This window comes from Engystomops pustulosus, chromosome 4 (assembly GCF_040894005.1).
Source record: "Engystomops pustulosus chromosome 4, aEngPut4.maternal, whole genome shotgun sequence".
In the NCBI taxonomy this organism is placed as follows: Eukaryota; Metazoa; Chordata; class Amphibia; order Anura; family Leptodactylidae; genus Engystomops; species Engystomops pustulosus.
The window spans coordinates 223,397,419-223,458,366 of NC_092414.1; the positions used below are offsets into that span (position 1 = coordinate 223,397,419).

At 45.4% G+C, this 60,948-nt stretch overlaps 3 protein-coding genes and 1 long non-coding RNA gene across 4 annotated transcripts in view; all 4 read right to left on the minus strand.

The window, feature by feature from the left end:
• LOC140128779 (olfactory receptor 2A25-like) overlaps window positions 1-2,702 on the minus strand; it is a 13,323-nt gene extending 10,621 nt beyond the window's left edge. The window contains exons 1-2 of the mRNA XM_072150482.1: window positions 2,130-2,702; window positions 1,682-1,717 (exon numbers count right to left, since the gene is read on the minus strand). Of these exons, the coding sequence (XP_072006583.1) occupies window positions 1,682-1,717; window positions 2,130-2,702 (609 nt within the window). The remainder of the gene's footprint in view (window positions 1-1,681; window positions 1,718-2,129) is intronic.
• A 9,285-nt stretch (window positions 2,703-11,987) lies between these two features.
• On the minus strand, window positions 11,988-12,917 carry LOC140128780 (olfactory receptor 10A7-like). The gene has a single exon (XM_072150483.1). It carries the CDS (start codon window positions 12,915-12,917, stop codon window positions 11,988-11,990), a length of 930 nt encoding a protein of 309 aa, XP_072006584.1.
• Window positions 12,918-33,790: 20,873 nt separating this feature from the next.
• Window positions 33,791-34,582, minus strand: LOC140128781 (olfactory receptor 1468-like). Its single transcript, XM_072150484.1, has one exon. It carries the CDS (start codon window positions 34,580-34,582, stop codon window positions 33,791-33,793), a length of 792 nt encoding a protein of 263 aa, XP_072006585.1.
• Window positions 34,583-37,258: 2,676 nt separating this feature from the next.
• On the minus strand, window positions 37,259-55,839 carry LOC140125820 (uncharacterized). The gene is made up of 3 exons (XR_011854739.1): window positions 55,646-55,839; window positions 38,157-38,208; window positions 37,259-37,366 (listed from the first exon to the last, which is right to left on the minus strand). It is a non-coding gene; the product is annotated as an uncharacterized lncRNA (long non-coding RNA).
• Window positions 55,840-60,948: the final 5,109 nt, after the last annotated feature.

Consider the following 60,948-nt stretch of genomic DNA (forward strand, 5'->3'; position numbering starts at 1 on the left):
GTTGTCTCCATTGCTCCCTCCACACGTCATATCCATAGCTGCCTCCAAATGTCGTTCACATAGCTGCTTCCATACATCGTCCCCTTATCAAACGAGCTGTGTCAGGCAGAATTTTGGGTTGTTTTCATGGCTTCCACATCAAACTTGTTAACTTTGTCACCACCCTGCTGTGTTATCCACAAAATATACTGCCAATCTTTTATCATTTACCAATATTATTTCAGCGCTACCTGCGCATCTGTTTACGTTCCCCTCCCCCGCCACAACCAGGCCAATTACTTATAAGAACAGTACTGCACCTGATCTTATACAAAAGGTTCTTAGAAGTGCTGTTTGTAGCCCCCGCCTGCTTTGAAAATTATAATTTTTTCAAAGTAAACGCTTCTGGCCCGCAGGCCCATTTTGGGTGGGGAGGAGCCGAGAGGCAAGGGCTTGGACAGGCGAAAGCTGGCCTGTCAACGGACCGCCAGCTCCATCCCAAGATCCAACTAGCATAGTTTTAACTGCAGCACCTTTAATCTACTACTAGTTCACTGCCTCCATACATCGTCCCCTTATCAAACGAGCTGTGTCAGGCAGAATTTTCAGGTGTTTCACCAGATACATAATGGAACTCGTCCCATCTGTCGCCGCCATGTTGGAGACCTGAAGTTGCAATCATAGCAGTGCAATATGGATGCCCCATACTGTCGCTCTTAATCATGGAACCATTTCCGAAAAAAATAAAAAATAGAACCGCTATGCTATACCATTATTCCTAGATGAAATATTCAAACGACCCCGCCTGCTTTGAAAATTATAATTTTTTCAAAGTAAACGCTTCTGGCCCCCAGGCCCATTTTGGGTGGGGAGGAGCCGAGAGACAGGGGCTTGGACAGGCGAAAGCTCGCCTGGCAGTGGACCGCCAGCTCCATGCCAAGATTAGGCAGCCTCAGAGACATCCATGCATGCTGCCCCTGCTGTTTCCTGTCCATTTTGCCTCCACGATCCTCCACAGCGTCCACCAATGTCTCCATGCGCAACTTTTAACTGTTTATACCCCAGACGCTGGAGCGCGAGAGGAAATACAGCACATCATCCCCTTATCAAACGATCTATGTGAGGCTGAATTTTTGGGTGTTTCACCAGATGCATAGTGGAACTCGGCCCATCTATCGCCGCCATGCTAGAGACCTGAAGTTTCAATCATAGCAGCGCAATATGGATGCCCCATACTGTCACTCTAAATCATGGAAGTCGTCTCCATGGCTGCCTCCACATGTCGTCCCCTTATCAAACGAGCTGTGTCAGGCTCATTTTTCGGGTGTTTCACCAGATACGTTATGGAACTTGGTCACTATGTCGCCACCATGCTGTGTTATCAACTAAATATACCGTCAACCTTTTGATCACATAGGAAATCATTTCAGCGCTTCTTGCTCACCTCTTTTGGTTTCTCTCTGCCGCCTTAACTAGGCCAAATACTGATACATACAGTGCTACACGTTATCCTCACCAAAAGGAATTTTTTTAATTGGTTTGAAGCCTGAGTCAATTTGGGGTATGTCGCCATGACACTCTCTAGCCTGCCGCTGCTGCCGCTGCCTCTGCATGCCATCCCCTATAGTGTCAGGGTCAATTATTGGATGTTTTAGATGCTAACATTACTAACTGTTCATGTCAATTGCTGGTGGCTATTTACCCTCAGCATGGTTGGCACTAGTCCTGGTACATTGACCTAATGGGTAGAGAATGGAAAAAATAGAATGGATTAGGAAAAAAAATGTACAATACTCATTGTTCTATCACCTGCAATGCCTATAAACAAGTGTATGTAAGGCCTTCTTTATATCATTATTCTTGAGGCTGTAGATGATGGGGTTGATCAGAGGAGTGAACACAGTGTATAGCAGGGACAGGATCTTACTGATACTTAAGGTTTTGTCCCTTGTTGGTAAAATATAAACCCCAAATAAAGTGCAGTAGAAGATGGAGACCACAATGAGGTGGGAGCTACAGGTGGAGAAGGCTTTCTGTCTCCCGGTGCTAGATGGGATCCTTAGGGTTGTGGCTATAATTTTGGAATATGTAAATATAATTATTATATTAGGGACCAAAATTAATGGGACTCCAAGTAAATAAATTTCCACCTGCAAATTGTATGTATCGGAGCACGAGAGTTCTAGTATAGGGAGAGTATCGCAGAAGAAATGGTCGATGATGTTTGGTCCACAGAAATTTAGCATCAGCATAGTTATGATGAGCAACAACATAAGGAAAAAGGCAATAAACCAACAGGTGACGGCCAAAATTACACAATTGGCAGGAGTCATTAGAGAGGTGTAGCGGAGGGGGTTACAAATGGCCAAATATCTGTCACAAGACATCAAGGTGAGAATGAGACATTCAGATGCTTCCGAGACACAGAAGAAGTATACCTGAGCCATACAGCCCATAAAAGGGATGGTTCCTCTATCGTAGAGTAGAATATGGAGCATATTTGGGATGATCACCGTGGGCAATATGATGTCATTGAGAGACAGTTGTGTCAGGAAGAAGTACATGGGGGTGTGGAGGTTCTTACTGGTGGACACCAGGACGATGATCAGGAGGTTCATAAAAACTGTGAGAATGTAAACCACAATGAAAATAACAAACATTAAAATTCTTATGTTCTGAGTGGCTTGGAATCCTAGAAGGATGAATTCTGTGACATCCGTCATATTGTTCTTCTCTGAAGATGTGTTTGAAATAGAGGTGGGCCATGAGGTGGCAGAAATGGGGGGACCGGTGAGAGAGGGTCCCGTCCAGCTAGATCCTGTCCTCATATTAATTGATGGAGAGGACCAGTACAGGGATGAGGTCTTGTCACACCCTATAACATCAATCAATCAGCCAATAAAGCCACTTTGCATCTTCCAATGGAGTCTCTGTCCGTTATCTTTGCATTGTTATATATTGACCATTGCTGCTCGTTTACCATAAGCTTAAAGATAATAAGAAGGAGAAGAAAATTAAAGCATTGAGTCTAAACTCATACACAAGATATATATAACTTTATACCTGTATCCATCAGGTTTACCCCCACAGGGTGCTCTGTACACAGATATTCTCATATTTTAATAAAATTTCAACAATTTAAGGTCAGAATATCCTCATATGTCATTGACAGTGTCAATGTCTGGATAGGAGGTAGTGGATCCTCTGTACCACAGCGGACGATGACACAAGCCGACACCTGGGACAGGAATCTAAGTGGTACCCGGTATTCACCAGAGCCCGCTGCAAAGCAGGATTGTCTTGCTGCGGTGTGGTACTGCCAGGTCGTTCCACAGACGTGACTTGTCCGCGGTGGCAGCCAAGGTTGAGGTACGGGTACGGCAGGCAATCTCGTAGTCGGGGACAGGCAGGAGGTCAGTCGGGGACATAGCTATAGGTCAAGGGAGGCAGCGGAGGAGCATATTCAGGAACAGAACCAGTGTCACAAAGGTATTTCACAATAGCTGCACAGGTCATCAGACAAAGCTTTCTCTAAGGCACAAGGCACAAAGATCCAACACAGTGTGCAGGAAGAGGCAGGTTTATATAGCCTTCTGGGAGATGGCCAGCACCAATTAATGGTGCGCTGGCCCTGTAAATTTCCTGAAGCCGGCGCACATGCGCCCTAGGAGACAGAGACGTGTGCGCACGGGACGTGGGCGGTAATCCAGAGCGGGGACAGGTGAGAAGCGCAGGCGGTGCCCCGGCGGTCACAGAGGGGCATGGGTGAGCCCATGACCCATGATATGGGTTGCAGGAGCACCTGTGACAGACAATTCTGGATGGTTATAGCTGGAATCCACATCAGTCCAGACCTGACAAAGATTTTATTCAGCTGTGTAATTGAGCCACTATCTCTAAGTAATTTTGCCCTTTTGTGCACCAGTTCCATTCTTGATTTATTCTCCCCCTTACATTGTGACTTTATGACCTGTAACTAAAAAAATATAAAACAAATCACTATATTATGTTCTCTATTTGGGTCCATTTTCTTTTAGAACTACCCCATGAAAACTGTGCAAAAAATGTATTCAGGTGTGAACTTCATCTGGGAAAGTGTCTTGTCTTCAGTATTACAATTTCGATCAGCTTATGTGAGCATTGTCCTGCTACACTACAGCAAATCATTAGAAATATTCTCCATATCATCATTAATCCAAATAAAAGTGTTTCAAAAATGACCAGAGAAAGTGCAGCCCTGTCTCTAGCATCTACTAAAAGCTATTTACCCTATAAGCCACCCTTACTACATGACTCGAGTGTATGCCAAGTCCACCACATGACGACTACCAATATGGGGGTGTTTGTAACTCAGTAGAAAGCAGAGATATTATTGACAGGTTGAGAAGACATTGATGGAGATCTGGGCAGAGAGCAGAGAAGAGCTTAGGAGACTTAGCTATGCAAATTGTCTCTCTTTCCAAAAAATAATAATAAGCACTGAATTAAAGAGGACCTGTCACCCATAAATTTGGCACTAGGAGATGTTACTAAAGCTTCTAGTGCTAAAGCAAACGCAGCAGTGTTACAATGATAGCGTTAGTGGAAACCTCCGATAATGCTATCCTACACCGCTGCAGAGTACAATAGAAATGCCAGACCGCTCTCAAAGCAGTCCGGCGTATTCATGAGGGGGCAGTCCGAGGCACTGCCTCTTCCCCCGACCGCCCTGCCCTTTCCATAGCGCGGCGGTGACTGCCGCGCATCAAGCGGCAGTCGCCGTCCCCTAAATACACCCACAATACCGCCCCCTCATGAATATGCCGCTTTGAGAGCGGTCTGGCATTTCTATTGTACTACACGGTGGTGTTAGAAAGCATTGTCGGAGGTTTCCGATAATGCTATCATTGTAACACCGCTGCGTTTGCTTTAGCACTAGGAGCTGCTTACGTTAGTGCCGAATTTATGGGTGACAGGTCCTCTTTAAGTCCCATCGTTGGCTAAAATTGCCCCCCCCCCGGCCCCCGACATCATCAGGGAGCGACAACCCGTTCTTATGACAACCTGGACTCCATGACTGTCATCCTGCAAGATCTGTAGCAGTGTAAAAGTGGCACACTGATCCCTAGAAAATTCAATTTGACACAAATAACAATTTTACAGTATATAGTAGAAATGATCACACTCCCATGTACTAGTTCCCAATCCATCTGGAACCTGAACAGGTCCACCTGCCACTTGTCACAGTGCTACAGTTTGAAATAATAATAATAATATTCTTATTTTAGTAGTAGTAATATAGAATTCTCTGCTGCTACATTGGGAAAATTAACAATCCTGAGTAATACAAAAACAAACAAAAGTAGGGCATGGCCCTACTTGTAGTTATTACTACAATCTACTGTAAGAAAATGATGCAGGTGACACCAAGTCCTAAAGGCACCTCATGACATTTTGACTTGACCCCTTTTGTCGTCTGATCCGGCACTCGGTGGTCAGTTTGTACAGCAGAAAGGAAGATTAAAGCAAATTCGATGCAAGATGAGCTACTTTGCCTAAAACCAATTTGATTGGTAGAACTAGAATACATTGCAACAGAAGCAGAAGTAACAAAGGGTAAGTCTAGTGGCCAAAATTACAAGGAAGGCTGCGGGAGATGAAAATCTATTGGCCAACGTCCAGTGGAGGAGACCAGCAGAAGACCAGTGCACTTCAATGTATCTGCCAAAATTCTAATTGTATTCATCAAGAGAAGAAAACCTCCAAAATGATGATGTTGATAGATCTCATGAAAACTAAACCCCCCCCCAGGAAAAAGGTGAATCTTCCTTCAGCCATTGTTCACATTAGAGAAAGAAAGAATCCTCCAGCACAGCGTGTCCACGATATAAAATTTCAATTTATTTTGTTTCAAGGATAAGAACAGCACACACAGTCCAGACTGACGCGTTTCGAGCGAAACCTCCTAATCATAGTCATCGTTCACATTAGGGGGCGAGCCTTTTGTTTTATTATCATTCTGCTTTCATTCTTTTTGGGTTGGGTTATGTTACAATATGTAAAAGATCTGACAATATCCATTATGTCACCACATCAATAAACCTTCCAGTTCTACCGACACTTCTCTTAGTCCTAGACTAATACTCTCGTCACTCAGAAGATTTTACAAGGTCCAACAATTTCCTACGGGATTAATAAAGTTATATTGTATTGTATGTGGGATGTATAGGATGTAGGAGGAGTCTTGTTCTAATCAAACCCAGTATTAAATACCTTAAATGTATCAATATATTCCTGAAAAGTTTAAAAATATAATAAAGATTATTATTATTTTTAATTTTCTTTAGAATAAAGCTGTGACCTCTACAGTTTAGTATCTTCAAACCACAGACTACAGAATATAGAAAGTTTCATTTTTAATTTATTTTAATTTTTTTCAGAAGACGCTTTCTCCAATATTTGAGACTTACCCCAGTTAGTTTAACACATACAATATATTTGTAGAACACTTCCATATGAAATATAGGCTCTTAGACTGTCCTAAGATGGAATCTACGTGGTATCAGACCCAATAACTGGTCCTGTACTGCTACAGAGACCCAGAAATGCCCGTTTTTATACACAAACACCAATAATATTCCACCGTCGGCTCTTCGGAGTTTTGCGTCATCTTGTCTCTAGGTGGAAATTATTTGTCTGTTGTCTGTAAATTCTATGTAATAACAGGTCCGCAGAATGGATCCCTGGGGACAGACAGGGTAACTAATCATCTGTAGCTGAAAAATTGCCGAAAGGGAATAATTACATTTTCTTCTAAACAAAAATTATAATTTTTATGGATAAGCATTAAAATTGTTAGGTAATGACCATATCAGATAATTGACCTGGAACAAGGTTATCTCTCCTACCTACACACAACTAGTATACAAATACAGCGGGGGTCATTTACTAAGGGCCCGATTCACGTTTTCCCGATGTGTTACCCGAATATTTCCGATTTGCGCCGATTTTCCCTGTATTGCCCCGGGTTTTTGGCGCACGCGATCGGATTGTGGCGCATCGGCGCCGGCATGCACGTAACAGAAATCGGGGGCGTGGCCGAACAAAAACCCAACGGATTCGGAAAAACCGCTGTATTTAAAAAACCGAATGTGTCGCGGAGCTTGCACTTACCTTCATCCAGGATAGGCTGGTGTATTTGAGTGCGTTCCGATGCTCTTCTGAGCAGCAGCGCCACCTGGTAGACTTCGGAGGAATTACCTTAATGAATCCCGGCCGGACCCAAATTCACCGCAGAGAACGCGCCGCTGGATCGCGAATGGACCGGGTAAGTAAATCTGCCCCAGTATGTCACAAAAGTGACTCCGCCCCTTACATTTTTGTAAATATTTTATTCTATAATTTCATGGGACAACACTGAAGATATGACCCTGTGATTCCATGTAAAGTAGTCAGTGTTCGGCTTGTATAACAGTAGAAATTTGGTATCCACAAAATAAGTCAACACAACACACATACATTAATGTCTTCACCATTAAAGGGAACCTGTCATCTGAAAGGTAATTTTTACCTTGGGTAAAGTAGAGTCTATCAGGGGCTCAGGAGCCGCATTTAGGTCCCTACCTATAAGGCAAATTCCTTCTTTTAAGGAGCGGAAATGGAAATTGGACAACTGTAGGTATTTCAGTATCTTTTATTCAAAGTTTTCGAGAGGCAAATGGCAATAAATCCCGATTCAAACATTTAGACGCTATTTTTTGTTTCAGCCTTCACGGCTTGGGATAATAGCTTTTTATATTTCGATAGATCCAATATTTTTGGACGCAGGTATACTTAACTCCTGACTCTCTGCTGTAATTTAGCATTCAGTGTCCGATATATATCGGATGCAGAGCTGATGTCGGCTCAGCTCACGATCGGAGTTGGGCCGGCATCGGAATACACTGGGTGTCAGCTGTAACTAACAGCTGATCGGAGAGGGCTCCGACCTCGGGTGTTTAACCGTTAAATGCGAGACCGCTGCATTTAACTAACCTCCAAATGGTCTCTCTCCCACTATTGCCCCCACAAGGTCTTTGGGGGACGCCGATCACTGTCATGGCAGCTATGAGGTCTGATCTGGACTCCTGGGCTGTATGCATGTGCTAATACATACATACAGTATAGCAGGGTATTATCATGAACAAGCAATCAGATGATTGCTTGTTCTAGTCTCATGGTAGAGCTAATAAAAAAGCAATGAAAAAAAAAATGAATGTCCATAAGCCCCATAAACATAAAAAGCGACATATAATACAAAAAAAGTCGAAATCATAACACAACCCCCAGATAAAGAATCACCACATCCATAATGACCTGTATATTTAAAGATTCATTTTGAACCCGCTTGATAAACACCATAGGAAAAAAAAAAAAAACATTTAAAACCCACAAAAAATTATGATTTTTACTTATTTCATCCCACAAAAAAATGAAATAAAAAGTGATCAAAAAACATGTGTACTTCAGCATGATATTGTTGCAAAGTACAACATGTCCCGGCAAAAAACAAGCCATGAACCAGCTTCGTAGCCAAAAAAATATAAATGTTCTGCAAGGCGGCGATGCCTTGGCAAATTATTTGGCAAATTTAGTAAAATTTAAGAAAAATAACTAGGCTTGGTATCCCCGTAATCGTAATGACCCATAGAAAAAAGATAACATGATTATTAGGCTATACAGCACCAAAAGAAAAGGAAAAAAAAATCCAGTACAGAATTGATGCTTTTCTACTCCTGCCCTCAAAAAACGTTAATAATTTTCAACAATAGGGGATACCAACCCCAAAATAGTAACACTGGAAAAAGCATCTCATCCCGCAAAAAAAAAATGCCGTCACATGGCCCCAATAACGAAAAAGCTAAATTTTTATAGCCTACAAAAGGGGCCAATGAGGAAAGTAAAATCCTGGCAGCTGCAGGTCCCTCCTTCCCTCCTGTGCCCCCATAAAACAATTTACGGCCACATGTAGGGGGGTCTCTGCACTCGGAAGAAATTGCAGAACAATTTGTAAGGTGGGTTTTCTCTTTTTATATTTTGGAAATATGTAAATTTTAGGGCTAAATGAACGTGTAACCGGCACAATTCGACCATTCTAAATTTCACCTCCATTTTGATTTAATTACTAAAGATCTCGAGGGGTTAACATCTTCCTAAAAGCTGTGTCTGATAGTTTGAGGGGTGCAGATTTGAAAATGGGTTTATAGATAGGCGGGGTTTAAATGTTATGTATTTAAAATTTCATTAAAACTGTATTTATCCCCCCCAAAAAATCAATTCTGAAATTACAGAAAATCGATATTGGATTTGTAAGTCGCGTGACATCACAATAAATTATCCAGACATTTCAAAAATGATGAAAATGTAAAGTAGACAAATAGGAAATGTTATTCAGCAATTTATTTAGGTGGTAAATCTATCTGCCTGAAAACAGGATGATTTTGATTTTTGAAAATGGCAAATATTTCAAAAAAATCTATTTTTCGCAAATAAACGCAAAACTTATCGCCAAAATTTACCACTAAAATGAAGCACAACACGTGGGGAAAAAACATTCTCAGAATCATTTAGATAAGTAACAGTGTTCAAAAGTTATAACCACATAAAGCGAAACAAGTCAGAATCCAAAAAATGGGGCTGAGCCTTAAGCTTTAAAATGGCTGCGTCCTGAAGGGGTTAATATATTTATAATTGTGTTTGGTTATTTTTATATGTGGACCAAAATGTGTAATTTTTAAACTTTTTTCAACAAATGTTTCTTTCTTCTAATGACAGTTGTCTTACATCTGGGCCCCATGTATTTTGACCCTTTGGGGCAGATTTTCTTACCCGGTCCATTCGCGATCCAGCGACGCGTTCTCTGTGGAGAATTCAGGTCTTCAGGCGATTCACTAAGGTAGTGCGCCCGATGTCCACCAGGTGTCGCTGCTGCGCTGAAGTCCATCAGAGTTCACTGGAGTTCACCAAGCTATCGTGGGTGCAGGTAAGTGCGTGTCAAGCGACACTCTTTTTTTTTTTAAATACGGCGGTTTTTCCCAAATCCGTCAGGTTTTCTTACGACCATGTATACCAACTATACCATATGCTCAGTACTGGCACAGATTATACCAGCTACAGCAGATCCTCAGCACTGCCATCACCTTCACCAGATCATCAGGGCTGCCACCACCTACACCAGATCCTCAGCACTGCCACCAGCTACATCCTTTTCTCAGCACTGCCACCAGCTACACCAGATCCTCAGCACTGCCACCAGCTACATCATTTTCTCAGCACTGCCACCAGCTACAGCAGATCTTCAGCACTGCCATTATCTTCACCAGATCCTCAGCACTGCCATCACCTTCACCAGATTCTCAGCACTGCCATCACCTTCACCAGATTCTCAGCACTGCCACCAGCTACATCATATTCTCAGCACTGCCACCAGCTACAGCAGATCCACAGCACTGCCATTATCTTCACCAGATCCTCAGCACTGCCATCACCTTCACCAGATTCTCAGTGCTGCCATCACCTTCACCAGATTCTCAGCACTGCCATTACCTTCACCAGATCATCAGGGCTGCCACCAATTACACCAGATCCTCAACACTGTCACCAGCTATATTATATTCTCAGCACTGCAACCAGCTACAGCAGATCCTCAGCACTGGAAACACCCTCACCAGATCCTCAGCACTGTCACCAGCTACATCATATTCTCAGCACTGCCACCAGCTACAGCAGATCCTCAGCACTGCCATTAACTTCACCAGATCCTCAGCACTGCCATCACCTTCACCAGATTCTCAGCGCTGCCACCACCTACACCATATCCTCAGTACTGGCACTAGCTACACCACATCATCGGCACTTGCACCACCCTCACCAGATCCTAAGCACATGCATTATCTTCACCAGATCCTACAGACTGCCTCCAGCTACACCAGATCCTCAGCACTGCTATCACTTTCACCAGCTCTACAGCACTGACACGAGCTACACCAGATGTTCTCTCTTCAATTGTATTAACAGAGCTAAAATACCTATTATCATCTCCATCTTCTCTTGATCACAGATTATCAATCCCTCATTTTTAGTATATAGGTTTCCCATGTCGTCTGCCATTTTTTTTCTCTCACAGTTATATATTCTGGTTGATGGTCCCTTACTGTGCCAAAGTGAAAACACTGAATAAAAACAGGACAAAACAAATCCAGAAAAATGGTGAAACAAATAAGGGTCAAAACCAAGAGGATATTGTAGTACAGAATCAAGAGGCAAGTGACTAGTCTGAAGACAAGCAAGGGTAAGAAGATCATAAATACAGAAGCCTGGAAACAGATAGAAAGCTAAAAAAAATGTACTGCAAACTCTGGGAAGAGACGATTTCAGAGCCCTGGTCCAGAAATTGATTGGAGTAGACAACGGTCCATAATAGCTTAAGAAAGGATCTAAATGGCTCAGTTGCATTTTTGGCTCATTTTTTTCTGATTTATTAGAGCAGGGAAACTAAAGAAGTTTAGAATCGATAACATTTGAAGGTTTATTAGTTTGTGGATGATCCAAATATGGTCACAAATTATCTGTCTTCCTATTCATAAGGTGACAGGCCACAGAGAGGAGTCCACCACCAGCCAGATTAACACATCCCCCACAATGCTACCAACAATAACTTTCTAATTATCTCAATTTTTGAGGATTTGTGCAAAAACATTTTTATAAACAAGCAAATGAACAGATGTAAACCTTCTCAATATTCCGCTGTCTGTAAAGTGGCAAATGGCAGATACACAGGGTCAATACATTCAGGGTAATGTGCATGCACTCGATAATGCGTATGGAATTGTCTAATGTAACCTGAAAAGGGGAGTGCCATGAGCTGAATTTGAGAAGATCTGTAAAAATACAGATAATTACAGAAATGTTTGATATCAAAATGAGGGGCTGAAGTGCCAGCAGCTTATAAGCTTGGTGGGATATTTTAGACCCGATCTATGTCTCTAATTCTAGATTCCGAGATACTTAGAAACATGTGTATGTACGGCCTCATTGATATCATTATTCTTTAAGCTGTAGATGATGGGGTTGATTAGAGGAGTAATCACAGTATATAGAAGGGACAGGATCTTACTGATGGTTGATGTCTGTCCTTTTCTTGGGAAAATATAAACACTGAACATTGTCCAATAGAAGATGGAGACCACAATGAGGTGGGAGCTACAGGTGGAGAAGGCTTTCTGTCTCCCGGTACTGGATGGGGTCCCTACGATTGTGACAATAATTTTGGTATATGTAAATACAATGATTATTACTGGGATTAAAATGATTGGAATGCTAAAAAAATAGATTTCGATCTGAAACATGGAGATGTCAGAACAGGAAAGTTCTAGTACAGGAAGAAAATCACAAAGGAAATGGTCAATAATATTCAGTCCACAAAAGTTTAGAGAGATGATTGTTATAATGATGAATAACATAATGCAAAGAGCAAGCAACCAAGAGATAATGGCCAATATCATACAGTAGGTACTTGTCATGATGGAGGTGTAGCGGAGGGGGTTACAGATGGCCACATATCTGTCATAGGACATCACCGTGAGGATGATACATTCAGAAGCTTCTGAGCCACCAAAAAAATACATCTGAGTCATACAGCCAGTAAAAGTAATGGTTCCTTTCTCATAGAGTAGAACATGAAACATCTTGGGAACAATATCCGTAGTTAATAAGATGTCACTGATGGACAGTTGTGAGATGAAGAAGTACATGGGAGTGTGGAGGTTCCTGCTGGTGGACACCAGAACGATGATCATGAGATTAGTGAATATTGTAAAGCAGTAAATCACAATGAACATCAAAGACATCACAAATCTTATATTCTGACTGGCCTGAAAGCCTAAGAGGACAAACTCTGTGACAACAGTCATATTGTTCATCTCTGGAGATGTACTTGTTACGGGAGAAGCCCATATCGCAGCTCCGAGGTTCTTTGAAATCTGGTCCTCATCGATGGAAAGAATTTGTGTATTGGGTGAAGTTTATACACGTTCTAGAATAAATACCAGCAAGAAAATGCGAAAGTATCTACCAAGAGGCCAAGGCGTCGTAAAATGAATTGATAGGAGCAATATCATACCAAAGATTCATCATCCAAACTTATTCTTAAATAGACAAATATTGGGTTCAACATAAATTGTTTCTCAAAATCATCACATCTGTGGACAAAGCCAAGTAGATCACCGGATTAATGAAACATCTGGGCCATTTTCTCTATACATCAGTGTATCACACTTCACTTCAAGTTAAAATATAAAGAAAGATGTATATATAAGAATAATAGTAAAAGTTGTCATAATAACAACATTTTTTAAAAAAGACCTGTCAGCACAATAGTACCGTTCACACCAGCAAGTACCTGCGGGTAAAGGGTTAAAAGATTTTCCTCATATCACCTAAAATTATCCACCACTGAGGCTCTGTACCTCAATTACAGTCATTTGTCTGATATGCAAATGAATAAACAAAGAGTCAACTCTGAGGAGAAGAGTCATGCTTTCTCCATGCTGTCAGTGAGACCCGCCCCTTTCTTTTGAATAAGAGCTTAGTGTCTCTTTAGATCTCAGCCTTAGTAGACAGGAAGTCCTCTCCCTGTTCACTCCCTGTCCTGCCCAGAATGCCCCTGTATGGTGAATTTAGCAGTGAGCACTGTGTGGGAAAAGGCAGATCTCACTATTTCGTAGACCCTGTGATGGGCAGAGCCAAAATGGTGATGGGTGGAGCTAACATAGACAAAGGCAGAAAAAGTTAAGGGAGTGATTTAACTGGTGGGGAGACAGATTGACGCTTGGGCTCCTGCAATGTACTTTTCAAAAAAGGCACAGTGGGGGGTAAGTGAGGTTTATTTCATACAGTTTAATACATTTTTTCATTATTATTACATTTAAAGGAGGAAGAAAACCTGCAAGGGAACCTGTCACCAGGAATGTCATTTTTTGCTGATGACAAGTTCCAATCACCTCTGCTATGCTGACTTTAAAAATGTCTGTATCAGAATTCTCAATCAGTTTAGTAGTTCATAATAGTTTAATTCACATTACCTGGCTCCCTGCCAGCAGTGTGTGGTGAGTCCCGAGGATGGGGGTGGTCGGTTTGCCTCTATCAGTCTTCTCTCCTCCACACTCATGCAGCTCCTTCCCGCTTTCCACTACTTGTCATGTGCATTGGGGAGGAGAGGGGGATGTTGTGCAGCAGAGGACAAATACATGAAGAGACTGAGACACAGGATGCAGCTGCCCCCTCCCCAGGACTCACTACACACTATGGTCAGGGAGCCAGGTAATGTGAAATAAACTATTATAAAGTAGTGAAATGATTCAGAATGATGATAAAAGCAATCAACACAGTAGAGACTATTGGAGCTTGTCACCAGCTCAGTATGGAGAAAGGAAAGGATAGATCCTTATAATTATATATAATGATGTAAATTGTGAAAGTTTTAGAATTAAAAACAACAGTGAAATAATTATAGTTATAAAAATAATAAAATATGACAATAAAATAATATAATAACAACATAAAACTGGTTTAACCAATTATGTTTAACATCACATCACACATAACACGCCCAGACTGCGCTGCCTTCACATGTGCATGAAATATAATGTATAAAACGAACCTACATCACATACACAGGACTGAGACACTTACATTCAGTACATACCATACTACACCTACCTATGGAGTCACCTACTGATGGGAACGTGTCTCCCGGTTCATTGCTTCTTCCTCAGACCCTCCGTCCTGTCCAGGATCCTGGTAACCTCCATGATACAGAAAAAGCCTCCAGTATTAGGATGTGACCTGTGAGACCCTACGTGGTACCGGACACATGAATACTGGACCCAATACTGATCCAGAGAACCAACGCTGCGCGTATTTATACCCACAGACTGATACATCTCATCACATTGCATCACATTGTCTATTTCCAGACTTTTATTCCCCAATGATGTCACTTCTGAAAAGTTTTCTAGGAAAAGTACAACTTTCTTCAAGTTCTCTATTGATGTAGTAAACTTCTACGACACATCTGCATCTCCATTAATAATGGTCTTTGTTATCAAGGTCAGACTGGGAAGCCTAGGGCCCATCAGTGAAATTGATTCTGGGGCCCACCTACTGCTACATGGAATATTATCTATCTATTGTCTATTTGTAGGCCTCTGCATATGGACGGGTGGATTATACAATTACCTCTGTATTGGCCACTGTTGTATCGCAAAGTGAGATTTTCTTTTATTTAGCGATGCAAACGTGGCATTAGGTAGAGAAATGTTAAGGGGGTTGTCCGAGGACTTATAGATGTGTCTACTTTGTTCCGAAAACTTCCTGGTATAACCAAGATTCATATATTTCTATACGTCTGACCTGGACCAGTACAAACCATGGTCAGGTGTGGTGCTTTTTTTGGAAGAAGGAAGCCACGTTTCTGAACTACCAGGCGCCACTTTTAAGAATATTTATATTTGTAGAGTTTGTAAATGACCTACCTAACCCTCAGATGTGCATGAGGTTCTTCCACGCAAAAGTATAGGATCCTGCTTAGGGTATTAATACAATCATTACAGTGTCTACTTCATTTTCAGCATTCACTAGATTTAGAGTAGATGCAGGGTCATAACGACCGTGGTTGTGGCCCCTGGATTGCAGCCTAGGTTAGGAATGCACCCCCTGGGTTACACCTGGGGCTGGGAATGGAGGGGCTGTCTAGGACTGCTGGCCCATGAGTGTGGAAGACAATCAATTGTATGGACGAAGGACACACATACAATTGATTACAAGAGCGGCGCAGGCAAAGGCAAATATGTGCCCTCCACCTACTGAGGGGTGGCTGATGTACATTTCATTAGTGAGGGGTGGCTGATTGACATTTCATTACTGATGGGAGGCTGCTGGACATTTCATTGCTTAAGAGTTGCTTCTGGACATTTCATTAGTGAAGGGACAAGGGTGGACATTTAATTAGTGAGGGGAGGCAGCTGGACATCTAATTAGGAAGGGTTGACTGCTGGAGTAAACAAAATATGGTGAAGGCACATAGAATAAAATATAACTTTTAATGATATAATGTTAAAAATAGATAAACAACCTCAACCACCAAGGTGTCTCTCTAACCACTAACCAAAACTTGGTTATGCATCAATCGGATGTCTGTAGGGCCAAGGGTGACTGTAGGGATCACAAAACCATGCATTGAAAGTTATAACAGATGGTGATTCTATTATCTAGACCAGTGCATGATATAAAAATGGATAGATCTCACTTGTCTAGTCGTCACGGTGAGAAGAGTAGAGGATGATGAATCCTGGGCATCTCTAGGTCAGAATTAAGATGACTGCACTGCCCCTATTGTGCCCTAAGTTAGATCACTCTTTTGTCCCAAATGTTGCTCCCGTACTGACAAGGACGGTCCCAAGCTGCCCCTACAAGTGACAATGCCCTAGTTTGCCCTACGGATCAAATACTTTGTCCTTCCCTCAAATACTTTGTCCTTTCCGATGCGTTTCCAGTGCCACTATGCGTGGAACCTTCATCAGGGCACATAGTATAGTACCCAATACATAGTATTGGATGGTTGCAGATCCGCCGACAGTGGTCTGTGGGTGAGACAGTGGAACAACCGACTCCTGAAGCAGCCCTATCAGCACAACCTGGAGTTGTTTTAAAGGGTACAGGTCCATATGACTCACTCTCAGATTGTCACCCTATTGGATAGACTATCATCACAACACAACTGTATTATTAACACACTACTTGTGTAGTGGTTGAGACAAAATTGAATCCCCAATCAGAGGTGTCATTGGTCTTACCTACCTGTTGAGGAATCCATCATGCACATGTTTCCATGTCACGGAGGACGCCGGCACTCCACTTCCGGTAAGTGACGTATCGGAACCAGCGCTCCACCGGAAGTGGAGTGCTGGCGTCCTCCGTGACATGGAAACATGTGCATGATGGATTCCTCGACACGTAGGTAAAACCATTGACACCTCTGAATGGGGATTCCATTTTGTCTCAACCAAAGAAAAGGTGAACACTAGAAATGAGCGAGCACTAAAATGCTCGGGTACTCGTTATTCGAGACAAACTTTTCCCGATGCTCGAGTGCTCGTCTCGAATAACGAGCCCCATTGAAGTCAATGGGAGACTCGAGCATTTTTCAAGGGGACCAAGGCTCTGCCCAGGGAAGCTTGGCCAAACACCTGGGAACCTCAGAAAAGGATGGAAACACCACGGAAATGGACAGGAAACAGCAGGGGCAGCATGCATGGATGCCTCTGAGGCTGCGTAATCGCACCATTATGCCAAAATTATGGGCAACAGCATGGCCATGACAGATTGACCGAATGAGGCTAGATAGCATCTAAAACATGCAATAATTGACCCTGACACTATAGGGGACGGCATGCAGAGGCAGCGGCAGCAGTGGCAGGCTAAAGAGTGTCATGGCGACATACCCTAAATGGACTCAGGCTTCACCAAAGGAGGTGAGCAAGAAGCGCTGAAATGATTTCCTATGTGAACAAAAGGTTGACGGTATATTTAGTCGATAACACAGCATGGTGGCGACATAGTGACCAAGTTCCATAACGTATCTGGTGAAACACCCGAAAAATAAGCCTGACACAGCTCTTTTGATAAGGGGACGACATGTGGAGGCAGCCATGGAGACGACTTCCATGATTAAGAGCGACAGTATGGGGCATTCATATTGCACTGCTATGATTGCAACTTCAGGTCTCCAGCATGGCGGCGACAGATGGGCCAAGTTCCACTATGTATCTGGTGAAACACCTGAAAATTCTGCCTGACACAGCTCGTTTGATAAGGGGACGATGTATGTAGGCAGTGAACTAGTAGTAGATTAAAGGTGCTGCAGTTAAAACTATGTTAGTTGGATCTTGGGATGGAGCTGGCGTTCCGCTGCCAGGCGAGCTTTCGTCTATCCAAGCCCCTGTCTCTCGGCTGCTCCCCAAACAGCACTTCTAAGAACCTTTTGTATAAGATCAAGTGTAGTAGTGTTCTTATAAGTTTGGGTTATGGCGGGTGAGGGGAATGTAAACAGATGCGCAAGAAGCGCTGAAATAAAATCGGTAAATGATAATAGTTTGCCAGTATATTTTGTGGATTACACAGCAGGGTGGCGACAAAGTTAACAAGTTTGATGTAGAAGCCATGAAAACAACCAAAAATTCTGCCTGACACAGCTCGTTTGATAAGGGGACCATGTATGGAGGTAGCTATATGGACGACTTTTAGAGGCAGCTATGGCGATGACATGTGGAGGTAGCAATGGAGACGACATGTGGAGGCAGCTAAAAAGACGACGTGTGGAGGCTGCTATGGAGACAATTTAATTTGGATAGTGCCTGTATGTGGCAGTCCAAAAAAGTTTTCAAACCAGAGGAGCAGGTAGGTGGTCCTCTAGAAAAATTAAATAGATTGAGTGCCTGTATGTGGCAGTCCAAAAAAGTTTTCAAACTAAAAGGAGCAGGTAGGTGGTCCTCCAGAAAAATTAAATAGATTGAGTGCCTGTATGTGGCACTCCCAAAAATTGTTTAAAACAGAGGACCGGGTAGGTGGCCCTCCAGAAAAATTAAATACATAGAGTACTATAGCTAGAGCCAGTTGGCCCTGGCAAAAAATAGCCAGTTTCCTCTGCTTTAGTGCACAAAGAGGAGGAGAAGGAGGACAATGAGGAGGAGGAGTGCATACTTTATTCAGGTTGAGCTTCTTTCACCTGGTGGAGAATGGAAATCCTGAGAAATCCAGGCTTTATTCATCTTGATAAGCGTCAGCCTGTCAGCGCTGTCAGCGCTGTCAGTCGACAGGCGCGTACGCTTATCGGTGATGATGCCACCAGCTGCACTGAAAACCCGCTCGGACAACATGCTAGCGGCAGGGCAGGCAAGAACCTCCAAGGCGTACAGCGCCAGTTCGTGCCACATGTCCAGCTTTGAAACCCAGTAGTTGTAGGGAGCTGTGTGATCATTTAGGACGATGGTATGGTCAGCTACGTACTCCCTCACCATCTTTCTGTAAAGATCAGCCCTACTCTGCCGAGACTGGGGACAGGTGACAGTGTCTTGCTGGGGTGACATAAAACTAGCAAAGGCCTTGTAAAGCGTACCCCTGCCAGTGCTGGACAAGCTGCCTGCTCGCCTACTCTCCCTCGCTACTTGTCCCGCCGAAGTACGCCCTCTGCCGCTAGCGCTGTCAGAAGGGAAATACTGTTTCAGCTTGTGCACCAGGGCCTGCTGGTATTCATGCATTCTCACACTCCTTTCCTCTCCAGGGATGAGAGTGGAAAGATTTTGCTTGTACCGTGGGTCCAGGAGAGTGAATACCCAGTAATCGGTGCTGGAATAAATTCTTTGAACGCGAGGGTCACGGGATAGGCAGCCTAGCATGAAATCTGCCATATGTGCCAGAGTCCCAACGCGCAAGAATTCACTCCCCTCACTGGCCTGACTGCCCATTTCCTCCTCCTCCAACTCCTCTTCTTCTGCCCATACACGCTGAACAGTGAAGGACTGAACAATGGTCCCCTCTTCTGTCTCGCCAACATTCTCCTCCTCCACCTCCTCCGATATGCGCTGAGAAAAAGACCTAAGGGTGCTTTGGCTATCAAAAAGGGAATCTTTTTCCCCCGTCTCTTGTGACGAGCGCAAAGCTTCCGACTTCATGCTGACCAGAGAGTTTTTCAACAGGCCAAGCAGCGGGATGGTGAGGCTGATGATGGCGGCATCGCCACTGACCATCTGTGTTGACTCCTCAATGTTACTCAGCACCTGACAGATATCAGACATCCACTCCTCATTGTAGACTTGAGGAAGCTGACTGACCTGACTAGCAGTTCTGGTGGAAGTTGACTTCTGGCAGTCTACAATTGCTCTGCGCTGCTGGTAAACTCTGGATAACATGGTTAATGTTGAATTCCACCTCGTGGGCACGTCTCACAACAGTCGATGAGCGGGCAGTTGGAGGCGGCGCTGCGCTGCCCTGAGAGTGGCAGTATCTGTGCTGGACTTCCTGAAATGCGCACAGATGCAGCTCACCTTCGTGAGCAAATCAGACAGATTGGGGTATGTCTTGAGGAAACGCTGAACTATGAGATTTAACACATGGGCCAGGCATGGCACATGTGTCAGTCTGCCAGGTTGCAGAGCTGCCACCAGGTTACGGCCATTGTCACACACAACCAAGCCTGGCTTCAGGTTCAGCGGTGCCAGCCACAGATCAGTCTGCGCCGTGATGCCCTGTAATAGCTCTTGGGCCGTGTGCCTTTTATTGCCTAGGCTCAGCAGTTTGAGCACCACCTGCTGTCGCTTAGCGATGGCACTGCTGCTGTGCCTAGAGCTATCGACTGATGGCGCCATGCCCACGGATGGTAATTCGGAGGAGGAGGTGGAGGAGGGTTGGGAGGAGGAGGAGGCATAGTAGGCCTTTGAGACCTGGACCGAGGTAGGCCCCGCAATCCTCGGCGTCGGCAGTATATGACCAGCCTCAGGGTCAGACTCGGTCCCAGCCTCCACCAAGTTAGCCCAATGTGCTTTCAGCGATACATAGTGGCCCTGCCCGGCAGCACTCGTCCACGTGTCCGTGGTCAGGTGGACCTTGTCAGAAACGGCGTTGGTCAGGGCACGGACAATGTTTTCTGACACGTGCTTGTGCAGGGCTGGGACGGCACATCAGGAAAAGTAGTGGCGGCTGGGGATCGAATTCCCGAGGGGCGGCTGCTGCCATGAGGTTTCGAAAGGCCTCGGTCTCTACCAGCCTATAGGGCAGCATCTCCAGGCTAAGCAGTTTGGAGATGTGGAAGTTGAGGGCTTGGGCATGTGGGTGGGTTGCACTATACTTCCTTTTGCGCTCCAGCGTCTGGGGTATGGAGAGCTAAATGCTAATGGATGCTATGGAGGATCGTGGAGGCGAAGATGGGGTTTTCGCACGGGAGGTGTTTGGGCCGTGGTCCTGGGCAGGGGGCTGACTAGCAGATGACACAGAGGAAGGAGCAGTGGTGTGCCCGGCTGGAGGTGAATGGGCTTGGTGCCATTGAGCGGGGTGTTTAGCATTCATATGCCTGCGCATACTGGTGGTGGTTAAGCTGGTAGTGTTGGAACCCCTGCTGATCCTGGTGTGGCACAGGTTGCACACCACAGTCTGTCGGTCATCCGGTGTTTCTTTTCTCCCCCATCGGACTTCCTGCCCTGACAACAACTTCACCACTGTCTGACAACCGTGTCTCCTCATCGTCCGACACCTCTTTACACACTTCTTCCACTACGTCAATAATGTCATCATCACCCACAGACTGTGACCGGTGGAAAACCTGGGCATCGGAAAATAGCTCAGCAGCAACCGGACAAGTGGTTTGTGACTGTGGGAAGGGTCCAGAAAACAGTTTCTCAGAGTATGCCGGTTCAAATGCAAAATTTTGCTTCGAGGGGGCAGACTGGGGGGAAGGAGGCTGAGGAGCTGGAGGAGTGCTGATTTCGGTGACATGGGTGGACTGCGTGGAAGACTGACTGGTGGACAAATGGGTAGAAGCATTGTCCGCAATCCACGGTGCTCTACCACGAGTCCCAGTAACTTGAGACATGATGAACCTAGGGAGTGTAGCTCTGCGGCGTTCCCCTGCTCCATCATCAGCAGGTGGTGTCTCACCCCGCCCAGGAACACGGCCTCTGACCCCTGCAGTAGTTGGACGCCCACGTCCTCTACCCCTAGCCCTCGGGTTAAACATTTTCAAAATTAAAGTGTAAACTTAATTTTTTTTTTTTTAAAAACAAAACGATGCTATCCTATTGCTATGGCTAGTTTCTAACCTACACTGACAGCACACAACTGGATTTTGTGCTGTGCCTGATGACTTTGAGTTATAAAAAGAAATAAACGTAAAAAAAAATAAATCAGAAGACTGTGCCTAATTCAAATCAAACCCCTAATAAATTGTCCCACTTAGGTGTTTGAGGTGGATATGTGTGTCACTAAGAGCTAAACACAACGGTCGCAAGTCTCCGTGCAAATTACTCACAATATGGTACTAGCTGCACTACTAATGCCAGCAAGCCCAGCCACAAGCAAACAAAAAAAATATAACGTTATCGTAGCCCTAAGAAGGACTGTTGGGTTCTTGTAGAATCACTCATGCCTAACACTATTCTAATAGAACACTTTCCCTGACCAGCAGCAGCTCTCTCCCTAGCGGCATCCAGACACAGAATGAGCCGAGCAGCGCGGGCAGCGGCTAGTCTATCCCAGGGTCACCTGATCTGGCCAGCCAACTACTGATTTCGACGTGTAAGGGTACCACGTCATGCTGGGTGGAGTGCAGAGTCTCCTGGCTTGTGATTGGCTCTGTTTCTGGCCGCCAAAAATCACAACGGCGGGAGATGCCATTTTCTCGAGCTGGCGAAATACTCGTTCGAGCAACGAGCAGTTTCGAGTAGGCTAATGCTCGAACGAGCATCAATCTCGGACGAGTATGTTCGCTCATCTCTAGTTAACACCCATGATCGGTGCAAGCACCGACTGCGTGTGATAGTGATGGGTCTTTGCTGCGATATGCAGTAAAGCCCATCTCTGTATGTAGAAGGCTCAGCCCGTAGTCAGTAGTCTAGTATATTACAGGATGCATGACCCGCACTGGCACAACCCACGTCACAAATTCTTTCTTCTATCGTATAAACGGAGCTAAAAAACCTATTAAGTAACTTCGCCTTCTCTTGGTGTCCAGTCACCGATGCCCCATTTTCAGAATAAAGGGGTCCCACCTGTTCTGACCCATTTTTTTTTGCATTGATATGCTTAAAAAATTTCTTGGGATTTGTTTTGCTATCTTTAGCCACCTGTCTTTCACTTTGTATTTTGGCTGCTTTGATTTCCTTTTTACAGATTTTGGTAAGTTTTTTTGTAAGTATTGAAAGCATCAGGTGACCCATCAGATTTATATTTTTTAAATGACCTCTTTTTCTCATTAATTGCCCTTTTAACTGTAGCTGTAAGCCACGCAGGGTGTAAACTAGCCCGTCTATACTTGTTACCTGTAGCCACGTGGGGTGTAATCTCGCCCGTCTATACTTGTTACCTATTGGAATAAATTTAGAAGTGTAAAAACCCAGGATAGATCTTTCACTTGGGAAAAGCTGAGTTTGAGTTCATTTTGTGTGCAGCTGTGGCTTGAGTGATGGACGGCTGAACAGTCAGTTGCTGGGGATGGCATCCATTACTCCCTTTATATTCTGCCCAGTTCCATCCAAGGTTGCAGGTTGTTCCTATTATTATTTATTTATAGAGCACCATTAATTCATTGGTGCTGTAAGAGGGATAAGGAAATTACAGACATTACATTACGACAAGAACAAATGTAATGCAAGTACAAATACAAAACTACAGTGATCAGGAAACAAGTGAAAGGAGAACCCTGCCCATGAGGGCTCACAATCTATATGGGACAGTAGAGGGAGACATGAGGTGAAGGAGCAGAGCAGTGAGGTTATTGTGTGTTGTAGATCCAGTACAGGTGGGTTTTCAGATTTTGTTTGAAGGTTTGGAAGGTGGGGGACAGTCTGACTTATTTTGGTAGAGAGTTCCATAGTATGGGAGATGCACAGGAGAAGTCCTGGAGAAGAGCGGATGGTAATATAGTGAAGCTGAAGGTCTTGTGAGGAGCAGGGATTATGTGTGGGAAGGTATTGGCTGAATTCGCTGTGTAATGGGTAACCAGCGGAGAGACTGGCAGAGAGAACAGGGTGAGTAGAAGTGAGGAGACCGATGGATTAGCCGGAAAGCAGAGTTAGAGTGGTGGAGCGTTAGAGAGTTATCTGGGAGACCACACAGAAAAATGTTGCAGTAGTCCATAGGGGGATGATGAGGGCATAGCCTAGTAGTTTTGCAGACTCTGGATTGAGGAAGGGTCAGATGGAAGAGATGTTTGTAGATGAGGTGGAAAGTTGTAGTAAGGGTTTACATGTGAGGCTAAAAGGATAAGGCATAGATCAATCCAAGGCAGCGCACTTTAGAGACTGGGGAGAGTATGAAGCCATGAATTGTGACATTTAGGTCTAGTGGGAGGGTTACATTAGAGGGAGGAAAAATTATGGGCCTCATTTATCAAGAACAGTGCAGTGTGTACTATGTGCAGTGTCCTGTGGAGTGTGCAGGTGGCGCCAGATTCATGATTTGTGATGCCCTTTCTTCATGAATCTGACTTTTTTGGTGCACCTTTAACATTGGGCGTGCAACACATTTCTGTCATAATCTGCATGAAAAATGCGGCACATGGTCCGACTGAGCACCAAAACCTCAGTTTTAATGTAGAAATTTGTGTTGTGTGATGTGCGCATATTATGTGTCGCGGTCACTTTTTAAAAACATTTTCAAGCAAAGTCCAACAGTAAACTGCCACAGGTTTAGAGGTAACAGAAAGTTATAGTAAAATAGCAAAAATACAGACCAAATTTTTTGGGTGGTTTCTCCCGAGTACAGCAATACCTCACATGTGGATGTCAACTGCTGTTTCGGAGCACAGCGATGTCCAGAAGAGAATAAGTACTATGGGGTTTCTGGTGGTCGATTAAGCTACAAATGTTTTGTGGTGCCACAGCGTACCTGCAGAGCCCCTACCAGTGCAAGAGAAAACACAAAAAGATGACACCATTTTGGAAACTACACCCCTCAATAAATGTGTCCAGGTTTTTAGTGAACATAATAACCCCTGAGATTAGTGCAGAAGTGAATAGTGCAGAGTACAAATTGCATTGTTTTCTCAAATGTGCCATTTCAGTGTCAACTGTATTTTGCCCAACTCATCCTACTACAAACCACACAAAAAGCATTCTGCTTTTCCTGGGCATGGAGCACAGACATTTAACTTTTTTTGGGGGGGGGGGGGTATCATTAAGAATTTATAGATGCCCTTAGAGACCACTTCAGTATAAACCCCTGAGAACTGACCCTATTTTGGAAACTACTCCCCTTCATTCAATCTAGGGGTGTCTCCACAGGTGGACCACATGGATAGCGCAGTTTGGGGAACTTTTCCTGGAAAGTGCTGCCCTGGTACAAACTGTCTGATCTGCAAAAAGGAAATGCTTGACTACCACGTCTTGAAAATCCAGAAAAGTTCCCCTCTGACCTGCACATCCATGTAACATGTAAGTGTCATACAGTGCCATCTGCATGATGAGCATGGCCAGCTTCTTGTACCACACCCTCGACTTCTGCATGGCAATATATCGCTGAAGCACATAGTGCGACAAGTCAACCCTCTCATGTACCCATCAAAATGTTGTTTGGGGGCTTCTGTACTGGTCCCTCCCTGGTTTGCACATGTATTATTGATAATACACGGACCTCTCTCTTGTCCTTGTACATAACACACAATACGGAGTTGCTGCATAGTGCCCAACACTCCTTTAAAGAGTCACTGCATAGTGCCCAGCTCTCCTGAGTCGCTATATAGTACTTGGCTCTTGTTCCTTCTAAGCTTTTGCCTGAGCAGCGACTTTGGGAGACCTCTGATTTCGTCTGGCAGTGCTGCATGCAACCGTATTTCTGAGGGCTCTATTCTGAAGAACCTACTTTCATATCTCCTGAACTTCTATGTATACCTTGATGTACTTTCACACAGCTTATACATCTTCACACCATACCCTGCTGGGAAGCTACTGGTGGAATTGAAGCCTCTCTTTCAATTGTACCAGGGACTCACCTATGGACACATGTGTTGCCGGGGTATATGCCTGCACAAACTTGGCACTAGAATGGTCTAATATGGGCCCAACGTTAAATAAATTATCAAAACTAGGGTCATCTCTGGGTGGGCACTGTGTGTTATCGGCATAATGCAAAAACTTTTGGATGGCTTCAAAGTGCATCCTACATATGGCCATATGGAAAATTAGGGTGTGGAACAGAATGTCTATGCTTCAATAGGTTCTGATAGCTTCTTTACTAGCCCCAGAAGTATTATTCTGTACCAATACTTCTCCATCTCTGCTGCGGTGACTGGTCCACCTTTGGGGTTGTGCATAAAAAGTGGGGTTTTGTGCAGTATATTGTGCAGCAAAGAGATTTGTCTGGAATGTAATTAAATTTTTTAGCTACTCATCAAAAAATATTTGAAAACTCCACAGCTCTGAGCCCTGCCGCGCCAAATTGTGTTCTAGGTTGGCCCATAAAGTCTGGGAAATGAGAAGCATTATTATCTGGGGCTACCATTGTGGGGTCAGTAGAAATCCTGGGCAATTCTCCCACAGAAATCCAATGGTGCCTTCTCGGGGGTTCTTCTAGGTCACTGGAAAAAGGGGGGCGAGAGGAAAAAGGGCCATCATCTCCACTAGCTGACTCTGTGTCAGAGACCAGCATGTTGTATACCTTCAACACGGTGTACGTCTTCTGGGACATTGTACACTGAATATATGGCACACAGAAAAAATTATATAAAGTGCACCAAACTATATGAATGCACCGAGCAGACAGAACACGGAAAAATCATATAAAGTGCACCAAACTATAGTGGCACACCGAATAGTTACCACAAAGAACAATTATATAAAGTTCACTAGACTCTACAGGTGCACAAACAGATGACACACAAATAAATCATATAAAGTGCACAAAACTGAATGGATGCACCGAACAGATGGCCGACAGAAAGATATATAAAGTGCATCAAACTATACGGGCACAAGGGTTAGATGGCACACAGAACTATTATATAAACTGCACCAAACTATACGGCTAACAGATGGCACTCAGTAGAAGTACTGTATATAAAGAGCACCAAACTACATGGGCATATCGAACTGATGGCACACAGAAAGCTAACAAAGCTAGAAATGCACCAAACTAGTAATCGGGATACTAAAAGGGGTGTTCCCATTAAAGAAAATTACCGTATATACTCGTGTATAAAACGTGTATAAAAATGTCCCCTCGGCTTATACACGAGTCAATACTTAATATAAATACTTAAAAAATATTTAAAAAATAATAAACTTGTATACTCACCCTCCGGTGGCCCCGTTGTGCAGCGCTGCTCCCCCAATGTCCGCGCGGGTCCAATTCTGGCTTCCGTGGCCGTCTTCTTGCTTCTCTAACTTCGTGCTGGGCGCTGCCATTGTTTTTCTTCCAGGCGGCGCCTAGTATGACGTCAGCAGCGGCGCGTCATACTAGGCGCCGTCCGCGGGAGAGCAACGGCGGCGCCCGGCACGAAGTTAGAGAAGCAAGAAGACGGCCGCAGAAGCCAGAAGAGGACCCGCGCGGACATCGGGGGAGCAGCGCTGCACGTCGGGGCCACCGGAGGGTGAGTATATAAGTTTATTTTTTTTTTAATGCTGGGCAAGCTGTATACTACTGGGGGCAGACTGGGCAGTGCTGTATACTACTGCAGGCTGTGCTGTATACTACTGGGGGCTGTGCTGTATACTACTGGGGGCTGTGCTTTATACTACTAGGGCTGTGCTGTATACTACTGGGGGCAGACTGGGCAGTGCTGTATACTACTGGGGGCAGTGCTGTATACTACAGGGGGCAGACTGGGCAGTGCTGTATACTACTGGGGGCAGTGCTGTATACTACAGGGGGCAGACTGGGCAGTGCTGTATACTACTGGGGGCAGTGCTGTATACTACAGGGGGCAGGCTGTATACTACTGGGGGCAGACTGGGCAGTGCTGTATACTACTGCAGGCTGTGCTGTATACTACTGGGGGCTGTGCTGTATACTACTGGGGGCTGTGCTTTATACTACTAGGGCTGTGCTGTATACTACTGGGGGCAGACTGGGCAGTGCTGTATACTACTGGGGGCAGTGCTGTATACTACAGGGGGCAGGCTGTATCCTACTGGGGGCAGTGCTGTATACTACAGGGGGCAGACTGGGCAGTGCTGTATACTACTGGGGGCAGTGCTGTATACTACAGGGGGCAGACTGGGCAGTGCTGTATACTACTGGAGGCAGTGCTGTATACTACAGGGGGCAGACTGGGCAGTGCTGTATACTACTGGAGGCAGTGCTGTATACTACAGGGGGCAGACTGGGCAGTGCTGTATACTACTGGGGGCAGTGCTGTATACTACAGGGGGCAGGCTGTATACTACTGGGGGCAGTTCTGTATACTACTGGGGGCTGTGCTGTATACTACTGGGGGCAGACTGGGCAGTGCTGTATACTACTGGGGGCAGTGCTGTATACTACAGGGGGCAGGCTGTATACTACTGGGGGCAGTTCTGTATACTACTGGGGGCTGTGCTGTATACTACTGGGGGCAGTGCTGTATACTATTGGGGGCAGTGCTGTATACTACTGGGGGCAGTGCTGTATACTACTGGGGGCTGTGCTGTATACTACTGGGGGCAGACTGGGCAGTGCTGTATACTACTGCGGGCTGTGCTGTATACTACTGGGGGCTGTGCTGTATACTACTGGGGGCTGTGCTGTATACTACAGGGGGCTGTGCTGTATACTACTGGGGGCTGTGCTGTATACTACTGGGGGCAGTGCTGTATACTACTGGGGGCTGTGCTGTATACTACTGGGGGCAGGCTGTATACTACTGGGGGCAGACTGTATACTACTGGGGGCAGTGCTGTATACTACTAGAGGCAGTGCTGTATACTACTGGGGGAACTGCTGTGTACTACTGGGGGATGTGCTGTATACTACTGGGGGAAGGCTGGCTACATACTGGGGGGGTCTGTGACCAATGCATTTCCCTACCTCGGCTTATACTCGAGTCAATAGGTTTTCCCAGTTTTTGATGGTAAAATTAGGCGTCTCGGCTTATACTCGGGTCGGCTTATACTCGAGTATATACGGTAATGTTATTTTTTGTATGAAGAATAGAGATGGGCGAATTTGTAAAAATTTGATTCGACCCAAATCGAATCATGACGAATCATGTTGAAAATCAGGTATTTGCTGGCTGCAGAGAGCCTGTAGGGTGTAGTAGAGCGTTGTGCCATGCTTAAATATGCATAGGGAGCGTGGTTTGGTCTTCAAACTTCCCTAAACTTCCCAACTTCCCTAAATAAGTGAAGTGATAACGTAGCCTAACAAGGTAACGTCTGTGCCAGCTTGAAAGGACTGAGCTGAGGGCCAAGATCCCAGTATAACATCACAGAGTGCACTCTTTTTACACTGACATCAGATTATTCCAGAGATTATGACAGAACCTGTTCTATTACACGCAGAAGAAACCCCCCTAAAGAGTGCAGAGGGTGTCGGCAGTAATTCTGCATTGACGTCACTGATCATTTTTCCTTCGTTTCATCCGTCAGTGTCCGCTTTCAATTGGTCAGTAATCCATCATCAGTATTGCTAAAGCCAAAAACAAACAGGAGTTGATCCAGAATAGAGATGAGCAGTAAATGGGATACTTGCATGTCCTCTGTGTTCTGTATCCACTCCTGCTTTTGGCTATCAACCCTGAAGTTTTTCATCCTTCTGACAGATGAAATGAAGGGGAATAAACATAGTGGCAACGTCATAGAGCGATGGAGGGTGAAAACTGCATTATGGAAATCACAGGGTGTTCCAGGGAGACAGCGGTCAGTTGGCAGCAGCATTGGTAGGCCGCAGAGTGGCACAATGACAAATTATAAAGGTGGCAGAAACATGGTACATGGCTACAGAGTGGCACAATGATAGAGCGTGGAGGTGGCGGCAGCAGCAGCTGCAGCGGGAGGCCACAATGATAAGAATGCGGAGGTGGCCGCAACAGAAGCAGCAGCAGGAGTCCACAGGTGGCAGCAACATGGTGGCAACAACATGGAAAGCCACAGAGTGGCCCAATAATAGAGTGTGGAGGTGGCGGCAGCATCAACAGCAGGAGCCCTCAGGTGGCAGCAACATGGTGGCAGCAGCAGGGAAAGCCAAAGAGTGGCACAATGACAGAGGGTGGAGGTGGCGGCAGCAGCAGTAGCCCACAGCAGAGGAGGCCACATTGTGGCACAATGACAAAGTTTGAAATTAATTCAAAGTTGAAATTTTCTATTTAAATTTGAATTTGAAGATTAGAGATGCCACATATATAATACATTAAAGTTTTCCTGAAACTTTGCCAAATTAGAACTGCAAAGGTGGCACCAGCAGCAGCAGCATGAGGTCAGAGTTGTGGAGGTGGTGTCAACATGGTAGGCCATAGAGTCGAACAATGATAGAGTGTGGAGTGTAGAGTGTGTGGCGTCAGCAGCAGCAGGAGCCCACAGTGTGGCACAATGAAATAGTTTGGAGGTGGCGTCAGCAGCAGCAGAAGCCCACAGAGTGGCACAATAATATAGTGTGGAGGTGGTGTCAGCAGCAGGAGCCCACAGAGTGGCACAATGATAAATTGTGGAGGTGGCATCAGCAGCAGCAGGAGCCCAAAGAGTGGCACAATGATATAGTGTGGAGGTGGCGGACAACTCCAGTCCCTGGTAAAGATGGTAGGAGGCAGATGGAGCAACTAGCAGCAGATGTGAGGCATCAGGTGGGTGGCAGCATCAGAATAGTGGCTGAGGCAGGTAGTTAGAACCCCTACTCATTTCTCAATGTTTGGAGGAGGCGTCATGGCTGATCTAATCTGATGCACAAGTCATTGATGAGTTGAAATCCTAGCCTGATTCATCCTAACAAAGGTCAGTCTCTCCTCATTACGGGTGGGCAAGCAAGTTCTCCTTGGGGTAACGATAGTCCCGATCTTATGCCACACTACTGGCCAGGCAGGACAGCTTCTCTACAGCAAAATCTGCAAGTTGCGGCCACACATCAAGTTTGGCTGCCAAGTAGTCCATGGGATCCTCTACCTGGGGTGGTAGAGTGCTGTTCAAGTAGGCCACCACCTGCTTCATGTCCTGCTGCTGATGGTGGCAACTACACTCCTCAATAGGCGGGTGAAGGAAGTTGCTCATTAAGGAATCCAGACTTAAGCAGCTTCTGATGGAGCTGCTTCTGCTCTGCCCCAGCTCCCAACAGCAGCCGTGGCAGTAGTACGTGAGCGATGACTGCCAGGAATCCCCCAGGCAGACCTGACAGAGGATGGGCAATGGCGCACATAGCCAGCGGCCAACTGTGTGTACATTATTTCTCTATAGCAGTGATGGAGAACCTTTTGGAGACTGAGTGCCCAAACTACAACCAAAAACCACTTATTTAACGTGGAGTGCCAATGTGGCATTTGAAGCAGTAACTTATTACTACCTTTTCTTCCACGTCTTTCAATCGTATCGGCCCCTGAGGTCACTAATACAGTTGAAAGAAGGATGGCAAATTCAGGCATCATTGTAGCTTCTCTGCAGGGTCTCTCTGTAGAGGAAGAATGGGGAGTCCAGCAGAATGACCTCCAAAGATATTGCAGTTCTGTCAGCGCCTTCTCACTATACCTGCAATTCCAAAGAGCCAATGAAGTGTCGCTTTAAAATAGCGCTGAGAGCAGCTTCTCTTAAGTTTCCTGGGACTACAGAGAGATTTGGTGGATTTGGTCCTATTTTGTAAACTCTGTCCTGGGGTGATGGTCTGAGTGCCCACAAAAATGGCTCAGAGTGCCACCTCTGGCACCCGTGCCATAGGTTCACCACCACTGCTCTATCGTATGCCAGTTGTTCCTCCCTCTCAGCAGCTAGAAAAAAGTCACCCATTTTTGACCAGTAATGAGGGTCCAAGAGGGTGGAGAGTTAAAAGTCATCCCTATGCTTGATGTTGACTATTCGGCTGTCACTAGTTAGGCAAAGCAGCATGCTGCGGGCCATCTGCGCAAGTGACTCTGAGGGACTCCTGGCCTCCATTTACACTTTATACTGCCATGGTGCTTCTGGATCATCTGCCTCGTCTTCTACCTTCTCCAGATGCTCCTGCTCCTCCTCTCCTGTCACCTGAGTGGAAAAAACACTTATTTCACCAGACTCTGCTTGTGCATCCCCACCGGACTCATGTGGCCATGGATGTAGTCTCCCCTGTCCTGACCAGACAGATTTTGCAGCATGAGTTCCAGGACATGAAGCAGTGGAATGATGTTATTCATCCCGCAGTCCTGGTGACTGACAAATAACGTGGCCTCTTCAAAGGGCCTGAGCAAACGGCAGGTGTCACGCATGAGCTTCCAGTGTCTGACATCAAAGTTACACGGGGGAGTACTACGGTCCGCTTGCATCATCAAAAAATCATTAATGGCTTTTCTCTGTTCATACAGGCGGCCGCTGCAACTCAAGGGGGGGGTGCTTAGCTTTGTAAGAATGGCTTAAGTGCATGCAAAGTTTCCTGACTATTTTTAGAATGTCTTGGAGATGGGTGTAAGACTTGAAGAATCTATTGACAACCAGATTGAACATGTGCGCCATGCAGGATGCATGGACCATCCCTTCTCGGTGCAGCGTGGACACCATGTTGCTCCCATTGTCTGTCACCATGGTTCCGATTTTTTAGTTGTCACGGAGAAAGCCACACATTGATTTCTTGTTGCATGACGCGGAGCAGTTCCTTCCCTGGGTGCCTTCTTTCGCCCAGGCAAATCAGGTGTAGAACTGTGTGACACCGCTGTGCCCTGCACATGTGGTATGATGGAGCAGCACTTTTGGAGGCTGAGGTGGTGGTGGAGAAGGAGGAGGCAGACACTGGCGCAGGAGAAGCAGTTTGACAACATGGAGGAGAAAGCACCGTCTCTTGTGGAAGTTGTTGATGTGGCTGGGCGGGAAGCACATTCACACAGTGGGCTGTAAAGGACATGTAATGGCCCTGACCATTATTACAGCTCCACACGTCCGCGCTGCCGTGCACCTTGGAAGAAACTGATAAGCTTTTTGGAAAAAAAATTGCGGCTTGGAACTCCCCACCTCGGTTCGGCACAAGCCATTAGTTCTCTGAGGGGTCCACGACTTGGAAAGGGAGAGACTGCAGTACCAAGAACTTGGACAAGAGCACGGTCAGCTTCTGCACCTTAGGATGGCTGGACGCATAGAGTTGTCTCTTTGTAATCACCTCCTTCAATGACTGCTGGCGCCATGCGTAGCGAGGAGCAGGAGCATCTGGACAGGGAGATGATGTCAAAGACAAACAGCTCCCTTCGGCAGAGGTGCTGGAGCCTTAACTGGCTGAAATGGCATATGTGCCACTAGGTTCTGCTGCTGCTGTTGCTGCGGTGGAAGGACTGACCTCCACATCTGTTCCACATTTCTCCCAGGCCATTGGATGGTGATGCTGCATGTGTTAACACAGGGCCATGGTGCCAACGTTAGCTCCCTGGCCATGCTTCACTTTCTGCCCGAAATGGAAAACCCCTTTTACTACTCCTACAAGTAGTACAGTGCAGAGCTATTCAAATGGCACACTGAAAAGTGCATCCAGTGCAAATAGCGCCTGATAGAGGGTTTGCCCTTATCAGGGTGGTATTATCTGCTGTAACGCTGCAGGATGAGTTCACCATCACTTAACCAGTCTGGCAGCTTCCACCAAGTCTGGTTGTGGTGGCATTGCTTGCTGGAAAGGTTCGTGACTGCACATTCATGGTGCCTGGATCTATTAGATAAGTGCCCCTAGTTTATCATGCTTCATTTTGATGGTAGGTTTCCTGTTGCCATCCAGTGTAAAATCCACAGGAGACAGAAGTGTGGGGTGGAAATCAATTATGGTAGGAAATGAATAAACCAGTATTCAGACTAAGGGCAGAATCCAACTCATCCACTCATCACTTGGCAGACAGAAGATGGTTCTGAAGTGTTAAAGGCCCAGATGTTACATCTGAACTGTTATTTGAAGTACTAGATGTACATTTTTATTGTAGAATCTTCTTTAAGGCTTTCTTGATGTCCTTATTCCTTAAGCAGTATATAACCGGATTAGTAAAAGGAGTACACACAGTGTAAGCCATGGACAGGATTTTGCGTAGAGCATTAGACTTCTCCCTTTCAGGGGTTGAATAAATAGAGATCAAAGTCCCATAAAATATTGACACCACTATCAGGTGGGAACCGCAGGTGGAGAAGACTTTTTGTCTATGGCTGATGGACTTGATCTTGAGGATTGTGTGGACGATATAAGCATAAGACAGGACCACTAGAAGGAATGGGAACATGATTATCAGGAGGCTCAAGATGGTGGACAGTGACTTGATCTTCAAAGTATTGGAGCAGGAGACTTTCAATATTGGATCATAATCACAGAAGAAGTGATCGATGACATCTGAGCGGCAGAAGTCAAGTTGGGACAAATTAACAGTTACAATTAAAGTTGCAGTAAAACCCAATATCCAGAAAGTTAGGATTAATTTCAGGCAAAAACCAGGATTCATTATAGAACTATAGTGTAAAGGGTGACATATTGCCAGATACCGGTCATAACACATGGCTGTCAACAGGAGACACTCTGAGGTTTCAGAAAAACCGAAGAAGAAAAACTGTGAAATACATTGTGGTATGGACATTAATGAACCATTGTTCAGGACCATATGAAGCATATTTGGGACAATGTCAGAAGATGTCATGATATCTGATATGGTGAGTTGTGCCATGAAGAAGTACATGGGAGACTGGAGGTTCTTACTACAAGCCACCAGGATGAGGACCATGAGGTTCCAACATATGGTTGTGAGATAGATATTGAATAAAACAACAAAAACTACGATTCTGAAGTCATGGAGGCCTGGAAACCCCTGGAGTAGGAACGTGGTCGTATTCATTTTTCCTTATTCCTAAAAAAAAAAAAAATAGGCCAAAAATTAGAAAAACATTATCTGCAGAAATAAAACTACATTTTTGATGTTGATGCTGATAATCAGAACCAACATTAATGTATTTTTACATCAGATTATTCTCTTATGTTTTGGTTGTGGTTCCTTGTTCTTAGGTGGCACCTGACACTTACTTCCAATTCCTCTCCAAGCTGGTAGTCCTCAACTATCTTCTTTCCCACTTCCTATCTCATAACCTTTAACTACCTACTCTATCCTCTGATCCCTATCCTCCATATACTCCCTACTCAATCCAATTTACTTCTCTCATATTTGCTGAGGACTTTGTCCTACAATCCTTGCAACCCATTGAGGCTATTCGAAGCCCGACCGATTTATTTAAGTTCTCCCCCCTAAGTATGTACAGCTCTCAAGTGAGTTGATGTCCCCAAATTATTTCATTAACACAAATACTCAATATACTGCTTGTATAGAAGATCATTTAACAACTATAATTTTAACCAATACATATAAAAACATCCAACTGCTACACAAAAGGCTTAGGATGGAAAGGCATCCGCTATTGTATTTGCAGTCTAGATAGTGATACTCAGGTATGTGGGAAATAGTCACTTTATTATATATAACAATTATATTATAATTGTAGAGAATATATTTGCTAACACTATTCACAAAAAGTTCCCAGTCCTGTCTTACAAATCACAGATCCCTTAACTCCTACTTAAGTTCTAGGAGCTTCATTGACATCTCATATGTTGCTTCATCATATTCCACGCCTGACGCGTTTCCCAGGTGTCCGCACAGACACACATGGCCCCGCTGACAGCAGGAGACCATTTCGTTACAAGTCTTTACCCTTTCTTAGCTTCCCCTAGTAAGTAGCGCTTATTTAATAGGACGCTGGCACGGATATGGCCGCCTGAGCATTTGACTTAGTCCCATCACACCTAATCCCCAACCACTTGGTCCTTATACCAATTCTACCTCACCTCTTTAACTTTTTTCTAACCAATGATATAATTCCATCTGTCCCGCCCATCCTAAAGAAGTCATCTCTGGACCCATCTTCTCTAGTGTATTACCACCATATCTCACTACTTCCATTTGATTCAAAACTCCTCGAATGACTTGTCCACCCGTAACTACCCTCTTACCTCTCCTCCAACTCACTCTTTCACAAATTACCATATGGGTTTACACATGATCCCTTTACCTAGGTACCTCTAACCAAAGTCGCTAGTGACCTAATGAATGCCAAGGCCAAGGACGACTACTCACCTCTCCTCCTTTTTGATGTGTCCTCTGCCTTTCATACTGATGACCATTCTCTCTTGCTACAAATCCTATCATCCTGCGGCATCACTTACCTGACCCTTTCCTGGATCCCCTTGTACCTCTCCAACCACTCTTTTAATGCCACCCCCTCTTCACCACAAGGCTCTGACCTAGTGGCTTTCATTGCCACTCCCAGGCTAGTGGCACTCAGATTTATATGTCTGGAACAGAAATCATCAGTTTGCTGGATAGATTTGCAGAATGTCAGTCATGTCCTCCTCCTTCTTCTCCTTTTACTTAATATGGATGAGGTAGATCTCTGGGAAGATAGAAATCCTTACTCGAGCCAATGGATCTCTCCCACCAGAACTAATGGATTCACACTCTTCCTAGTCCTAAAAGTTTTCTGCTGTCGAGAAACTTTTACCCTGAATTATCTATTGAGGCCCATATCCAGTCCATCACTAAAACCTGCCTACCATAAGAACACGTCTTGCATTTGATCCAACCCAAAGACTACAAACTTGCTCTTCTATGTCCTCATCATCTCCCTCTCAGACTTCTTGAATACTATTCTCTGGGGTCTCCCAGCTAACTCTCTAGTGCCCCTCCAATCCATCCGTAGTGATAACCCTCCATGAAGAATCTACTTACTTAGTATATCCCTGGTATATTCCCCAATTCTAACTCATTCCTAATCCCCTTGATCACCCGTCTCTCCACTGGTTACTCATTGCACGACAAATTCAGTTTAAATTATTAACCAAGAAATACAAAGCTGCCGACATCCTGTCCCATCCATACATCTCCATCCTTGTATATCAACCAACATTGTTCCACATGTGACCTTGTGCTTCGCTTCAAAATGTTACCTAGCTACCGGTATGGAAACCTACAATGTTATACTTAGTGGCCAAAATTTATTAACGTCTTTCCACCAGTTTTCTGTCTGTTTTTGCGCGAGAAAGAACATGGAAACTGCTTTCACATGTATACATCGTCTACGCCATTTTTATGTCACGGCTGCACAGCGTCTGACAGGACTGAAAAAATGTTCACCGGGCACCACAATTCATGAATCGGCCACAAGGGACAATATGGATGCTTCCAAAATAAACCTAGAATTAAAGAACTTCATAAAGATGCTCCATCAGGAGAAGTTGTAATTGTAAATGGTAAAACGATGAATAAAAAAGTAAATCAACGTTTCTACTTACATGATCCTAAATGAACAATCAAAGTGGAGTTAAAGACAATGGAGGGACATGAGATGCTTTACCGTTGGAATCTTATGAGCCGCTCAATGAAGCCTTTGAGATGTCTCCAGAGGTCGGACTTGTAGGTTGTGGGACCCATAGGTGTAATGCTCCATTCACAGACAGAAAACTTTCAACAAGAGAAATAAATAAAATTATTTTCCAATTATTTTTCCAGATTTTCATTGATTCAGTGATTTTATTATGCAAATTCTTTCCAGACAGCATGGGCTATGCAAATCATGATTAGATGATACTTGTGTCTGACGGGTTCTTCTTCTTAATTCTTATTGAAAATGGAGGTTATATCGACAGTATCAAAACAACAACAAAATATAATGGGGCAGATTTAGGTAAAGTGTCCAAAAAAATTGTCTCAAAAAGTTTAGCAGACTGTCTCATACTGCACCTTATCAATCACAATTTGGGATGAGCAGACCAAGTCGGGTTTGGATCGGGCAAGTTCAGCCGAACCTTCAACAAATGTTTGGATTTTGTACCTGAACCCAAATGCTCCGCCAACATCAATCGTGGTTGTGAAATGTCGCTGCTGGGGTAACATCCGTAGGGAGAGGATCCTTAGGAAAATGGCCGACGTCCGGGTTTGCGGACCCTCACCTGCAATCTTCAGCACAGACCCAAATATCACCTCTCATCACAATGTATGTTGTAGGATAACGGATTCCCCATTTATAGAGTAACTTTAGTTAGATTTCCAAAATTCTAAATATTTTGATAATTGTTCTTATTTTTTGCTGCAACAAAACCCCATCCATTTAGGCTACATCACATTGCACAAAGCCAATTCCTGCATCTTAAAAAGTTGTAACATAATCTGAAAAACTCCAAATCCCTCGATGTAGAATTATGATGAATTTTTCCTAGACTTTGATATCCACTAGACTTTGAGGTCCTCTTACCTCTGACGGGGTCCTTGCTGAGATTGGTCCAGCTGGAGGGATAGGATGTCACCTACAGCATAGAGATACAACGGGAAGATTTATCAGAAGTTTCTTAGAGCAGAACTGTTGTAGTTTCCCATGGCAACCAATCAGGGCTCAGATTACATTTTCCTACATCTGTTATAAAACTAAAGCTGAGCTCTGATTGGTTTCCATTAGAACCGTTTTACCTCAGACACTTGATGATAAATGTCACAGTATAAACATTCAGGCATCAGAGAATCAGAAGTCACATTATACGTGGATGTGATGAATGAGGGGGTGACACAAGAGCTTACAGTCTATGAGGATGAGGGGGTGACACAAGAGCTTACAGTCTATGAGGATGAGGGGGTGACACACAAGCTTACAGTCTATGAGGATGAGGGGGTGACACAAGAGCTTACAGTCTATGAGGATGAGGGGGTGACACAAGAGCTTACAGTCTATGATGATGAGGGGGTGACACAAGAGCTTACAGTCTATGAGGATGAGGGGTGATACAAGAGCTTACAGTCTATGAGGATGAGGGAGTGACACAAGAGCTTACAGTCTATGAGGATGAGGGGGGACACAAGATCTTACAGTCTATGAGGATGAGGGGGTGACACAAGAGCTTACAGTCTATGAGGATGAGGGGGTGACACAAGAGCTTACAGTCCATGAGGATGAGGGGGTGACACAAGAGCTTACAGTCTATGAGGATGAGGGGTGACACAAGAGCTTACAGTCTATGAGAATGAGGGGGGACACAAGAGCTTACAGTCTATAAGGATGAGGGGGTGACACAAGAGATTACAGTCTATGAGAATGAGGGGGGACACAAGAGCTTACAGTCTATGAGGATGAGGGGGGACACAAGTGCTTACAGTCTATGAGGATGTGGAGGTGACACAAGAGCTTACAGTCTATAAGGATGAGGGGGACACAAGAGCTTACAGTCTATGAGGATGAGGGGGACACAAGAGCTTACAGTCTATGAGGATGAGGGGGTGACACAAGAGCATACAGTCTATGAGGATGAAGGGGGGACACAAGAGTTTACAGTCTATGAGGATGAAGAGGTGACACAAGAGCTTACAGTCTATGAGGATGAGGGAGGACACAAGAGCTTAGAGTCTATGAGGATGAGGGGGGACACAAGAGCTTACAGTCTATGAGGATCTGTGGGTGACACAGGAGCTTACAGTCTATGAGGATGAGGGGGACACAAGAGCTTACAGTCTATGAGGATGAGGGGGGACACAAGAGCTTACAGTCTATGAGGATGAAGGGTGACACAAGAGCTTACAGTCTATGAGGATGAGGAGGTGACACAAGAGCTTACAGTCTATGAGGATGAGGAGGTGACACAAGAGCTTACAGTCTATGAGGATGAGGGGTGACACAAGAGCTTACAGTCTATGAGGATGAGGGGGTGACACAAGAGCTTACAGTCTATGAGGATGAGGGGGTGACACAAGAGCTTACAGTCTATGAGGATGAGGATTGACACAAGAGCTTACAGTCTATGAGGATGAGAGGGTGACACAAGAGCTTAAAGTCTATGAGGATGAGGGGTGACACAAGAGCTTACAGTCTATGAGGATGAGGGGTGACACAAGAGCTTACAGTCTATGAGGATGATGGGTGACACAAGAGCTTACAGTCTATGAGGATGAGGGGGTGACACAAGAGCTTACAGTCTATGAGGATGAGGGGTAACAGAAGAGCTTACAGTCTATTAGGATGAGGGGGGACACAAGACCTTAAAGTCTATGAGGATGAGGGGGTGACACAAGAGCTTACAGTCTATGAGGATGAGGGGTGACACAAGAGCTTACAGTCTATGAGGATGAGGGGTGACACAAGAGCTTACAGTCTATGAGGATGAGGGGTGACACAAGAGCTTACAGTCTATGAGAATAAGGGGGGACACAAGAGCTTACAGTCTATGAGGATGAGGGGGTGACACAAGAGCTTACAGTCTATGAGAATGAGGGGGGACACAAGAGCTTACAGTCTATGAGGATGAGGGGGGACACAGGAGCTTACAGTCTATGAGGGTGAGGGGGTGACACAAGAGCTTACAGTCTATGAGGATGAGGGGTGGCACAAGAGCTTACAGTCTATGAGGATGAGAGGGTGACACAAGAGCTTACAGTCTATGAGGATGAGGGGTGACACAAGAGCTTACAGTCTATGAGGATGAGGGGGTGACAATAGAGCTTACAGTCTATGAGGATGAGGGGTGACACAAGAGCTTACAGTCTATGAGGATGAGAGGGTGACACAAGAGCTTACAGTCTATGAGGATGAGGGGTAACAGAAGAGCTTACAGTCTATTAGGATGAGGGGGGACACAAGATCTTACAGTCTATGAGGATGAGGGGTTGACACAAGACCTTACAGTCTATGAGGATGAAGAGGTGACACTAGAGCTTACAGTCTATGAGGATGAGAGGGGACACAAGAGCTTACAGTCTATGAGGATGAGGAGGACACAAGAGCTTACAGTCTATTAGGATGAGGGGGTGACACAAGAGCTTACAGTCTATGAGGATGAGGGGGGACACAAGAGCTTACAGTCTATGAGGATGAAGAGGTGACACAAGAGCTTACAGTCTATGAGGATGAGGGGGTGACACAAGAGCTTACAGTCTATGAGGATGAGGATTGACACAAGAGCTTACAGTCTATGAGGATGAGAGGGTGACACAAGAGCTTAGAGTCTATGAGGATGAGGGGTGACACAAGAGCTTACAGTCTATGAGGATGAGGGGGTGACACAAGAGCTTACAGTCTATGAGGATGATGGGTGACACAAGAGCTTACAGTCTATGAGGATGAGGGGGTGACACAAGAGCTTACAGTCTATGAGGATGAGGGGTAACAGAAGAGCTTACAGTCTATAAGGATAAGGGGGGACACAAGACCTTACAGTCTATGAGGATGAGGGGGTGACACAAGAGCTTACAGTCTATGAGGATGAGGGGTGACACAAGACCTTACAGTCTATGAGGATGAGGGGGTGACACAAGAGCTTACAGTCTATGAGGATGAGGGGTGACACAAGAGCTTACAGTCTATGAGGATGAGGGGTGACACAAGAGCTTACAGTCTATGAGGATGAGGGGTGACACAAGAGCTTACAGTCTATGAGAATAAGGGGGGACACAAGAGCTTACAGTCTATAAGGATGAGGGGGTGACACAAGAGCTTACAGTCTATGAGAATGAGGGGGGACACAAGAGCTTACAGTCTATGAGGATGAGGGGGGACACAGGAGCTTACAGTCTATGAGGGTGAGGGGGTGACACAAGAGCTTACAGTCTATGAGGATGAGGGGTGGCACAAGAGCTTACAGTCTATGAGGATGAGAGGGTGACACAAGAGCTTACAGTCTATGAGGATGAGGGGGTGACAATAGAGCTTACAGTCTATGAGGATGAGGGGGTGACAATAGAGCTTACAGTCTATGAGGATGAGGGGTGACACAAGAGCTTACAGTCTATGAGGATGAGAGGGTGACACAAGAGCTTACAGTCTATGAGGATGAGGGGTAACAGAAGAGCTTACAGTCTATTAGGATGAGGGGGGACACAAGACCTTACAGTCTATGAGGATGAGGGGTTGACACAAGACCTTACAGTCTATGAGGATGAAGAGGTGACACTAGAGCTTACAGTCTATGAGGATGAGAGGGGACACAAGAGCTTACAGTCTATGAGGATGAGGAGGACACAAGAGCTTACAGTCTATTAGGATGAGGGGGTGACACAAGAGCTTACAGTCTATGAGGATGAGGGGGGACACAAGAGCTTACAGTCTATGAGGATGAAGAGGTGACACAAGAGCTTACAGTCTATGAGGATGAGGGGGTGACACAAGAGCTTACAGTCTATGAGGATGAGGATTGACACAAGAGCTTACAGTCTATGAGGATGAGAGGGTGACACAAGAGCTTAGAGTCTATGAGGATGAGGGGTGACACAAGAGCTTACAGTCTATGAGGATGAGGGGGTGACACAAGAGCTTACAGTCTATGAGGATGATGGGTGACACAAGAGCTTACAGTCTATGAGGATGAGGGGGTGACACAAGAGCTTACAGTCTATGAGGATGAGGGGTAACAGAAGAGCTTACAGTCTATTAGGATAAGGGGGGACACAAGACCTTACAGTCTATGAGGATGAGGGGGTGACACAAGAGCTTACAGTCTATGAGGGTGAGGGGGTGACACAAGAGCTTACAGTCTATGAAGATGAGGGGTGGCACAAGAGCTTACAGTCTATGAGGATGAGAGGGTGACACAAGAGCTTACAGTCTATGAGGATGAGGGGTGACACAAGAGCTTACAGTCTATGAGGATGAGGGGGTGACAATAGAGCTTACAGTCTATGAGGATGAGGGGTGACACAAGAGCTTACAGTCTATGAGGATGAGAGGGTGACACAAGAGCTTACAGTCTATGAGGATGAGGGGTAACAGAAGAGCTTACAGTCTATTAGGATGAGGGGGGACACAAGACCTTACAGTCTATGAGGATGAGGGGTTGACACAAGACCTTACAGTCTATGAGGATGAAGAGGTGACACTAGAGCTTACAGTCTATGAGGATGAGAGGGGACACAAGAGCTTACAGTCTATGAGGATGAGGAGGACACAAGAGCTTACAGTCTATGAGGATGAGGGGGTGACACAAGGGCTTACAGTCTATGAGGATGAGGGGGGACACAAGAGCTTACAGTCTATGAGGATGAAGAGGTGACACAAGAGCTTACAGTCTATGAGGATGAGGAGGTGACACAAGAGCTTACAGTCTATGAGGATGAGGAGGTGACACAAGAGCTTACAGTATATGAGGATGAAGAGGGGGACACAAGAGCTTACAGTCTATGAGGATGAGGGGGGACACAAGATCTTACAGTCTATGAGGATGAGGGGTTGACACAAGACCTTACAGTCTATGAGGATGAAGAGGTGACACTAGAGCTTACAGTCTATGAGGATGAGAGGGGACACAAGAGCTTACAGTCTATGAGGATGAGGAGGACACAAGAGCTTACAGTCTATTAGGATGAGGGGGTGACACAAGAGCTTACAGTCTATGAGGATGAGGGGGGACACAAGAGCTTACAGTCTATGAGGATGAAGAGGTGACACAAGAGCTTACAGTCTATGAGGATGAGGGGGTGACACAAGAGCTTACAGTCTATGAGGATGAGGATTGACACAAGAGCTTACAGTCTATGAGGATGAGAGGGTGACACAAGAGCTTAGAGTCTATGAGGATGAGGGGTGACACAAGAGCTTACAGTCTATGAGGATGAGGGGGTGACACAAGAGCTTACAGTCTATGAGGATGATGGGTGACACAAGAGCTTACAGTCTATGAGGATGAGGGGGTGACACAAGAGCTTACAGTCTATGAGGATGAGGGGTAACAGAAGAGCTTACAGTCTATTAGGATAAGGGGGGACACAAGACCTTACAGTCTATGAGGATGAGGGGGTGACACAAGAGCTTACAGTCTATGAGGATGAGGGGTGACACAAGACCTTACAGTCTATGAGGATGAGGGGGTGACACAAGAGCTTACAGTCTATGAGGATGAGGGGTGACACAAGAGCTTACAGTCTATGAGGATGAGGGGTGACACAAGAGCTTACAGTCTATGAGGATGAGGGGTGACACAAGAGCTTACAGTCTATGAGAATAAGGGGGGACACAAGAGCTTACAGTCTATAAGGATGAGGGGGTGACACAAGAGCTTACAGTCTATGAGAATGAGGGGGGACACAAGAGCTTACAGTCTATGAGGATGAGGGGGGACACAGGAGCTTACAGTCTATGAGGGTGAGGGGGTGACACAAGAGCTTACAGTCTATGAGGATGAGGGGTGGCACAAGAGCTTACAGTCTATGAGGATGAGAGGGTGACACAAGAGCTTACAGTCTATGAGGATGAGGGGGTGACAATAGAGCTTACAGTCTATGAGGATGAGGGGGTGACAATAGAGCTTACAGTCTATGAGGATGAGGGGTGACACAAGAGCTTACAGTCTATGAGGATGAGAGGGTGACACAAGAGCTTACAGTCTATGAGGATGAGGCGTAACAGAAGAGCTTACAGTCTATTAGGATGAGGGGGGACACAAGACCTTACAGTCTATGAGGATGAGGGGTTGACACAAGACCTTACAGTCTATGAGGATGAAGAGGTGACACTAGAGCTTACAGTCTATGAGGATGAGAGGGGACACAAGAGCTTACAGTCTATGAGGATGAGGAGGACACAAGAGCTTACAGTCTATTAGGATGAGGGGGTGACACAAGAGCTTACAGTCTATGAGGATGAGGGGGGACACAAGAGCTTACAGTCTATGAGGATGAAGAGGTGACACAAGAGCTTACAGTCTATGAGGATGAGGGGGTGACACAAGAGCTTACAGTCTATGAGGATGAGGATTGACACAAGAGCTTACAGTCTATGAGGATGAGAGGGTGACACAAGAGCTTAGAGTCTATGAGGATGAGGGGTGACACAAGAGCTTACAGTCTATGAGGATGAGGGGGTGACACAAGAGCTTACAGTCTATGAGGATGATGGGTGACACAAGAGCTTACAGTCTATGAGGATGAGGGGGTGACACAAGAGCTTACAGTCTATGAGGATGAGGGGTAACAGAAGAGCTTACAGTCTATTAGGATAAGGGGGGACACAAGACCTTACAGTCTATGAGGATGAGGGGGTGACACAAGAGCTTACAGTCTATGAGGATGAGGGGTGACACAAGAGCTTACAGTCTATGAGGATGAGGGGGGACACAGGAGCTTACAGTCTATGAGGGTGAGGGGGTGACACAAGAGCTTACAGTCTATGAAGATGAGGGGTGGCACAAGAGCTTACAGTCTATGAGGATGAGAGGGTGACACAAGAGCTTACAGTCTATGAGGATGAGGGGTGACACAAGAGCTTACAGTCTATGAGGATGAGGGGGTGACAATAGAGCTTACAGTCTATGAGGATGAGGGGTGACACAAGAGCTTACAGTCTATGAGGATGAGAGGGTGACACAAGAGCTTACAGTCTATGAGGATGAGGGGTAACAGAAGAGCTTACAGTCTATTAGGATGAGGGGGGACACAAGACCTTACAGTCTATGAGGATGAGGGGTTGACACAAGACCTTACAGTCTATGAGGATGAAGAGGTGACACTAGAGCTTACAGTCTATGAGGATGAGAGGGGACACAAGAGCTTACAGTCTATGAGGATGAGGAGGACACAAGAGCTTACAGTCTATGAGGATGAGGGGGTGACACAAGGGCTTACAGTCTATGAGGATGAGGGGGGACACAAGAGCTTACAGTCTATGAGGATGAAGAGGTGACACAAGAGCTTACAGTCTATGAGGATGAGGAGGTGACACAAGAGCTTACAGTCTATGAGGATGAGGAGGTGACACAAGAGCTTACAGTATATGAGGATGAAGAGGGGGACACAAGAGCTTAAAGTCTATGAGAATAAGGAAGACACAAGAGCTTACAGTCTATGAGGATGAGGGGGTGACACAAGAGCTTACAGTCTATGAGGATGAGGGGGTGACACAAGAGCTTACAGTCTATGAGGATGAGGGGGTGACACAAGAGCTTACAGTCTATGAGGATGAGGGGTAACACAAGAGCTTACCGTCTATGAGGATGAGGGGTAACACAAGAGCTTACAGTCTATGAGGATGAGGGGTGACACAAGAGCTTACAGTCTATGAGGATGAGGGGGTGACACAAGAGCTTACAGTCTATGAGGATGAGGGGGTGACACAAGAGCTTACAGTCTATGAGGATGAGGGGTAACACAAGAGCTTACCGTCTATGAGGATGAGGGGTAACACAAGAGCTTACAGTCTATGAGGATGAGGGGTGACACAAGAGCTTACAGTCTATGAGGATGAGGGGGTGACACAAGAGCTTACAGTCTATGAGGATGAGGGGTGACACAAGAGCTTACAGTCTATGAGGATGAGGGGTGACACAAGAGCTTACAGTCTATGAGGATGAGGGGGTGACACAAGAGCTTACAGTCTATGAGGATGAGGGGTAACAGAAGAGCTTACAGTCTATTAGGATGAGGGGGGACACAAGACCTTACAGTCTATGAGGATGAGGGGGTGACACAAGAGCTTACAGTCTATGAGGATGAGGGGTGACACAAGGGCTTACAGTCTATGAGGATGAGGGGTGACACAAGAGCTTACAGTCTATGAGGATAAGGGGTGACACAAGAGCTTACAGTCTATGAGAATGAGGGGGGACACAAGAGCTTACAGTCTATAAGGATGAGGGGGTGACACAAGAGCTTACAGTCTATGAGAATGAGGGGGGACACAAGAGCTTACAGTCTATGAGGATGAGGGGGGACACAGGAGCTTACAGTCTATGAGGGTGAGGGGGTGACACAAGAGCTTACAGTCTATGAGGATGAGGGGTGGCACAAGAGCTTACAGTCTATGAGGATGAGAGGGTGACACAAGAGCTTACAGTCTATGAGGATGAGGGGTGACACAAGAGCTTACAGTCTATGAGGATGAGGGGGTGACACAAGAGCTTACAGTCTATGAGGATGAGGGGTGACACAAGAGCTTACAGTCTATGAGGATGAGAGGGTGACACAAGAGCTTACAGTCTATGAGGATGAGGGGTAACAGAAGAGCTTACAGTCTATTAGGATGAGGGGGGACACAAGACCTTACAGTCTATGAGGATGAGGGGTTGACACAAGACCTTACAGTCTATGAGGATGAAGAGGTGACACTAGAGCTTACAGTCTATGAGGATGAGAGGGGACACAAGAGCTTACAGTCTATGAGGATGAGGAGGACACAAGAGCTTACAGTCTATGAGGATGAGGGGGTGACACAAGGGCTTACAGTCTATGAGGATGAGGGGGGACACAAGAGCTTACAGTCTATGAGGATGAAGAGGTGACACAAGAGCTTACAGTCTATGAGGATGAGGGGGTGACACAAGAGCTTACAGTCTATGAGGATGAGGATTGACACAAGAGCTTACAGTCTATGAGGATGAGAGGGTGACACAAGAGCTTAGAGTCTACGAGGATGAGGGGTGACACAAGAGCTTACAGTCTATGAGGATGAGGGGGTGACACAAGAGCTTACAGTCTATGAGGATGAGGGGGTGACACAAGAGCTTACAGTCTATGAGGATGAGGGGTAACAGAAGAGCTTACAGTCTATTAGGATAAGGGGGGACACAAGACCTTACAGTCTATGAGGATGAGGGGGTGACACAAGAGCTTACAGTCTATGAGGATGAGGGGTGACACAAGAGCTTACAGTCTATGAGGATGAGGGGTGACACAAGAGCTTACAGTCTATGAGGATGAGGGGTGACACAAGAGCTTACAGTCTATGAGAATGAGGGGGGACACAAGAGCTTACAGTCTATAAGGATGAGGGGGTGACAAAAGAGCTTACAGTCTATGAGAATGAGGGGGGACACAAGAGCTTACAGTCTATGAGGATGAGGGGGGACACAGGAGCTTACAGTCTATGAGGGTGAGGGGGTGACACAAGAGCTTACAGTCTATGAGGATGAGGGGTGGCACAAGAGCTTACAGTCTATGAGGATGAGAGGGTGACACAAGAGCTTACAGTCTATGAGGATGAGGGGTGACACAAGAGCTTACAGTCTATGAGGATGAGGGGGTGACAATAGAGCTTACAGTCTATGAGGATGAGGGGTGACACAAGAGCTTACAGTCTATGAGGATGAGAGGGTGACACAAGAGCTTACAGTCTATGAGGATGAGGGGTAACAGAAGAGCTTACAGTCTATTAGGATGAGGGGGGACACAAGACCTTACAGTCTATGAGGATGAGGGGTTGACACAAGACCTTACAGTCTATGAGGATGAAGAGGTGACACTAGAGCTTACAGTCTATGAGGATGAGAGGGGACACAAGAGCTTACAGTCTATGAGGATGAGGAGGACACAAGAGCTTACAGTCTATGAGGATGAGGGGGTGACACAAGGGCTTACAGTCTATGAGGATGAGGGGGGACACAAGAGCTTACAGTCTATGAGGATGAAGAGGTGACACAAGAGCTTACAGTCTATGAGGATGAGGAGGTGACACAAGAGCTTACAGTCTATGAGGATGAGGAGGTGACACAAGAGCTTACAGTATATGAGGATGAAGAGGGGGACACAAGAGCTTAAAGTCTATGAGAATGAGGAAGACACAAGAGCTTACAGTCTATGAGGATGAGGGGGTGACACAAGAGCTTACAGTCTATGAGGATGAGGGGGTGACACAAGAGCTTACAGTCTATGAGGATGAGGGGGTGACACAAGAGCTTACCGTCTATGAGGATGAGGGGTAACACAAGAGCTTACAGTCTATGAGGATGAGGGGTGACACAAGAGCTTACAGTCTATGAGGATGAGGGGGTGACACAAGAGCTTACAGTCTATGAGGATGAGGGGGTGACACAAGAGCTTACAGTCTATGAGGATGAGGGGTAACACAAGAGCTTACCGTCTATGAGGATGAGGGGTAACACAAGAGCTTACAGTCTATGAGGATGAGGGGTGACACAAGAGCTTACAGTCTATGAGGATGAGGGGGTGACACAAGAGCTTACAGTCTATGAGGATGAGGGGGTGACAAAAGAGCTTACAGTCTATGAGGATGAGGGGTAACACAAGAGCTTACCGTCTATGAGGATGAGGGGTAACACAAGAGCTTACAGTCTATGAGGATGAGGGGTGACACAAGAGCTTACAGTCTATGAGGATGAGGGGGTGACACAAGAGCTTACAGTCTATGAGGATGAGGGGTGACACAAGAGCTTACAGTCTATGAGGATGAGGGGTGACACAAGAGCTTACAGTCTATGAGGATGAGAGGGTGACACAAGAGCTTAGAGTCTATGAGGATGAGGGGTGACACAAGAGCTTACAGTCTATGAGGATGAGGGGGTGACACAAGAGCTTACAGTCTATGAGGATGATGGGTGACACAAGAGCTTACAGTCTATGAGGATGAGGGGGTGACACAAGAGCTTACAGTCTATGAGGATGAGGGGTAACAGAAGAGCTTCCAGTCTATTAGGATGAGGGGGGACACAAGACCTTACAGTCTATGAGGATGAGGGGGTGACACAAGAGCTTACAGTCTATGAGGATGAGGGGTGACACAAGGGCTTACAGTCTATGAGGATGAGGGGTGACACAAGAGCTTACAGTCTATGAGGATAAGGGGTGACACAAGAGCTTACAGTCTATGAGAATGAGGGGGGACACAAGAGCTTACAGTCTATAAGGATGAGGGGGTGACACAAGAGCTTACAGTCTATGAGAATGAGGGGGGACACAAGAGCTTACAGTCTATGAGGATGAGGGGGGACACAGGAGCTTACAGTCTATGAGGGTGAGGGGGTGACACAAGAGCTTACAGTCTATGAGGATGAGGGGTGGCACAAGAGCTTACAGTCTATGAGGATGAGAGGGTGACACAAGAGCTTACAGTCTATGAGGATGAGGGGTGACACAAGAGCTTACAGTCTATGAGGATGAGGGGGTGACAATAGAGCTTACAGTCTATGAGGATGAGGGGTGACACAAGAGCTTACAGTCTATGAGGATGAGAGGGTGACACAAGAGCTTACAGTCTATGAGGATGAGGGGTAACAGAAGAGCTTACAGTCTATTAGGATGAGGGGGGACACAAGACCTTACAGTCTATGAGGATGAGGGGTTGACACAAGACCTTACAGTCTATGAGGATGAAGAGGTGACACTAGAGCTTACAGTCTATGAGGATGAGAGGGGACACAAGAGCTTACAGTCTATGAGGATGAGGAGGACACAAGAGCTTACAGTCTATGAGGATGAGGGGGTGACACAAGGGCTTACAGTCTATGAGGATGAGGGGGGACACAAGAGCTTACAGTCTATGAGGATGAAGAGGTGACACAAGAGCTTACAGTCTATGAGGATGAGGGGGTGACACAAGAGCTTACAGTCTATGAGGATGAGGATTGACACAAGAGCTTACAGTCTATGAGGATGAGAGGGTGACACAAGAGCTTAGAGTCTACGAGGATGAGGGGTGACACAAGAGCTTACAGTCTATGAGGATGAGGGGGTGACACAAGAGCTTACAGTCTATGAGGATGAGGGGGTGACACAAGAGCTTACAGTCTATGAGGATGAGGGGTAACAGAAGAGCTTACAGTCTATTAGGATAAGGGGGGACACAAGACCTTACAGTCTATGAGGATGAGGGGGTGACACAAGAGCTTACAGTCTATGAGGATGAGGGGTGACACAAGAGCTTACAGTCTATGAGGATGAGGGGTGACACAAGAGCTTACAGTCTATGAGGATGAGGGGTGACACAAGAGCTTACAGTCTATGAGAATGAGGGGGGACACAAGAGCTTACAGTCTATAAGGATGAGGGGGTGACAAAAGAGCTTACAGTCTATGAGAATGAGGGGGGACACAAGAGCTTACAGTCTATGAGGATGAGGGGGGACACAGGAGCTTACAGTCTATGAGGGTGAGGGGGTGACACAAGAGCTTACAGTCTATGAGGATGAGGGGTGGCACAAGAGCTTACAGTCTATGAGGATGAGAGGGTGACACAAGAGCTTACAGTCTATGAGGATGAGGGGTGACACAAGAGCTTACAGTCTATGAGGATGAGGGGGTGACAATAGAGCTTACAGTCTATGAGGATGAGGGGTGACACAAGAGCTTACAGTCTATGAGGATGAGAGGGTGACACAAGAGCTTACAGTCTATGAGGATGAGGGGTAACAGAAGAGCTTACAGTCTATTAGGATGAGGGGGGACACAAGACCTTACAGTCTATGAGGATGAGGGGTTGACACAAGACCTTACAGTCTATGAGGATGAAGAGGTGACACTAGAGCTTACAGTCTATGAGGATGAGAGGGGACACAAGAGCTTACAGTCTATGAGGATGAGGAGGACACAAGAGCTTACAGTCTATGAGGATGAGGGGGTGACACAAGGGCTTACAGTCTATGAGGATGAGGGGGGACACAAGAGCTTACAGTCTATGAGGATGAAGAGGTGACACAAGAGCTTACAGTCTATGAGGATGAGGAGGTGACACAAGAGCTTACAGTCTATGAGGATGAGGAGGTGACACAAGAGCTTACAGTATATGAGGATGAAGAGGGGGACACAAGAGCTTAAAGTCTATGAGAATGAGGAAGACACAAGAGCTTACAGTCTATGAGGATGAGGGGGTGACACAAGAGCTTACAGTCTATGAGGATGAGGGGGTGACACAAGAGCTTACAGTCTATGAGGATGAGGGGGTGACACAAGAGCTTACCGTCTATGAGGATGAGGGGTAACACAAGAGCTTACAGTCTATGAGGATGAGGGGTGACACAAGAGCTTACAGTCTATGAGGATGAGGGGGTGACACAAGAGCTTACAGTCTATGAGGATGAGGGGGTGACACAAGAGCTTACAGTCTATGAGGATGAGGGGTAACACAAGAGCTTACCGTCTATGAGGATGAGGGGTAACACAAGAGCTTACAGTCTATGAGGATGAGGGGTGACACAAGAGCTTACAGTCTATGAGGATGAGGGGGTGACACAAGAGCTTACAGTCTGTGAGGATGAGGGGGTGACACAAGAGCTTACAGTCTATGAGGATGAGGGGTAACACAAGAGCTTACCGTCTATGAGGATGAGGGGTAACACAAGAGCTTACAGTCTATGAGGATGAGGGGTGACACAAGAGCTTACAGTCTATGAGGATGAGGGGGTGACACAAGAGCTTACAGTCTATGAGGATGAGGGGTGACACAAGAGCTTACAGTCTATGAGGATGAGGGGTGACACAAGAGCTTACAGTCTATGAGGATGAGAGGGTGACACAAGAGCTTAGAGTCTATGAGGATGAGGGGTGACACAAGAGCTTACAGTCTATGAGGATGAGGGGGTGACACAAGAGCTTACAGTCTATGAGGATGATGGGTGACACAAGAGCTTACAGTCTATGAGGATGAGGGGGTGACACAAGAGCTTACAGTCTATGAGGATGAGGGGTAACAGAAGAGCTTACAGTCTATTAGGATGAGGGGGGACACAAGACCTTACAGTCTATGAGGATGAGGGGTGACACAAGAGCTTACAGTCTATGAGGATGAGGGGTGACACAAGGGCTTACAGTCTATGAGGATGAGGGGTGACACAAGAGCTTACAGTCTATGAGGATAAGGGGTGACACAAGAGCTTACAGTCTATGAGAATGAGGGGGGACACAAGAGCTTACAGTCTATAAGGATGAGGGGGTGACACAAGAGCTTACAGTCTATGAGAATGAGGGGGGACACAAGAGCTTACAGTCTATGAGGATGAGGGGGGACACAGGAGCTTACAGTCTATGAGGGTGAGGGGGTGACACAAGAGCTTACAGTCTATGAGGATGAGGGGTGGCACAAGAGCTTACAGTCTATGAGGATGAGAGGGTGACACAAGAGCTTACAGTCTATGAGGATGAGGGGTGACACAAGAGCTTACAGTCTATGAGGATGAGGGGGTGACAATAGAGCTTACAGTCTATGAGGATGAGGGGTGACACAAGAGCTTACAGTCTATGAGGATGAGAGGGTGACACAAGAGCTTACAGTCTATGAGGATGAGGGGTAACAGAAGAGCTTACAGTCTATTAGGATGAGGGGGGACACAAGACCTTACAGTCTATGAGGATGAGGGGTTGACACAAGACCTTACAGTCTATGAGGATGAAGAGGTGACACTAGAGCTTACAGTCTATGAGGATGAGAGGGGACACAAGAGCTTACAGTCTATGAGGATGAGGAGGACACAAGAGCTTACAGTCTATGAGGATGAGGGGGTGACACAAGGGCTTACAGTCTATGAGGATGAGGGGGGACACAAGAGCTTACAGTCTATGAGGATGAAGAGGTGACACAAGAGCTTACAGTCTATGAGGATGAGGGGGTGACACAAGAGCTTACAGTCTATGAGGATGAGGATTGACACAAGAGCTTACAGTCTATGAGGATGAGAGGGTGACACAAGAGCTTAGAGTCTACGAGGATGAGGGGTGACACAAGAGCTTACAGTCTATGAGGATGAGGGGGTGACACAAGAGCTTACAGTCTATGAGGATGAGGGGGTGACACAAGAGCTTACAGTCTATGAGGATGAGGGGTAACAGAAGAGCTTACAGTCTATTAGGATAAGGGGGGACACAAGACCTTACAGTCTATGAGGATGAGGGGGTGACACAAGAGCTTACAGTCTATGAGGATGAGGGGTGACACAAGAGCTTACAGTCTATGAGGATGAGGGGTGACACAAGAGCTTACAGTCTATGAGGATGAGGGGTGACACAAGAGCTTACAGTCTATGAGAATGAGGGGGGACACAAGAGCTTACAGTCTATAAGGATGAGGGGGTGACAAAAGAGCTTACAGTCTATGAGAATGAGGGGGGACACAAGAGCTTACAGTCTATGAGGATGAGGGGGGACACAGGAGCTTACAGTCTATGAGGGTGAGGGGGTGACACAAGAGCTTACAGTCTATGAGGATGAGGGGTGGCACAAGAGCTTACAGTCTATGAGGATGAGAGGGTGACACAAGAGCTTACAGTCTATGAGGATGAGGGGTGACACAAGAGCTTACAGTCTATGAGGATGAGGGGGTGACAATAGAGCTTACAGTCTATGAGGATGAGGGGTGACACAAGAGCTTACAGTCTATGAGGATGAGAGGGTGACACAAGAGCTTACAGTCTATGAGGATGAGGGGTAACAGAAGAGCTTACAGTCTATTAGGATGAGGGGGGACACAAGACCTTACAGTCTATGAGGATGAGGGGTTGACACAAGACCTTACAGTCTATGAGGATGAAGAGGTGACACTAGAGCTTACAGTCTATGAGGATGAGAGGGGACACAAGAGCTTACAGTCTATGAGGATGAGGAGGACACAAGAGCTTACAGTCTATGAGGATGAGGGGGTGACACAAGGGCTTACAGTCTATGAGGATGAGGGGGGACACAAGAGCTTACAGTCTATGAGGATGAAGAGGTGACACAAGAGCTTACAGTCTATGAGGATGAGGAGGTGACACAAGAGCTTACAGTCTATGAGGATGAGGAGGTGACACAAGAGCTTACAGTATATGAGGATGAAGAGGGGGACACAAGAGCTTAAAGTCTATGAGAATGAGGAAGACACAAGAGCTTACAGTCTATGAGGATGAGGGGGTGACACAAGAGCTTACAGTCTATGAGGATGAGGGGGTGACACAAGAGCTTACAGTCTATGAGGATGAGGGGGTGACACAAGAGCTTACCGTCTATGAGGATGAGGGGTAACACAAGAGCTTACAGTCTATGAGGATGAGGGGTGACACAAGAGCTTACAGTCTATGAGGATGAGGGGGTGACACAAGAGCTTACAGTCTATGAGGATGAGGGGGTGACACAAGAGCTTACAGTCTATGAGGATGAGGGGTAACACAAGAGCTTACCGTCTATGAGGATGAGGGGTAACACAAGAGCTTACAGTCTATGAGGATGAGGGGGTGACACAAGAGCTTACAGTCTATGAGGATGAGGGGTGACACAAGAGCTTACAGTCTATGAGGATGAGGGGGTGACACAAGAGCTTACAGTCTATGAGGATGAGGGGTGACACAAGAGCTTACAGTCTATGAGGATGAGGGGGTGACACAAGAGCTTACAGTCTATGAGGATGAGGGGTGACACAAGAGCTTACAGTCTATGAGGATGAGGGGGTGACACAAGAGCTTACAGTCTATGAGGATGAGGGGTGACACAAGAGCTTACAGTCTATGAGGATGAGGGGGTGACACAAGAGCTTACAGTCTATGAGGATGAGGGGTGACACAAGAGCTTACAGTCTATGAGGATGAGGGGGTGACACAAGAGCTTACAGTCTATGAGGATGAGGGGTGACACAAGAGCTTACAGTCTATGAGGATGAGGGGTAACACAAGAGCTTACAGTCTATGAGGATGAGGGGTAACACAAGAGCTTACCGTCTATGAGGACGAGGGGTAACACAAGAGCTTACAGTCTATGAGGATGAGGGGTGACACAAGAGCTTACAGTCTATGAGGATGAGGGGGTGACACAAGAGCTTACAGTCTATGAGGATGAGGGGTGACACAAGAGCTTACAGTCTATGAGGATGAGGGGTAACACAAGAGCTTACAGTCTATGAGGATGAGGGGTAACACAAGAGCTTACATAATTATAAGGGAACAGAATTGTAACCAAACTTCAGGGTAAATGTGACTGCAGAGAAGCCTGGAGCTTTGGTATCTGGTGTTTTCCAAAAAACAGATAGGATGAGGACACAGAATGAGTTAGTAAAGAAAGAATTTTATGAGTAAAATAAAATAAGACTTACATCTTTTCTCCTCCTGATATGAACATGTTTCCTGGATCATTGCTACTTCCTCAGACTCTCCGTCCTGTCCAGGATCCTGGTAACCTCTATGATACAGAAGAAGCCTCCAGTATTAGGATGTGACCTGTAAGACCCTACGTGGTGCCGGACACATGAATACTGGACCCAATACTGACACAGGGACCCAGTGCTACCCATATTTATATCCACAGACTGATACATCTCATCACATCTCATCACATTGTCTCCTCTGTGTCTATTTTCAGACTCTCCTTCCCCAGACCCAATGATGTCACGTCTGAAAAGTTTTCTGGGAAAAGTGTAACTTTCTTTACCAAACTTAAGAAATTTCTCTACAGACGGAGCCAAGATTTTTATTACATTGAAAGAGTTTAGCAAAAGCTGCAGGAACTTGACCCTTTCCATTCCTTCCAGCTTCTTTCCTATATGATGTGAATCAGATAAACTTTATAGATCCATCGGGTTCCATTAACTTCTTCTTGACACACAAATAGGATTTGCATTCAGAGGACATGATAGAGCGACTGGGGCTCAGTGATTGCTGCAGAAATCTCTACAAAACATTCCACTTCCCTTACGACTTGCGTGTAACAAATTCTAAATACATTAGAAAGATTCAAATACATAAAAGTTACAGCTATTCTGCACACGACTGGGGAAGTTCACACGTTGTGTCCCAAACTTCTACGTATTATATTGACGCACTCCGTGGGCCTACGTTGAACGTTGACTTCCACTATTTTTGGTTTTCAATGTGTGTCAGAAGAAATACTACCAGCATCATGTCAAGTGGGTTAACACCTTGTAGATCATGACTTTTTCATGGCCTAGTGTGGTAAAGAAACTTAGAAATGAGATGCAAATTTGTATTGAGTCATGTGGGCAGAGAGTTTAGAACTGAAGTCAAGCTCTCCCCACCTCTGATAGCTCCTCCATAGCACTGTGATGGAAATCATGTACTAGACTGATGGAGAGGTGGTGGCTTCTATCCCTGGGAGCAGGCCTAGCATTTACAGTGATTCGGACATTCTGGTCATATAATCGTTTTACATCTGGTCATATAATCGTTTTACATCTCACTTCAAAGTTGACTTTCCGGATGATGCCACCGCATGAAATGAACGCAATCTGCATGGTTTTTGGACAAAATTCTGCTGACAGTTTCCTTTTAATATAGTTATCGTATTAAACAGAACTTTTGCTATGCAATGTTTAAATCTGGTAAAACTGGATGGAGAGGATGGCCTTGGTGTCCAGCTGAAAAAAAACAGGATAAAGGAGACAGGAAGCTTCAGATGTAGGACATAAAATGTGGGTGTAAAGAAACGACGGTGGAACCCGCACCTTATACACTAATGTAATGGAGCACATCCATCCAGATCTGAGCTAGTGCATAGACCCCAGGTCAACCCCCTGCCTAGGATCATGGAGATACAATGTGCAACTCCAGGAATACGATTAGGCAGACAAGCCTGAAGGATACATAGAAATAGCCATGGAAGAAGAGGTGCGATGCCCATAGAAATGTCTTAAAATGTGTATCTTTATTCACACAATGCAATTTGGCTTTGAACCTTCATCAGGTTAAACAAGTAGGTCAGTGGTGAAGGCTCCTAGATGAATATAAATGTCGATAGCCCTAGAAGATATTCCTTAATTTATTAGAAAGTCAGATTTAAAGGGACTATAATATGGATTCAACTTGCTGCCTCCAGTTGGCTCACGATGGGGGTGTCAACATACAACATAGCAGCCTGATTGGAAATTGTAGCTGCCAATAGCCATTAGAGCCACTGGTAAGAAGCTGAGACTAGTCTATAATAAATACCTGAATATGCAGGCTACACTAGGAACCTATATATACAGCTGAGTGTATATGTGTGTGTATGTGTGCTTTGTATGTGTGTGTGTATGTATGTCCGCAAAAGGAATTTGAGCTGACAAGTTTACAATCACCAAATTTTGCACAGCGGCTCTCTGGGACTCAGGGAACACAATAGACTCGGTTTTGTTTAAAAATGTTCACCCTGTAATTTCCAAAATCCACTTATTTAACACCATATAGAGGATCCATTATCTGCTGCTGCTGTGGCAGTTGGAAGCTGAGCCGTGATTGGTTGCTATTCTGCCACAGGGCATTAACATGAGCTCTGAATTGTGATGGTTACTGTAGGCAATGACTATCGGACAATTATGTGTGAGGTAATATGGATAGAGATAAAAGACAGTCAGTCAGAGACAATTGGGCACATTTACTATGGGTTGCATTCTGCACTTTGGACTGTGCACGTTCTTCATGGCTAAAACGGCTTGCACTGGTATTTAAGAAGGGTCTGTGCTGCCACACGCTACCCTTGCGCTGCACTTGCTTCCAAATTGCTGACAAATTAGCGGGCGTGTCGTCGGACGGACTGAGCGCCGTATTTAATTTTCAAATTGTGTCACACAACCTATGTTAAAGGCACACCACAAAAAGGATGGTGAACTCTGTTGGACCAGTGAGGGGGAGGAAACACATTAATGATTTCTGGTGCACAATCTTAGTGAATCGCCGCAGGCAGGATTACAGACGGACAGTGTACTTTTAGTGAACTCCCGTTGATAGTCAAAAAACGACAGTCAACGAGAGACAATCAGAGACAGTCAGTTGGTCAGTCTGAGAGAGGCAATGTTGATTGCATGTGGCATGCAAAAGATCTGAGTGTGCATACAGCTCTATGAAGCAGCACCGAATGTGCAAGAAAATATTCATCTTATGGATCTCAACATCTCATCACTGATCTGTCTCTCTTTCTATGTGTAAGATACTAGTACAATTTTCAGAAGCTAATTGAAAGATAAACCCTGTACCCTGGTGAGCTAAGCACATTGTCAGCTCACAGAACAGAGGGATCATTAAGTGTCTGCTCGGAGAGTCCCAGCTCACACTCTGGAATCTTACACTGACCATCAGGTTCTGTCTCCTGGTCCTGGATGGGTGACAATAATTTTAGAATATGAAAATATAATTATTATTATGGGGACTACAAGTAATGGAATACTAAAGAACATGATTTCCACCTGAACAATGGAAGTATCTGAACAAGAAAGTTCTAGTATGGGAAGGAAGTCACAGTAGAAATGGTCAATGATGTTTGGTCCACAAAAGTTATCATCAGTATTGCTATGCTGGGGGATAACATAATACAGAAACCAACCAGCCAAGAAGTGATGGCCAAAATCACACAATATACACTAGTCATAATAGAAGTGTAACGGAGGGGGTTACAGATGGCCACATACCTGTCATAGGACATCACTGTTAGGAGAAGACATCCAGATGCTTCTGAGCAACCAAAAAAATTACTTTGCATAATACAGCTGCCGTAAGTCATGGTTCCTTTGTGATGTAGTAGCATATGGAGCATCTTGGGGACAATATCTGTAAGTAATATGTTGTCAGTGATAGAAAGTTGTGTCAGGAAGAAGTACATGGGAGTGTGGAGGATCTCGCTGTTGGACACCAGGACAATGATCAAGATTAGAGATGAGCGAGCACTAAAATGCTCGGGTGCTCGTTATTTGAGACACACTTTTCCTGATGCTCGAGTGCTCATCTCGAATAACGAGCCCCATTGAAGTCAATGGGAGACCCGAGCATTTTTTTAATAAAACAGAACATTAAAAGAACAGTGAAAAAAAATATTCCAGATGTTTGCAGATGTTTTACTTGTAAGAACACATTGAAATAACACTATTCTTCACATTGCAGATGTGCGCACGTATCTCCGAACCTATCAGAAGACACGTGCGCACATCTGTAAAGTGAAGAATTGAATTAAAACATTAAAAACAGTGAACAGAGGACCATTTAAAGGGGTATTCTCATCTGGGCATTCACATTTAATTAAATTCATTTGCCATATGCAAACATTTCTTCAATTGGATGTTATTAAAAAATATGTTCCTGTGGGAAGATAATTTCTCATAAATGTAGCCATGTTGTCCCTTAGAAACGAGATAGCTTCCTCGGATACGACCACTTCACATTTTGGCAGCGTTGGCCAGATATGCGCTAATGAGTCCTGCCTGGGCACCTGGATTCAGCAATCATTACCACAGGGCGGCTGTGGGTCATGTACTAACATCTGGACATTTCATACACAAAAACTTTTTGTTTCTTTGTGCAATCACACCAGCAGACGTGGCCGTATCCAAGGACACAGTCTTGTTTCTAAGGGACCATATGACTATTTTTATTAAAAATTATCTTCACACAGGAAATTTTTTTTTTAAATAACATCTAATTGAAGAAATGTTTATATATGGCAGATTAATGAAACTGAAAGTGAATGCCCAGATGAGAATACCCCTTTAAGTGCGGAACACATTGAAAGAACACTATTCTTCACATTCCAGATGTTCCGAACATCTCCTAACTTAGCGGGAGACACGCGCGGACACCTGGAAAGTGAAGAATAGTGTTAGTTCAATGTGTTCTTACAAGTAAAACATCTGGAAACATCTGGAATATTTTTTTTTTACAATAAAAATCCTTTTATTCAATTTATTTTATTAATTTACTGCTCGATCTCGAGCCAGAGAGATACTCGTCTGAGTAACGAGCCGGTCCGAGTATGCTAATCAGGATGTTCATGAATATTTTAAAGCAATATAGCACAAGGAACAGGAAGAACATAAGTATCTCTAGATTTTTACTAGCCAGAAATCCTAACAATATGAATTTAATGACAGCAGTCAAATTCTTCTCCAAGAACTCACTTACATTCGTGACCACTAGAGATGAGCGAGCACTAAAATGCTCGGGTACTCGTTATTCGAGACGAACTTTTCCCGATGCTCGAGTGCTCGTTTCGAGTAACGAGCCCCATTGAAGTCAATGGGAGACTCGAGCATTTTTCAAGGGGACCAAGGCTCTGCACAGGGAAGCTTGGCCAAACACCTGGGAACCTCAGAAAAGGATGGAAACACCACGGAAATGGACAGGAAACAGCAGGGGCAGCATGCATGGATGCCTCTGAGGCTGCTTAAATGCACCATTATGCCAAAATTATGGGCAACAGCATGGCCATGACAGAGTGACAGAATGAAGCTAGATAGCATCTAAAACATCCAATAATTGACCCTGACACTATAGGGGACGGCATGCAGAGGCAGCGGCAGCAGCGGCAGGCTAGAGAGTGGCATGGCGACATACCCTAAATTGACTCAGGCTTCAAACCAATGGGTGGCAGAGAGGAACCAAAGGAGGTGAGCAAGAAGCGCTCAAATAATATCGGTAC

Coding starts and splice junctions, on each gene's coding strand:
- LOC140128780 (XM_072150483.1), bottom strand. CDS start 12,917: ATGAACAATATGACTGTTGTCACAGAGTTTGTCCTCTTAGGCTTTCAG.
- LOC140128781 (XM_072150484.1), bottom strand. CDS start 34,582: ATGGTCCTCATCCTGGTGGCTTGTAGTAAGAACCTCCAGTCTCCCATG.